The 71,587-nt window shown below is 47.2% G+C and overlaps 1 protein-coding gene and 1 pseudogene across 2 annotated transcripts; one reads left to right on the top strand and one right to left on the bottom strand.

Moving 5' to 3' along the window:
* Positions 1-20,166: 20,166 nt before the first annotated feature.
* Positions 20,167-47,576, top strand: IFNAR1 (interferon alpha and beta receptor subunit 1). Its single transcript, XM_084802504.1, has 11 exons — positions 20,167-20,355; positions 25,979-26,102; positions 30,060-30,238; positions 33,925-34,079; positions 34,169-34,310; positions 35,162-35,276; positions 36,759-36,958; positions 37,163-37,305; positions 39,171-39,318; positions 40,032-40,174; positions 42,119-47,576. The coding sequence occupies exons 1-11, from the start codon at positions 20,283-20,285 to the stop codon at positions 42,344-42,346; spliced, it is 1,650 nt and encodes a 549-aa protein (XP_084658630.1). The 5' UTR covers positions 20,167-20,282; the 3' UTR covers positions 42,347-47,576.
* An 8,703-nt stretch (positions 47,577-56,279) lies between these two features.
* LOC311608417 (cell division control protein 42 homolog) lies at positions 56,280-57,226 on the bottom strand (annotated as a pseudogene). The gene is made up of 2 exons: positions 56,902-57,226; positions 56,280-56,688 (listed from the first exon to the last, which is right to left on the bottom strand). The product of its transcript is annotated as a cell division control protein 42 homolog (transcript).
* Positions 57,227-71,587: the final 14,361 nt, after the last annotated feature.

The raw sequence follows: 71,587 nt of genomic DNA, 5'->3' as shown, positions 1-71,587 counted from the left end.
TGAAACCCTGTCACCAGGGGGGAAAAATTAAATTAAATTATAAATGAATGAACAGAGAACAAGAAAAAAGCAAAACATCATCAAATCCAGTGTTCAAGACATGCAGTGGAAACTAACTGGGAAGGCACTTAAAGCCGGCCAGCCCGAGTTCCCAAGCTGGGCAAAATCTGGCTGGGGCAGTGGAGGCAGCCATGCGGGGTTCTCCACTGAACTTTCTCCCTGTGGCTCCCTGTGGTCTCTCCTTCTCCCTGCAGACCTTTGTACTACAGGGTAAGTGGTAGTAAACCTCTGTTAGGAATGATTTGCCTTCCAGCTGTTCTCAAAGGCACGAGGTTTTCTTGAGTTTGGTTTTGTTTGTTTTTGCTTTTTCTGTTCTGTTTGCTCGCTGTCGAGAAAGGCTGGGAAGGTAGAGGCAGCCCATCCAAGCCAAGGGGCCTTAAAGGACACTCTGAAACAAACACGCTTTGGTCTGAAATAAGGGGTAGCTCACCGCCAAACCCAACTTCACAGTGAGTTTAAATAGCACAAGATATTTTACCAATGTAATGTAAATATATACTGCTAGTGCGCCCTTCCCTGGGGGCCCAAATTTGGGGGGGTGTGGGTGGAGGGGAATGGGTTGCATTCAAGTGACTGTGTGTGTGCGCGCGCGCGTGCGTGTGCGTGCGTGTGTGTGTGTGTGTGTGTGTGTGTGTGTGTATCAAGTATACTGGCTGTTTTATGTCAACATGACACAAGCTAGAGTCATCAGAGAGGAAGGAGCCTCAGTTGAGGAAATGCCTCCATAAGATCCAGCTGTAGTCATCTTCTTCTTCGTAATTAGTGATTGATGGCACACTGTGGGTGGTGCCATCCCTGAGCTGGTGGTCCTAGGTTTTATAAGAAAGGCTGGGCAAGCCACGGAGAGCACATCAGTAAGCAGCACCCTTCACATCAGGTCCTCCATATCAGGTCCTCCACATCAGGTCCTCTACATCAGGTCCTGCCTCCAGATTCCTGTCCTGATGTCCTTTGGTGATAAACAGCTTACTTTTTGCTAAGACATCATGTGTCCTCTTTCACCTTACTGTGTTGAGTCAAGGTCTTTTCCTGAAGCTGTTACAGCAGACCTGGCTGGGCAGGTGAGCTCTTGGGATCTGCCTATATCTGCTCCCAGTGCTGGGGTTATCACACAGGCAGGCACACAGGCATGCAGGCAGCTCGCAGTTCAAATTCAGGTCCTGGGGAGAGCCACTCAGGGTCTAATCCCTTTGGAGGACTGGTCTCTCAGTAGGACACACCTCTTAAAGGTCCCACACACACTGAGACTAAAGTCTCCAGTGCCAGAGCTTTGAGGGCACAAACCACATCCAAGTCATAAGAGCAGAGCTTAAGCATCTTACAAGAGCCGAAGCCTTGCAGTTCTTGATAAAACTGCACTGTATTCGCCATACACTTGGATACATGGAGTGTTTTTTTTTTCCTAAGAAAACTGAGATGGCTGTTTCTGCTTAAAATGAAGAAAGTTATTATTTTATGACTAGGTAAAGAAATTGTTCATTCCTTAGGTCATCTAGTTAGGAAGAGAATTCTAAATATCCTACCAGCACTAAAGGGAGAGAGAGAGAGAGAGAGAGAGAGAGAGAGAGAGAGAGAGAGAGAGAGATGTAAGTGGTTTGCCTGCATGTGTATATGTGTACTGTGCGTGTGCCTGGTACCATGGAGGTCAGAAGAAGGCACTGGATTCCCTGGAACTAGAGTTCCAGATGGTGTTGTGAGTCACCATGTGGGTGCTGGGCACTGAACTCCAGCTCTCACTAAGGAGAAAGTTTGACAGTCTACAAGTTACAATGTAATGACAGGCAAAAACTATGTGTCACATCAGAACATAAGAAAAGCACTGTGACTTTAAGAGTTGTGGGTTAGGGAGTAGAGAGTTCGGTCTTGCTGTTCAAGCAGGAGGGTCTCAGCCTGATCTCCAGAATTCATGTTAAACAAAACAAAACCCAGGCGAGGTAGCATGTGTTTGGAATCTCAGCTCTGGGGAAGTGGAGGAGGCAGGCAGATTTCTCTGCCCTGCTGGATGGCACCTCACAAACTCTAGGCCAGTGAAAGGCCCTGTCTCAAAAATTAAAGTAAACGTTGCCTCTTGAGGAATGGTACCTGAGGTTGTCTTCTGACCTCCAAGCACACATGTACCTGTGCAGGTGTATACACACACGTGATGTGCACCCATGTGAATGAGACAGGCATGCGCGCGTGCACACACACGCACACACACACATTATAATCACTGAAGCTAGTGATAAAAAAAAAAATCAAAATTCTTTGAACTAAGGTTTCTCACAGTGTATTCCTTGGCCCAGAAAACTCAGTACCATCAGAAATGTATTTAAATGCTCTATTTGGCTCCATCTCAGACCTCCTGGCTTAAACGTCCTGGGTCTGTGTTTCAGTCTGTGTCTTAACAGGTAGTAGTGACTCTGGGCACATGGCATTTGCAGAACTGCTGCCCTGATGAACACAGACGTCACCGAGCACAAACGTACATTCTGACTCGGTGAGAGCCTCTGGGCCTCTATTTTTGTAATGTAAAAGTGCCCTGTGGTGGGAAAGATGAGCAGATATGAAACCATTGGCAGAAGCTGTTACTGCAGCTGGAATGTGTGTGTCCCACCTGCTCCTGCTGGTTTGTGGTCTTAGAGACAGACCCACCACCTCCTAAGTCTTTCGGTGCCACCCGGATTCCGATCAGGGTAAGACACCTTAGAGAAAGCGCAGGAGAGGAAACTGTCTCCTCCCCAGGTTCTCTTTGTGAGGAGGTCGGGATAAGGGTGACACTTTTGGACCATATTGCTGGTGTCTTAATTTGGCCCCTCCCTCTTCCACAAGAGCCCCTGGGACGGGGTTCGGTGCAGGGTTTTACCCAGGAGAAGGACAGCAGCAGAGCAGAGGGGAGGTGACACAGGAAGGGAAGTCCTCTAGTGAGCCCGCCCTTGCCAGCTCATAACCATGTGGGAAACATGGAGAAGACCTTGTAGAACGTATGATTCAGTCACTGGCCAAGGGTATTTCTCCCCCTCCATTCATGAGTCACTGCTTAGCAGATGGCCTAGGGTGACACTGCTTCCAAGAACTTCTGTCCAGCACTTAACTGAAGTTATTACAAACTACAGACAGAAAACAGTGTCTAGTCCAGGGCATCAGACTGGTGAATGAAGACTCGGGCCCTGCTTAGCAAGATCCTGAAGCAGCGCAGAAGTTCTGCAACTGTGATGAAAACACTGGGCCCTTGAGAGCAGCTGGGAGGGGAACCGTTTCCAATAGAGGTTCCCGGTGTCTATTCCGTGCTGTAATCGTGTCTACAGAGAGAGAACCTGCAAAGAGAACCGTCGGAGGGAAGCTCGTCCATCCAGAAAGCTCATTTGAGAATTCCAGATGACTGCCCCAACTTGCCCAGCTTCTGCCGGATGTTGTGAGAGCCTGATTTAATGATGTCATCTCTACCTGTTCCTATTTGTCCTTTTACCTGGCCTTACCCTTGGGGACATGCTGCTCTGCTTGGGACTCTAGAACTCCATCTGGCTGCCTTCAGGGGCTTTCACAAATTAATTTCTAGCAGTTGTCTTCAACACCAGAGTAGAGAGATGATGTTTTGCTATGTATGTGTGTGTGTGTGTGTGTATGTGTGTGTGTGTGTGTGTGTGTGTGTGTGTGTGCATCTATCTATCTATCTATCTATCTATCCATCTTCCTCCCTCCCTCTTACTATCTATTCTTTTACTTTGGCTTTCCTAACTAAATTAATCACTCAAAACCGACTATCATATGTCATTCTCAGGACCGTACAAAACATGAGGGAATAATGCTGTTGACTGAACTGCATCCATCCCAAATTTGTGTACTGAGCCCTAACTCTCCACATGACTGCACTTGGAAGTAGAAACATCAGAGTGCATCCCTCCACCATGTGGATAGCAAGAGAGCAGCCATCTGAGAGCTGGGAAGAAAAGCCTCACAGGGAACGGAGTAATCTATTGCTTTATCTTGGATTAGGAATTATTTAAAAAAACAGAAAACACAAACACAAATTCCTGTTGTTGTCGATGGTGTTTTGTCCTAGGAACAACCTGAGGATACAGGAGCCACGCCCACTTGTCCTAGCAACAATCTGATACAGAAGCCACATCCACTTGGCCTAGCAACAACCTGAGGATCCATAAGCCACGCCCACTTGGCCTAGCATATCAGATCCTCTCAAATGCATCTTGCAAGATGCATCCCAGTTAGAAAAACTTTGATATAAGTGTTAAATTGCTCAATTTACATTTCCAGAGTATTTTAATAATTTTGGTAAACGTCTCATTTAGAAAAACTTAAGGCTGTCACTCACGTTGGGTATAGTGGCTCAAAAAAAAGCTCATCACCAATCCATGTATGGAGCTGAACTTCGTCCTGAAGCTGGGCAGAAGGATGCTTCTCTATAGCTGCTTTGGGGTCCAGGGACAGGAGCTCCGCACTGGCTCCTGCAGAGGGACTCTCCATTAGCCTGGGAAATGAGACCAGCTGTGCTACAAGTCAGAGCCCCTGGTAAACTTCCCTTGAGGGAAGAGAACCTCCATGTCGGAAGGCCAGGAGTTCCAAACCAGTGGCAATCAATACGCACTGGGAACAAATACTAGGAATTTTTATTTAATGCCTTTTGAAAAACACTGTAAAATGTCCATTCAACTGTCACTTTTGCGTGAGTTGTGGACATGCAAAAGATAATGTACTAGTATGCATATTTAGGTTATAAAAACAACGCACATACTTATAATCCCAGCCAGCACTCCAGAGGCAGAGGCTGGTGATCTCTGTGAATTTGAGACCAGCCTGAGATACAGAGCAGGTTCAAGGACAGCCAGGGTGGGGGTGGGGGTAAGATATTAAAATGTGAAAGAGAAACAAAAAAGACTAAATCAAAAATTCTAAACATGAAAAATACAATATGTACAATATGTTAAATGAAAATAATTCATTGGATTAGAATCACTTATGAGATACTCCAGAAAACAACAGTGATTTTTGAGTTTGCAGCTGAAGAAACTCTGGGAAAAAAAAAGAAAAACAAAGACGGAAGGTCAAGGCAAGAGTAAGGACTATCCGGAAGCTTCCAGATGAATGCATGAGGCATTGGGACAGAGTAAGGAGAGACCATGGCAGAACTCCAGTCAAGGGAATGACCCATGGCTTCCTACACATGTGGAGACTGTAAACCCACAGATCCAAGCTCAAGAAGCCATGAGAACAAAATCAATACAAGATAATTTGCTATACTACTTCAAATAGAAAAGGACCGCTGGGTGCCAGCCAGGAGTTTTACAATAATCAGGGCAGCCAGCTGAACTAAAGCACAAGCCAAACCTTCCTTCACTTTCTGTGACAGTCAGGCAGGAGACAAAGGGAAGTGGCCTCTTGGGGTTCCTTTCTCTCCCACAGATCAGCTCACCACAGTCAGGGTGCAGGCAGGAAGAACAGCAACTTACCTGAGTTGTCCTGTGCCGGCAGCACATGCTGTGTATGTGCACATTTTTTTAAATGTTAAATATATATATATATATTTGACACAATGCTGTAAAGAATCTAGTAGATTTAAACACTAGAAATTGGCTGGCAATCTCGCCCAGAGCAAACAAATGGTAGGGGCAGACAGAGTTAATGGACTGAGGAGTAAATGGGACATTGGAAAATAAAGATGAGTCTGGAGAGATGGATCAGTGGTGTAGAGCCCTTGTTGGGGTACGCTGTGCAAAAGTTGTCTCTGTGTGTTCAATGGTTGGTTGCTGGATGGGTAGGGAGCTGAGTACTGGCTGAGCTTAGGTATTTTTTTTTTTAAAGATTTATTTATCACATATACACAGTGTTTTGCCTGCTCGTACACCGGAAGAGGGCACCAGATCTCATTATAGATGGTTGTGAGCCACCATGCGGTTGCTGGGAATTGAACTCAGGACCTTTGGAGCAGCCAGCACTCTTAACCTCTGAGCCATCTGTCCAGCCCCAGATATGTTATTCTTATGGATCATCATCGTCCTCATAATTTTGTAAACATTCACCCTCCTTTCTTGCTGATTGGCTTTAGTAAAGAGCTGACAGCCAATGGCTGGGCAAAAGGGCAAGGCAGGGCCTTCCAGGCAAAGAGAAGGACTCTGGGTAATAGGGGGGCAATATTCAGCAAGCATAGGGCTGAAAGGGCACAAATGGGAGGCTTTCACCCCAGCATCTGGCTCCCACGTCTTTATTGGTAAAATCGAACGATTAAGATTTTGTTAGAAACAACACATAGCAGCCACAAACATCTGTAACTCCAGTTTCAGGGGGATCTGACATCCTCTTCTGACTTCCTTGGGTAGCAGGTGCATATGTGGTGCACATACATACACGCAGACAGAACACTTATACACATAAAATAAATCTTTTTTTAAAACCCAAAGATAGTTTTCCCACAACTGTAACTCACTTGCTTATGAATGATGGAAAGGATTTCTTTTGGAAGGGCTGGAGAAGAGGCTTTAAGCTGGGAGGCTGGAGATGCTGACCTGTTGGTGAGAAGGAGGAAAATGGAGGGGACGTGGCAGGAGAAGGGGACACTGAGCACTGGGAAGCTGCCCCTTAGAGGAAGGAGCCTTCCCACTAGAAGGACGGATGGATACCGTGAACGCTGGGTCTTGGGGACAGGGAACTGAAACCTGATCTGTGAATTGTGTGTGTTTTTCAAGAGAGTAGATGTTGAGTAGAAGACCATCTATTGAGAATGAGAGAATTGGTGATGGGCAGGGGTTTGATGTGAGTGCCGGTCACACACTGCAGCCCATGTGAGGTTGGAGACTGAAGATTGCCTCACGGGTATTTGATATCCTTCACCTGGGCCCTTCTAAACAGAAAAACAACAGTCACGATGGCCAGGGTACAAGAGCCAGTGTTTATGGAGGGCTAAACCCTGAACCAAGCTCTTCAAACGCATTGATTTAAGCCTTATCACACCACTCTGATGTATACACACTGAGTTCTTGTAGAGAAATAAGACTAAATAATTTGCCCCGGGGTTATAGGGCTGGCATACCCACCAGCCCAAGTTGACCTCAGAACACATATCCTTAACCAGTAGGTCTGGTGTCTGTTTTTTGGGATCCATGGTTCCCTGTTGCAAAGGGGTACAGTTGTTCACACTTGAAAACAACCAGTTTACTGGTGTACAGCCAGTACTCAGCCAGCTGCAATCTCTCTTCAAGCTACACTGGAAATGGTTTTCTGTTCATGATGCTCAGAACAGTGACCTTGTCTCTTCCCAGTCTGCTCAGCCTCCACTTTAAAACTTCTTCTTCCAGGCTCCCTTCGCCATCCATATCCCCGCTGTAAGGCAGCCGAATGTCTCTGCTTCCCCAACCACCACACTTAGCTGTCATGAACACCCGACTGCCTGCTGGGATAAGGAAGGAGCACCATGGGAAAATGAACTCTGGAGGTTCTAGACTACATCGGCTCAAGTGACTCTCAGCATCCTGGAGCTAGCACTTCTGTGAACTCTCGTCTATCTATCATCTATCTATCCATCTTTCTATCTTTCTATCTATCTATCTATCTAGGAAGGTTCTAGAGCCATGGTTTCTAACCAGGGTTCACACAAGCTAGAATTTCTGTTGAAATAAAGGGTTCACTTGGATGAAATGAAATTTGACTTGCATGGTTAAATAAGATATATAGTAAGATCTGGGGCCAGGCATGGTGGCGCACATCTTTAATCCCAGCACTCAGGAGGCAGAGACAGGTGGATCGCTGTGAGTTCAAGGCCAGCCTGGTCTACAAAGCAAGTCCAGGACAGCCAAGGCTACACAGAGAAACCTTGTCTCGGGACATCACCCCCCCCAAAAAAAGCACCTTATTAATATTTGGCATATGGCCTAGCACCTGCACTTCCACTCAGTCCCAAATGTCAGTGTGTTTCAAGTCATTATGTATCATAGTCAGTGACGTGAGACACACCCACAGGAAGGAAAGTCCCATGGGTAGAGTTGTGTAACTGGCTTTCTGCTCATTCCCCTTTAGAGTCTGTTACAGTGTCCACTCACTTACTTGGTCAGATTGCTTTTTATAAGTTTGTTATTTGTAGAGAATCTAGTGCTTATGCAATAGGCAAGATTTCTGCAAATGAACTGAAAATTAAAGACGACTCTGTTAATTAGCAGAGCTGGCCGTTCTACTGTTTATATGAACACAGGAAATGTAAAAACAGTGAGAATCTGATAAGGAAAAAAAAAAGTCACCACAAAGACTACCTGTGAAATACACTGACCTTTTTTGTTATTGTTATTGTTGGTTTGTTTTTCGAGACAGGGTTTCTCTGTGTAGCCTTGGCTGTCCTGGACTCACGTTGTAGACCAGGCTGGCCTCCAACTCACAGGGATCCACCTGCCTCTGCCTCACGAGTGCTGGGATTAAAGGCGTGCACCACCACCATCCTGCAAAATATACCAAACTTTGTCAGTGACCTGTCACTTCCTCCTAGGAAGCCATTATATTAGGATGACCTCTGTAGTGGATGTAAACATGTTTTTGTTTTGATCCCAAGTGTGGAATGTGACACAGCTTTGTGTAAGGGTGTGTGGTGTTTTTCCTCTGTAAACAGACTTGTGAGAGAACAGGGGATGTGTGTCCACTGGAAAATGAACAGCCTCTTGCAGGGGCATGGTCTTTTCCAACTGATAAACATCCCAGTACGGACTCTTAGAGGAGATAGATAGATAGATAGATAGATAGACAGACAGACAAGCCTAAAACAAGAGGTGGTGCTTTTTGGTCTTGGCTGTCCATCACTCCACTTCAAGATGCACCTAGAGAGAACGGCTCCACGGAACATTACAAGGTTCTGAGTTGTGGCTGCTGCTCCCTGTTCCAGCATCCACAGTTGCAGTCACTTTTGCTGAATTGCTGGTTTGCTGGAATCCTGCCTACTACACCAGTGGAATCGCTCCAAGTAACTGGGTCTAAAAAGGTCTACCTCTCCTGTTCTCATTAACCTCCTCTCTCTGCTGTCTAGGGTAGGTAGATTGGAAGGGAGGTGTACACATTTTTTAAAATCTCAAATAAAGTAGGTTTGAAAAAGTTCAAAGCCTATAGACCTCTTCCTTGAAAAGAAAGGTCTACAATTTTTTTCACAAGTATGTTGAGTCACCATTCATTCACTTGGTTCATTATAAAGTTTCACAACTGTTGACAATATTTAGAAGTTGCTTTGTAAATTGTTAAAAGGATAAAAAAGAAAACATGGCTTTCCTTGATGAAGTATGTTGTTAAATTAAAACATATTCCTTAATCAGTAGTTCTTAGAATAGATTAAGAAATATGGCTGAAGACTAAAAAGGGTCACACTTCACAGTAGTTACTTTCCTATTCTATGTCAGTGTGCTGTGACATGCAGCTGTTTCCAATGTGTCCTTTTCAAAAGTGTGATACAAAAGGAGTCACAAAGTTAAACACATAATAACTCACTAATAAAATAAAAGGTTTTAGGGCCTAGATCTCGGTTTCTAAATCATTCTAACAAAAAGAAAGCAGGTGCCCTGGAGAGGTGACTGATTTCCAGGCTGAGTAAGAACAGTATAAGCGCAGCCTGTGGCAGAGTGAGAAAGCATTCAAGACTGGAGATGTGCACTTACCAAAGCTCTACCTACCTAAAGAAAGTGGCAACAGCCAACATGTCGTGAATCCTTCAAGTTCAATGTTTCAGACCTTTTGGGCTCATTTTTCTCAAAATAAAAATGCAACCTATCCCAACAAATTTGCCTTTTTAAAATTTCTATAAAACTTTTACATATTTTGATTATGCTCCTCCCCCCTAATTCCTGCCAGATTCTCCCTACCTACCCAACTCTATGTCCTTTTCCTCTCTTTAACAAACAAAAACAAAAATTAAAATATACAAGTAAAAAAAAGCAGTACGATTTTAAAAATGCCCAAAAGGAGAGAAAAAGTCTACAAAAATACAATTGAGTTTGTTTGGTGTTGGCCAACTGTTTCTGGGCGTGAGGGCTTCTCTGAAGTGTGGTTAATATATTTTGGGGGGGGGGATTTTTTTTTTTTTTTAACGAACAGGTCTCAATTGCAGAAAGCTTCTTGGTTAGGGGTTATTGTCAGGCCTCAAACCCAGGACAATGGCTGAGATGCCCACTAACATATCAAAGTGGACTGGGCCAACATGTTCTCCCAGGATCCCTCAAACCCTGTTACACGGTCCTCGTGGCTGGCATACCCTGTCGCTACAGGGACTGCACTGGGCTGCCCTTCCTTATATAACCTAGCCACTTTGGCTACACTGGCCCTTTTTTTTTTTTTTTTTTTTTTTTTTTTTTTTTTTTTGCCTTTTGGCCTCTTGCCCTCTCGGCTGCCACTCCTGACTCGCCTCGCCCCTCCTTGCCTTACTCACATGGCTCTCCTCACTCTGGACTCTCCCAGATGTCTCTGCCTCTACCTTTGGCTATGTCTCACCTCATCCCTACTACGTTCCCCCTTGAATTTATGATAAAAATCTCAACCCCTTAGGAGCAGCAGTGTTCTTTTATTCATCGTCCACTTCCTGCTCTCAGTTTTATGATGCCATTGACAGTGTGCAAGCCTTGTACTTGCTGCCACACTGAGTTCATGCATATTCTCAATCCTGTTGTGTCTGGCCTCCACCTGGAGATCTCTGTTAGTTACTCCAACCCAGTGGTTCCTAACGCTCTTTAGCAGTTCCTCATATTATAATGACCTCTACCATAAAATCATTTTCATTGCTACTTTGTATCTGCAATGTTGCTACTGTTATAAATTATAATGTAAATACCTGTGTTTCCCATTGGTCTTAGGATCTCAACCTAGAGGTTGAGAATCACTGTTCCGACTAGTTTGTAGGAACTCTTGGACAGTGGGAAGTAGAAATTTTAATGACAACCTTAAGTTTGTGTCACTGGGAAGGCGCTTCAGTATGACTTAGCAGCCACTACCAAAAAAAATAAAATAAAATAAAATAAAATTCTGCCTTTTAGATCCACAGATCTTTCAGGGTTAGACACTGGCAGTCAAACCCCAGATCGTTGGATCATGAGAGAAAAAAACCCCAAGATCGTTGGTTCATGAAATGAAATCTAAAATGCTTAAGAACAAGTCCTAAAAGCCAGTTACTAAAATCATTGCTCACTTAAAATGCGTGATTTTATGGTAGATAGAATATATCCAAGACCAAAAATGTAAACAGGTACAATCACTTTACAATTAAAAAAAAAAAGTTCTCTGGCAGCCCAGGCTGGCTCGCCACTCTCCATATAATGGGGGCCTTTGCTAGCTTCCTGCTGAAGTACCTACAAGCATGTGTTACCCTGTTTGGTTCAATTGTTTCATTTTTGACGCTAAAATGCTTGTCCAGCAGCTGACAATCCCTCATCCGTCTTCTTTAAATTTCTTTCTTTCTTTTTTTTTTTTTTTTGGTTTTTCGTGACAGGGTTTCTCTGTGTAGCCTTGGCTGATCCGCCTGCCTCTGCCTCCCGAGTGCTAGGATTAAAGGCGTGCACCACCATACCCTGCTTTTAAATTTCTTTTTGCATATTACCACAGCCTAATGTTAAGGTATATAAGTAAATAATCTTCTGGATTCTAGACGCGAGCCCGAGCCTGGAGAAGATCGCCTCTAAGCACACTGGAAATCACCTGGCTCTCTAGTGACTTACTGGTCCCAGCAACCGAGGGTCCCGGACCTGGGGTGTCCCCACACTAAGTTCCAAGCCCGCCAATCAGCGACCCCTAGGGGTACAGCTCGCATGCTCAGAGAGCAAACTAGCCGAACCCCAAAACAAGAAACGAAAGAGCAAGCAGCCGGAACTATGCGCATGCGCACTGGCAGCGCACCGCCTTCATTTTCTCCCCCTCCCGTTGCCCGTACAGTTAAAGGCTGGCTTCCGGAAGTGGGGGTGGGCCTTGACCTGTGACAAATCGGAGCCAGGGCGTTCCCGGAAGGGGAGGAGCTTTCATGGAGGGAGCCACGCAGGTTGGAGGGGCGGGGCGCGCATGGAGGGCGGGGCGGAGGAGCGGGGAAAGGCGGGGTTTCCCGGGTGGGCGTGGCTTTTAGGGTGGGAGCGGCGCTAAGCAGCGGGCGGGGCGTAAACAGGGAGGCGGGGCGTGAGCGGAGGGGCGGGGTATAAGTGGAGGGTGGGGCGAAGGAGAGGGGAGGTGCAGAGGGGAGGTTATCTAGGAGAGCTGCGACCGGCGAAGGTTTTTTTTTTTTTTTTTTTGACGGGTCACTAGAAGAGTATGTGAGAGATAGGGCTGACATCACTAGATGGTGCTCGCTGTCCTGGGCGCGGTGGCCCTGGTGCTAGTGGGAGGGAGAGCTAGCTGGGCACACGCCTTTAATCCCAGAACTCGAGAGGCAGAGGCAGGTGGATCTCTGTTAGTTCGAGGCCAGACTGGTCCATAGAGCGAGTTCCAGGACAGCATGGCTACACAGAAAAAAAAAAACTGTCTCAAAAATAAAAAACAAAACCCACACCAAACCAAACAAACAAGCAAAAAAACAGAAAGGAAGGAACGACGCAGGGGGAGAAAAGAATTTAATTTTCAAGGGCCAGAGAGCTGGCTCACTGGATTAGAGTGCTACTGCTCTTGCAGAGGACTGATTGGAGTCACAGGACCCATGACTGGTAGCAGACTCTAGGGCAGTGGTTCTCAACCTTCCTAATGCTGCTGACCCTTTAATGTACCGTAATTCCTCATGCTGTGGAGACCGCCAATCGTAAAATGATTTCGTTGCTACTTCATAACTGTAAATATCTGTTTTCCCGATGGTGTTAGGTGATGCCTGTGAAAGGGTTGCTCCACCCACCCCCCCAAAAAAAGGCTTGCAACCCACAGTTTGGAGAATCATTGCTCTAGAGCTCCAGCTCCTGGGATATGTGATCATCTGGCCTCTGCACGCGCGTGTGCGTGCGCGCGCACACAAACACACACACACACACACACACACACACACACACACACACAAAAATAAAACAGGATCTTAACATATTTTTTTCAAAGTGTGGCTACACCCACCTGCAGTCCAGCACTCAGGTAGCTGTCAGAAGGCTCAGGAGCCCCAGACCCTGTGCTGGGTAACGCTGGCTTGTCTCAGAACTAACTTTGAGGTACATTAAAGTTGCTGAGGTGGCTTGACTGAAGCATTTCCTAGGCTCTCAATTATGCTAACCATCATTAAGTAATGATGGTTACTAATTTAACTTCCGGCCAGGTAACAATTATGCCAGTCATCAAAAGTGTAAACCAATTTAACTTTTAGCACCAAGTACAACCACTATCCCCGTTTTACAGAAGAAGCCGAGGCACTGACAGACAAAGTATCTTACTAACACTGTACAGCCAGTCTCTGGCTTAGCAGAAAATCGTACCATGAGAGTCAATCCAGAGAGGAGAGCCTTGTTGCTTAGCGATGCTTGGACTGTTGTTTTGGTTTTGTGCCCCAATGTGTATGTGTGTACATGTTTTTGTGTGCAGGTGTGTACATTGTGTATGCTTTGCACACGGATGTTGAGGCCAGAGGCCGTGTCAGCTGTCTTCCTCTGTTGCTCTCTGCCTTCTTTATCTTGAGGCAGTCCCTAACTGAGCCTGGAGCTCACTAATTCAGCTAATCTAGTTGTCCAGGGAACCCCAGGATCCTTGCTTTCCTTCTGCCTCTGCCACCTGAGTGCGAGAATTACCATCACGTGATATTTGCTCCTAGCCAAGTAAAGAAAACATTCACCTAGTAAAGAAAAACATTTAATGTAAATTTTCATGATTATGTAGTAATGTATGTTAAGGGCCCACTCAATTCCGTTCAATTAGTGCTTTTGCTGCTGTCAAAGATACAATAATGATCCAAACTAAATGACATGTCATCTATACTTGAAGTTTTAATGATGGTCTGTAGTTCAAACTGCAAAAGGGTAGTCATTTTTATAGTCCCCCCAAAAACTAAAAATTAAAATAAAAAAGTCCCCAAATTAGGGACTTTCTAGGACCATAGACAGAGGAAATTATCCAACATTGGAGAGGACGTTGTGGTGCATACTATGTACTTGAGTCTGGGGTCTTTCTTCAGCAATTCTTGGGCCCTCAAAATAATACATTTATTTTTAAAATGTTTTAGTATGCTGTGATAGCTGTCCTTGACTCCATCTGGAATCAACTAAAACCCACGTGTCTGAGTACACCTGTGAGGGACTGTTCTTGCCTGAATTATTTGAAGTAGGAAGATCCACTGTAAAGCCCAGTCTTTTGAGGTGGGAAGATCCACACACTTTCAGGTTGCGTCCTATAGAAGGGACACAGAAGGAGGAAGCTTGCTGGGTATCTGCTTGCTCTTGCTAACAAATTCGTTCCTTCACTGGTGTGAGAGTCTACTTCTTCAGGATTCTGATGTGTACTGACGATCAGCTGAGACATTCTTGGACTTGTTGCTGGGAAGCAGCCATTGCTGGACTGGCTGGACAACAGCCTCTAAGCCACTGTAATAAGTCACATATGTGCCCACGCACACAAACGCACACACATATTCTGTCTGTTCTGTTCATCAGAGAACTCTGACTGATAAGATTCCTGTTTCCACATTGTAGCTAAGTCCACATTATGTCTGTGTAAATCTTTCCCAGCTACCGTTCCTCCTCAGGCTGTTGTCCGACCCCCGCTAGGGATTCATTGTGTGTCTAGATGATCCTATGGACAAGTGTCACTGACTAATTTATGACATTATTATTTGGGAAAACAGTTCAAATACTGAAGCCAGAACTAAATAAAACAACCCCCCCCCCTCCGCAGTGTAACTTTCTACCTTAGACTTAACTGTGATTGAGGAAAGGAGAGCTTGGCTGTGAGGAGTTTTTGAGCTCTGAAGACCGTATGAAAAGTACCCAGTTTGGTGTTTTGCATGAAAGTTATGTGGCACTTGCCTCCGGCCCCAGTTTGCTTTTTATGTTTTCTATTTTTTTTTAAACTATGCTTACTTAATTATTATGTGTGCTGCATGTGCCTAGAGATCAGAGATGGGTTAGTTCTGTCTTTCCACCATGTAGGCCCCCAGGGACTTAACTCAGGTCATTTCCCTTGGTTAAGTACTTTCCTCTGAGCAGTCTTGCTCAGCCCCATCTTACTTTTGAAATAGATTCCTGACTTACTTAGCCTTAATCAGACCCGCCTAGCCTAACATCATCTGAAAGAAAGCCTGGCTTGAGGAATTGTATAGATTGGATAGGGCTTTGGGCATGTCTGGGTGTGTGTGTGTGTGTGTTTTCATTTTTATTTTTTATTATTATTTAATTAATTCATTCAGATTACAACTCAATTGTTATCCCATTACTTGTATCTTCCCGTTCCTCCCTCCCTCCCACTTTCACCCTATTCCCCTCCCCTAGGTCTATGACAGAGGGGGGCCTCCTCCCCTACTGTATGGTCTTAGGCTATCAAGTCCCATCTTGGTAGCCTGCTTATTTTTTTTTTTTGAGTGCCATCAGGCCTCCCCACCAAGGGGAGGTGGTTAAATACGGGGTACCAGTGTACAAAACTCAAGTCCAAGTGGATTAAAGACCTCAGCATAAAACCAGAAACACTAAATTGGTTGGGGGGGCGGGGAAATGTCTTTATTGTTACTTGGTGTAGGAGAACGAGGTCCTCTTTAGGTGGTTAGTATGACCTCAGAGCAAGCCAGCGAGCAACGTTTTCCCACAGTTTCTGCTTTAGGTTCCTGTGCTGACTCCCTTAACGATGGACCAGTGGACCAATGAATGGGTGGACCATGGCCTGGAAGTATAAGCCAAATAAATCCTTTCCCCTAAGTCATTTTTCCTCAGAGTACTTTACTATGGCAATAGAATGGAACTGGGATGGTGCCTGAGGCAATTGTCACTGAATCAGAAGACTTGTTAATGTGGTTTCTAAGTAGTCATCTACGCCAGGGACATTTGGGCCACGTGATTCCTGTGGTAAAGCTGTCCTTAGGTCATAGGATATTTGACATTGCTTGGCTCTAGCAGGTGTCTGCAGGTAACAATATTGCGAAGCCATCCGACCAGAGATTACAGAGACACTCTTTCAGCCAAATTAAAAGTCTGTATTACTGGCTGGTAGCTGCATGGGAAACTTGCCCACATCACGCAGCCCCGAGCCTCACTAATCTCTTTTATGTACAAAACCCTCTTCCTGGTTGACACACCTTCACTTGGCCAGAATAGTTAGTGAGAAGCGAAAGTACAGAAGCCAAAACGCTAGGCTAGTACATTTAGGGGCTGCTTTAGTGTTCTCTTGCTGTGAAGACACAACATGGCCACAGCAAATTTTTTTAAAATATTTACTTATTTATTTTGTATACTGTGCTCTGCCTACACGTACACCTGCAGGCCACAAGAGGGCATCAGATCACATTATAGATGGCTGTGAGCCACTATGTGGTTGCTAGGAATTGAACTCAGGACCTTTGGAAGAACAGCCAGTGCTCTTAACCTCTGAGCCATCTCTCCAGCCCCGGCCACAGCAACTTTAGCTGGGGCTTGCTTTAGAGTTTCAGAGGTTTAGCCTATTATGGTGGGGAGCGTGGCAGCATGCAGGAGACATGGTACTGGATAGGTAGCTGAGAGTTCTACACCCTGATCCATGGCAGCAGGAAGAGAAAGAGACACTGGGTCTGGCTTGAGCTTTAGAAACCTCAAAGCCTCCCCCCCCCCAGTGACACACTTCCTCCAACAAGGCCACACCTCCTAATCTTTCAAAGTAGTGCCACTGCCTGGTGATCAAGCAGTCAAACAGATGAGCCTATGGGGTTCTTAACCAAACCACCGCAGGGGCTTCCCCAGACCCTGAAACTACAGACTGGGCCTTCGATGGATCATGTCTTGTGCCTGTTTTTGGCAGGTGGTAGGGCCTGTGTGCTGGGTTCTAAGGCAACTATTGTACTAAGGTCTCAGGGCCTGTTACAGCAACTCCAGAGACACAGAATTAGTTCCTTGGAGACAGAATCCTGGCTATCACAATGGCTTTTTGTAAGGTTGACAAGCCTTCAGCCAGTCTGACAAAAGGAGAAGCAGCAAGTTAAAATCGGAGCTAAGATCGGAGCCGTCACACAGATCCAACAAGTCCCAGAACCTTACTAGAGAACACTCAACAGGCTCACTCTAAAATGCCGGAAGACAGCGAGATAGAAGACTTTCTGAATGTGTGTCATCTACCAAAATTACAGCCAGAAGCTCTAAGTAAACAGACACGTCGTAGTCAATGAGACAGAAGCTGCCAAGAGCCTCCCCACAGCCTCTGGCCTGCTCGTACTCTCTTTGGGAGGCCGAGGCGCCAAGGCAAAGCTCTGTGGGTTTGATTAGAGCTTTGTCCACTCAGCAAGTTCCAGGATAACCAGGACTGCATAGTGAGGTCCTGTCTCCAAATTAAAAATAAAATAAAATAAAATGTCTCCACTCAAAGAAAAGCCCTGGACCAGACTGATCCCTGTGGGATTCTATCAAATGCCCAAGAAAGATCTCGTAGTAATTCTTCTTAGCTTGTTCCATAAAACACAAAGACAAATAATGTTTTCAAATTAATTCCACAAAGTCAGACGTCTGAAGAAAACTACAGACCAAAAATTTTGCATAAATATAGACATAAACATTCTTGGCAAATACTTACAAACCAAATTCAGGAACCTTTTTTTTTTTTTTTTTTTGAGACAGGGTTTCTCTGTTTCTCCAATCACTCTGTAGACCAAGCTGGCCTGGAACTCACAGCGATCCGCCTGCCTCTGCCTCCCAGGTGCTGGGATTACAGGCGTGCGCCACCGCTCCCTGCTCCCAGCTAGGAACATCTGAAGAAAAAGGTACATTACAATCAAGTGGGCTTCATCTCAGAAAGGCAAGCTTTGCTCGACATGTGTAAATCAATAAATATACTACCTCATATTAACAAACTTGAGGGCAAAACCCACATAACCATCTCAATTAATGTCAAAAGAGCATTTAACAAAGTTAAACATGCCTTCATGACAAAAGTCCTAGAACTGTTAGAAATATATGGAGCATACCTCGAAATAACAAAGGATGTACACTCAATATTCAGTGGAGACAAACTGTGAGCATTTCTTTTAAAATTAGGAACAAGACAACGATGCTAGTTCTCCCTCCCTTATTTGCTATATTGCTCAAAGCCTGAGCTATAGAAGTCAGAGGAGCCGGGCGTGAGATGCAGATGGCTAGTCGTTTCTGAAATCATCATGGAGGGTCGTCAAAAAGCAAAGCTAACCATATGACCCAGCTGTTCGGCTCATGCGCTCTCACCCAGAGAACCCCCACACCCTAACACAGAAATCTCTGCACCCTGCCCGCCTTTACTGCTTTTTATTCACTGTGGGAAGGAAATGGATCCAGCCTAGTTGCCTATCGTCAGATGAATGGATACTGGAAATCCAGGACATATAAAAATGGAATATTATTCAGCTCCAACAAGAAATCAAATCACAGAATTTGCCGTAAAAATGAATGAGCTTAGAATGCATAATATTAAGCAAGGTCACCAATCTCAGGAGGAGATGCCCTCCTTCCTATATGGGTCCTACCCTATATTGTCTATGCCTCTGTAATTAACCACGGCTGCTTCAGCTTTTAATATAGCTTAAATGTAGCCATTTTGGGTTTTTTTGGTCTCCCATCTTGATTATAAGGTGAAATTAAGTTCAAGTTTTCAGGCTCTGCCTTCCAATGATTATGTCTCTGTGGTTTCTTTTCTCAAGGTTGTATACTTTGTTACCTGGACACTCTGAAAAGTCCCACGGTTGTTACCTGTTTGCAATTTTGTTAGCTGGCTATTACCTGGTTACAGTTTTGTTACCCCTGTTGTTAATAGGTTAGCTTTTCTTAAGGAAAGCCTGCCTTAGAAACAGACGGATGTCACAGTTTAGCTTCTGACCAAACTGTGGCCCTGACCAGTCAGTTCTTGTTCAGCGCTCAAATAAACTTCCATCAGTCTGAGTCTGGTTATTCTTGAGCCCTAACAAGAATACAGTAAAACATGTTGCAGAAGAACAAAAATGAATAACAGATAAAATGCTTACCACGGAGCTCACATAGAGAGAGAGACTACTTTGTGTAAGTCCTGTGAATGCACTCTCAAGGTATAACGTGTTTCCAGAGTAAAATAAGTCCTTAGTGGGTACTGGCCACATGTGACTCTATGAGAGGCTGTTTATCTTACTATGAGACTCAAATTTTAAAATGTTTTCAATGAATATTCTTACAGAATGTGCTTCTAAATACCGCTAAGCACGGTGTACTTTATTCTTTAAATAAGAACTTCAGCTATTCAGATTATAAATGTTAAGTCTGTAAGGAGTATGTTTAAAGTACCATAACTTTCAAAGCTCTGAGTCTACCTAGGAATATTGATTTGTCCCTGATCTCAAAGAGTACCATGCTAGAAAATTGAAAACAATTTTTTTTTGTATTTGGGGATTTTTTTCCACTAATCATTCTATATTGGATCACTATTGATGGATAAGCATGCTTTTTAAAAAATGAATTAGACACTAAATAAAAGTCTCTTTAGGGAGGGAGTACTAAAAAGAGTTAAGGGCCTAGAGAAATGGATCAGTGGTTAAGAGCAGTTGCAGAGGACCGGAGTTCAGATACCAGGATGCACATGGTAGGTAGCTCCTAAGACCTCTAACTTAGTGCCAGGGTATCTGGCTTACTCTCCTGGCCTCTGTGGGTACCAGGCACGCATATATGTATGGTGCACATACGTACAAGCAGGCAGAACACTCATACACATAAAACCAACTTTAAAACATGTTTAGGGGGGAAAAAGATTCGAATGCTGCATAATTCAAATCCCCTAGATAGAGCGAATCTACAACACCAAACCATCCCATGAAATCAAGGGATCAAGCATAAAAATCTTGTACAGTTGAGATAGTAAATCTATCGCCCGCGCCTTCCTGGCCCCAGGGCAGTCTTTCTGGACCTGGGGGTAAGGGCGTGACAGGAACCTCTAGGGTCAAAGGCACAAATCAAGGACTGGCCGCCTGGTACTTTCCAAGCCGCGGGCTCGCAGAGGGCGGGGCGTTGGCGGAGGAGCCGTGCGTGCGGAGAGGGCGGGGCGTTGGCGGAAGGGGCGGGGCGTTGGCGGAGGAGAGGGATCTTCGCGGAGAGGGTGCTACGCTAGAGTCTTCTCCAGCTCCCCATCGCCGCTGGGGATGTGAGCGACAGGTCTGACCTCCTGAGACGATGCTCGCCGTCCTGGGCGCGGCGACCCTGGTGCTGGCGGCCGGGGCGCCTTGGGTGCTGCCCGCAGCCGCAGGTGAGCCGAGGGGCCTGGCCGGGGAGGGAGAGCTCCGGGCGTCAGGGCCTCGGCCGCTAGCTGGGCGCGCTGGCCGACGTCCCCGATGCACTCACCCCCGATTGCCTCCCGACGGGGGCGGACGCCGGAGACGCTGGCCCCCCAGACCTGAGCCTCGGAGTGGCTGGCGGCAGAAATGCGCTTCCCCCTCCTAGCGCAGTGTGTCTCGGCCTCACGGAGGAGTGAGATGAGAGCCGCCTTACCGGGCCCGAGGTCGGAGCCGACTAACAAAACGGGCAAGCTAGGGAACCGCTGGGCTAGCTGCGCTGAATGCGACTACTCTAAGTGTGGTAGACAAGGGAAATGAGGAACCAGGGAAGACAGGCCAGCGTCGCAGTCAGGACTCCTGGAAGTTCTCATTCCTCTTCAGTACACCTGGGAGGTCCGTGATGCCCCATCTGCCCTGCAGATGACCCTTATCTGGGACATGCATATAGTGTACATGCAGGCAAAGTACCATACATATACAATTGCTGGGTTCGGAGTGGAAGCTGAGAAAATTCACATCAGATACTGAAAACTGAAAGCTCTGTTTTCTGAGCTCAGGGAGGCAGCCAGTTCAGGGTCTGAACCAGGTGCTTGAGGGGTGTATTGCATGTGCAAGGTGAGGGAGCATTGGTCAGTGTCGGGGACAGCTGCGTGAAAATTTTTGATTAATAAGCCATAGGGTACGCTGATCATAAACATAGTTTGTGGTTGGCCTAACCCTGTGTAGGGAGTTTTTCCCAGAACTGAGGGTATAAACATTATTCAGTATGGTGGTCAGCTGGACCTTTTCTAATGAATTTCCCTAGAGTTGATGGTCTTTAGGATGGATTTAGGCTGTTTCTAACAAAATGGAGTTTGGCAGCTTTTTAAATTCTTCTTTGAGACAGAGTTTCTCTGTGTAATATCCCTAGCTGTCCTGGACTCTGTAGACCAGGCTGGCCTCAAACTCAGAACGATCCGCCTGCCTCTGCCTTCCAAGTGCTGGTATTAAAGGCTTGTGCAACCATGCCCCTCGAGTCTGACAGCTTTTAACATAATCTCTTCAAAATAATTCAAAAAAGATTATTAGGAACAGTATACTATATAACTGCTAGAGAAACTATTGGATCCTTTGTTAACCTCATAAGCACAAATGCTGCCCGCTCTGCGCAGAATCTGTAAATTCCAACGATTGGGGTGGGGATCAAGGTAAGATTATGGGGCTGACAGGATAGATTCAGTTTAGGGATGAAATTCGAAGGCTCTGGTGGGGGTGATGGAAATGTAGCTCAGGCGTAGGGTGTGTTCTTGGTTTATACAAAACCATGGGATGAAACACTAAGAGGGTAACAGCTGAGAGTCGGGAGACTTGACGGATACCTCCTGCTGGCTTAAAAGGAAAAAAAAGTTCAGAAAATGTTTTCTCAGATGTCTCCTCATGGTATCTAACTGGGAGAAGTCTATAAGCCTCTGGAGTAGAAGCCTGCCTGGCCATAGGACGTGATAGCCTTGAGGCAGAAGTTTTCAAAACAAGAAAAACAACAACAAACAGTGGAACCAGATGTAAAGTTAAAAGATGCTTTTTTAAAAATTACAGCCTAGGAGCTGGAGATGGCTCAACAGGCAAGAGCACCGGCTGCTCCTGAAGAAGGACCTGGGTTTGATTCCCAGCATACACTTGGTGACTCACAACCTTTCCTGATTCATGTTCCAGGGGATTTAAATGTCTTTTTCCGACTTCCTGGCCACTAGGCACATGTGGTACACATATTATATATACATGCAGGGAAAACACCCATATATATAAAGTAAATCTTGTTTTAAAAATAGCATATCAGGACTGCAAATGATGCAGAATAGTAGAGGCCTTACCGGCAACATGCAGGTCCTGAGTTCAAGCCCCAGCAACCACATGGTGGCTCACAGCCATCTATAATGAGATCTAGTGCCCTCTTCTGGTGAGTAGGTGTACATGCAGGCAGATCTATAATCTTTTTTTAAAAAGGAAACGAAAAATATAGCCTATCAAGTGAATAGCCAGCCGATTGTGATCTTTCAGAGGTCCCTGTGAGCCTACCATTTTGTGGGGGAAAGTACAAAACATGTAAGACTGGGTTGCAGCATATTTGATCACACTGTGGACCCCAAGCTTGTGTTCTGCAAAAACCTGTTTCTAATCGTGGTGTGGCTCAGCCCTAGCACACTCCTTTAATCTAAGAGCTTTCTGTAAACAGGATAAAATAAAGTCAACCATGGGTCAAGAGGCAGAGCAGGCAACAATTGACAGGGAGTGAACATAAGAGAAAAACCATGGAGAGTAAAAGTCTCGAGGACGGATAGAGAGATGCATAGGGAGGAGAAAGGAGGGACATTAATTTGAAGGGCTTTTTAAGACAGTGTGTGTGCGTGGAGGAGAAAGGGCTTGTCGCTGGCTAGGAAGCTCAGCAGGGGGCTTTCTCTGCCTCTCTGAGCTAGTGGGGCATTCACAGCAGCATCTGGCTCCTGGAATTGGTAACATCAAACATTTAGGATTTTTGTTAAAAAACAAGACTGGCTTTTGGGGATGTGGGTTGGTGTGTGTGTGTGTGTGTGTTGTTGTTGTTGTTTGTTTGTTTGTTTGCTTTTCCAGACAGGGTTTCTCTGTCCTGGAACTCAGTCTATAGGCCAGGCTGGCCTCAAACTCACAAAGATCTGTGCATCACAAGGGAGTAGGGCTTATTCCTGTTGGTTTATGTTGTTGCTGCTGTGGTGCTGGTGGTGGTGGTTGTTAGACAGAGTCTTGGCGTATAGCCAAGTTGCCCTCAAATGATATTCCTGCCTCAGCTTCCCAAGTGCACGGACCACCACGGACCAGTAAAGACCAGGTTTCAGGGTTGAAGAGCTGGCTAAGCAGTTAGAGTATTTATTGCTCTAAAGAGAACCTGAGTCCGAGCATCCATGCCAGGTAGCTCACAACCAACTCCAGCTCTAGGAAATCCAACATGGTAGTCTGGCCCAGGAGGGCACCAGCACTCATGCGCACATACACACAGACACAAACACCTTAAAAAGTGTTTTAAAAACATGCCCTTTTTTGAGTATCCTAGAAATATGGCTGGAGTAGGCGCCTCAGGTGTCAGTGTCTCAGGCACCTAGACAGCTCTTGCACTGCCATTTTAACGACTTTGGAACTCTCCAGGGTCCGCCAGAGGCATGCATCTTTACAGGAAGACTTGATGAGCAGGCATATTTGCATCAGCATCAGACAAGGAGGATTTTAAATCATTGACTCAAAGGAGTGACTCTGCTTTGAAGGGAAATTACTTTATTCTGAAACATGAATGGCCAAGAATGCACATGACCAGGGACACATGTTCAGGGAGGTCACGTGAATTTTTGTAACCACAGAACAGAAATGTCCCAGTACCTTTCCTAAAGATGGGAGGGAGGGTGCTGGGGGTACATGGACAAGCTAAAGGAAGGGGTGAGGGGATGTAGCCACCAGAGAGAGATGGCGCCTTAGAAGACTGTCTAAACCAGGCCTGCTCTGCACCTACTTGTTCTGGAAGTGTTGGGTGAGATTCCAAAGATCAGGAGTGGCGCTTGATTCTCAGAGCTCTGGAGCGGGCTCTGTCCCAAGCCTCCCCATGCGGGAGGCAGCAGCTGGGCTGAGCTCCTTTTGGAAGAAGAAGAAGCTGTGTAAATCTGGACCTTGCTGGAAGTGTCTTATCTAGTTTCTTTGGAAGTGTCTAATAACACAATTAGGGCTACAAGAGACAAGGCATTATATAGTAATAAAGGTCCAATACAGCTAAACAGCAATGGCAGAGGTCTACGCACCTCTCCTTTAAATTGTCTACCATTTAGATCATTGTGATACTTTCTCTCTGTCCTTCCTGGGATAGCAATCTTCCTGTTGTCCCAGATATCCAAATAACCAGTGAAGTCCTACAGAGATTGTGTCCAGAGAACCTCTTTATTTACCTACTAATGACCCCTGCCACCCCACCCCCAGTGTAATCAAAGTGTATCGTTTTTATTTTTATTATCTTATTGTGCCTATTTATTAAACCTTATCACAACTGTGTCCACACTTATGTAGGCGTAAGTATGGAGAGAGCTGGAGTCTAACTGCAGTTTGAGGTGTTCACTGGGGGGGGGGGTCTTGGGCCACGACGCCTACACATCAGAGGGGACTGCAGTATACTTTGTTGTGTTTGAATAAATTCTGTCCTCGGGGCTGGAGAGATGACTTAGTGATTGAGTACTTAGTTGCACTTGCAAAGGACCTGGGTTCATTTCCCAGTACCCACTTGGTGGTTCACAGTCCTCTGTAACTGCAGTCCCAGGAGATCTGATGCTCTCTTCTGACTTCGTGGAGTACATATTCACATGTGGGCACAACATTCTCACAGGCAACAGAATACAAAAATCTAATTTAAAATTTTGTTGTTGTTTTGGTTTTTTGAGACAAGGTTTCCCTGTGTAGCCTTGGCCGTCCTGGACTAACTTTGTAGACCAGGCTGGCCTCGAACTCACAGTGATCTGCCTGCCTCTGCCTCCCAAGTGCTGGGATTAAAGGTGTCCACCACCGCCACCTGGCCCTCTGATTTAAATTTTAAAATACGTTTCTTATTTCGTGAGATTAAAATACGGTTCCCTCACTTACCCCTGTCCCTTTCCTCCCTGCCACCCTCCCATGTACCACCGCTACCACCAAACCACTCTGTCAAACTCACACCCTTTTCCTTTGTTTGTGTGTCCGAGTGTGCTCCTAAATAGATAATTAACAACCCTCTCAAGCTCTAGTGGTGCTTGTGTGTGTGTTTTCAGGGCTGACTGTCTGGTGTTGGATAACTAATTGATGTGACTGTTTCTCCTGCTCTCAGCCACATGTCTCCCCACAGGACTGAGGCCTCCTGAGCCTTTTCCAGTCCTCAGTAACACATCTGCTGATGGTGTGCTTGTTGAGGTCATGGTTAGGCAGCCACGTTGGTGAGATGCCGTGAGTGTGACCCCTGACATTTCCAGGAGACACACTCTCACAACAAAACCCCCGTTCCTCTGGCTCTTACAGTTTTTCTGCTCCCTCTTCATGGTAATCCCTGAGCCTTAGGATCAGGAGCCGTGTTGTAGACGTATGAGTTGAGACTGGGCCCCACAACTCTGCATTTTGATTGGTTGTATTTTTCTGTTATGATCTCCATCTATTGCAAAGAGCAGTTTCCTTGATGATGGGTGAGAACCACTCGTACCTGTGGGTATGAGGATAAACATTTAGAATATAGTTAAGGATTGTGCTGGTTTCAGTAAAATGCTGTTTATAGGTCCTCTCCCAAGATTCATGACTTCACTAGCCCTGGGCAGTGGGCAAGGTTTCCAACACCAGGCATGGTTTCTGTCTTCTTAAATCTACCTGGACAACTGTTGGTTACCATCAGGGTATTTGTGCCACTATTGCACCCTTAGGGTTACTGTGCCATGCTGGTGGTGGCTGGGGTTTGTGGGTGGGCCTCATAGCAAAAATGAAAAAATGAAGTGAATGCATTCAGTCTTGTTATTGATGTGAATAATAACAGTTTATAAAATATTTTTACAACATATAAATAATCATTCTGTTGCTTGTTTGGATTTATAGGTGGAGAAAATCTGAAACCTCCTGAGAATATAGATGTCTACATTATAGATGACAACTATACCTTAAAGTGGAGCAGCGACAGTGAGTCGGCGGGCAGCGTGACTTTCTCAGCAGAATATCAAACGTAGGTAGCCAGTTGGCTTGCTGGGACGATAGGGATAATTTTTATAATTTCAACACCATAATATGCTTTTTGTTAGCTTTTATTTATATTTTTAAAATTATTTTTCTTATGTGCCTTGACACACTCTTGCATGTCTGTGTGTGTGAGGGTGTCAGATCCCCTGCCGCTGGAGTTACAGCCAGTTGTGCACTGCCATGTGGGTGCTGGGAATTGAACCCTGGTCCTTTACTATGCTCTTAACCACCGAACCATCTCTCCAGCCCCAGTGGGGAAGCATTTGGTTGTTTCCGTTATAGGAAATTTTATGTCTACTTCACCTAATATTTGTAAACTGTCTCAGTGGAGACTGAGCTGTGGTGAGGGGCTGGTGCATGGCTCGCAAGTAAAAGTGCTTGCCACCAGGCCTAGCGGGCTGAGTAGATTCCAGGACCCACATGTAAAGAAAGAACTAAGTCCTGCCAGTTGTCCTCTGACTTCCACTCACATGCCTTGGTGTGTTTGTGCTCGCTCACGTGTACACACACACACACACACACACACACACACACACACACACACACCCGCACGTGCGCACACACGCACACACACAGAGTAAATAAAACATTTCTTTCTCCCCCCCTCCCCGAGTCAGGTTTTTCCTATGCAGCCTTGGCTGTCCTGGGCTCACTTTGTAGACCAGGCTGGCCTTGAACTCAGAGTCTGCCTCCCCGAGTGCTGAGCTTACAGGCGTGTACCACCATGCCTGGCCATAAAACTTTTCTTAAGGAGGTTTGAAGTTGATTTTAGTAGACAGCCATCCCTATGCCTTCTCTCCATTGATGTCACACAGGTATAACAGCTTCCCAACTGTCTTGACTGTGGGAGGGCACCCAGAAAGGCCATGCTCGGTCTTGGAACAGGCCCCCAAGCCTCTACAGTTAGTTTCCCCTATAATTTCTACTATACCCAGTGGTTTTAATATTTATTTTTTAGTTTTAGGTTTATTTTATGGGCTGTAGAGATGGCTCCACAGTTAAGAGCACTTCCAGAGGTCCTGAGTCCAATTCCCAGTAACCACATGCTGGCTCACAGCCATCTAGAATGGGATCTGATTCCCTCTCCCGGCCTGCAAGTGTGCATGCACACAGAGCACTCATATACACTCATATACAGGTTTAGTTTATTTGTATATGTGTTTTGCCTGTATGTATGTGTGTGTACATGTCCATACGTGGTGCCTGTGGAGGCCAGAAGAGGACAGTGGATTCCCTGGAAGGTTGTAAACCACACAGGTGCTGGGAACCTAACCTGGCCCTCTGCAACAGCAGGAAATGCTGTTAACCACCGAGTCTTCGCTTTAGATGCGGTTCACACACATCAGTGTTCGAGACAAAACACCGCCATAGACTGGATGGTTCATCAGCGCCTCTTTCTCAGTACCCAGACGCGCAGCCCTGCGTCTCCTGCTTGGTGTTGGGGTTCCATGGCACCCCTTTGTCCCAGTGTAGGATGAGTCAGCAGTGAAGGAAGGAGGTGTGAGGACTTTCCAGGTCAGGACCCAGCACTTCATCCCCACTGCACACTGTGGCTGCCCCCGGGTTACTAAGCAGAGAGAGAGTGATCCCGCAGCTTCCTAACTGAGTGTGTCTGCACACAGGCGCATTTATCACTAGTGAGGTTTCTGTATGTGCGAGCTTGAGTTTGGATGCCATTTGTTCTTTGCCTTGGGTTGATTCTTTGATCCAACAGCTAGTTTAGCTAAGTGGGATATGGAGGGCACCCTCCACAGTGTAGTGGGATATGGAGGGCACCCTCAACAGTGTAGTGGGATATGGAGGGCACCCTCAACAGTACAGTGGGATATGGAGGGCACCCTCCACAGTGTAGTGGGATATGAAGGGCACCCTCCACAGTACAGTGGGATATGGAGGGCACCCTCCACAGTGTAGTGGGATATGGAGGGCACCCTCCACACTACCCTGTACTAAGGAGCAGACAGGCAGCATCTCCACCTGTGACTCCATCTCCAGCTGCTCCTCAGTCTTCTGACCCCACAGTGATATACACAGAGCCACAGACAGACAGATGCACAAGTAATTTTAAAGGAAGTCTCTGAAGAGTTAAAGACCCCAGGAAACAGACAGTGGTTGCTTTTAAAGGGCGGAAGAAATTCAGACAGCACAGTGCTGAAGGCTGCCTCCAGATAGGCAGTCTGTTCCTCGGGGTCAGAGGGGTTATCAGAACAATTCCCAGGTTTTCTTTCTTTCTTTGTTTTTGTTTTTGTTTCTTTTTGGTTTTTGTCTGTTTTTGTTTTTTTGAGACAGGGTTTCTCTATGTAGCTTTGGGTGTTTTGGACTTGCTTTGTAGACCAGGCTGGCCTCAAACACTCAGAGATCCACCTGCATCTTCTTCCCAAGGGCTGGGATTAAAGGCGTGTGCCACCACGCCTGCCTCCAATTCCCAGTTTTGTTTTTTGTTGTTGTTGTTGTTGTTTCTTTTCTTTTTTTTCCTTTTTTTGAGGCAAGGTTTCATTCTCTGTGTAGTCTTGGCTGTCCTAGACTTGCTTTGTAGACCAGGCTGGCCTCAAAGTCACAGCAATCCGCCTGCCTCTGCCTCCTGAGTGCTGGGATTAAAGGATTGCACTACCACACCCTGCCAATTCCCAGTTTTTCAATAAGGAAATTAAAGTTCAGAAATACAGGGTTTTTTTTCCCAGAAGTCACACAGCTACCTTGGACCAAGTTAGCCAAATATGCTTTTGTCTTTTGGAGCATTTATTTCTGTTTCTTTGAAATGCTAATAAGATCACTCATAAAACTGAAGCAAACGCTCTATTAAAAATTAAGTAGCTGGGTGGTGATGGCAGACGCCTTTAATCCCCAGCACTCAGAAGGCAGAGGCAGATGGGCCTCTGAGTTGGAGACCAGCCTGGTCAAGAGAGTGAGTTCCAGGACTACACAGAAAAATCCTGTCTCAAAAAAACAAAACAAAACACACACACACACACACACACACACACACACACACACACACACACAACTACATGACCAGGTGGTATTAGTGCATACCTTTAATACCTGTATTTGGGAGATAGGCGGATCTCTGAGTTGGACGTCAGCCTGGTCTCCCGGGTGAGCCCCAGGATAACCAGGGCTAGGCAGAGAAACCCTATCTCAAAAAAAGAAAGAAAGAAAGAAAGAAAGCTAACTAAATATCTGAATTATTCCAAGTAGTATCTTGCCTCGTATGTATCAAAAAAGAATCAGCAGGTATACAGGGAAATGTTACGTTATCTCAGAGGAAATAAATTCTTTTTAGCATAATTTCCATGCTATTTCCCCGGATGTTTTTCTCTCTGTGGGCTTTGGTGGAGGTTGTAGGGCAGCACCAGTGAGTACTCTGTCCTCCCAGGCTCTGTGAAGGATTTCTGACCACCTTGCTGTGACTGGCACAGAGTAATGCAGTTTGATACAGACCTTGGAAAGCACATAACAGCAGCAGGCACTGGCTTTAGAAATGTCCCTGGTGGCCTCTGCAGTATTCCAAATAACACACCATTTTTTTCGCTTTGTTTTGCTGTTTTTGTTTTTTTGGTTTTTTTTTCCGAGACAGGGTTTCTCTGTGTAGCCTTGGCTGTCCTGGACTCGCTTTGTAGACCTGGCTGGCCTCGAACTCACAGAGATCCATCTGCCTCTGTCTCCCGAGGGCTGGGATTAAGGGTGTGTACCACCACAATGGCCTTGTCCTTGGGCACATCCAGGACACAGTTTGTGCAGCAAATTAGGTGCATGTTGCCGCAGGCCTTTTAGGTACACCCATTGTTAATTTGGGGAAGGGGTTGACCCTTCACTTAGGCTCGCATGCTCAGCACACAGTGACACTCACCTTAGAAAATAAATTCTTAAATGAATTATGGTGATAGAAAATCTATTTTAAATGTCTGAATGTACTCATTCAAACTTTTTTCTCAATGAGAAGAGAAGAGACAAAGAACTGGTTAAAATTGCCCGAGTGTCAAAATATTATGGGGACCAAATGTGAGTTCTCTCTACTGGACATAAATGTTTATGAAGAAACAACGTTTCGTGTAAGAGCAGAAAAAGGAAGCAGCGTTTCTTCGTGGAGCGAGAGTGACTTGTTTGTCCCTTTTTACAAAGGTAAGAAAGCATCACAGCATTGTGCTCTGTAAATGTTAGCAGGGCGTTCTCTGGGAAGCCATTCTTTTAAGGGCTGTTGTTGTGCCCTTCTGTGCTGGTGGCTGTCCAAATGTGGTCACCAAGAGCCTCTTAAACAGGATTCTTTTCCCTAGCAGCTCAGAGACTGTATTACTTGCTCGGTGGATTATTTCCTTTAGGGCACAGTGGAAGTTTTGAAAGGTGAGGAGGTGCGTGTGACTGACTGTGGACCTGGGTTAGTCCCCACACTCATGAGAGGCTTTTTAAGCGTAGAGCAGTATCACACCTTTAAGTTTTATCTATGTGTGCATGAGAAGTCTGTGAGAGTGTGTGTCACAAGTGTACAGGTGCTGGTAGAGGCCAGAAGAAGGTGTAAGGTTGGCTGGGAGTGTGGGGTTATACCCAGGTGGTTGTGAGCAGCCTGGCAGAGGTGCTGGGAGTTGAATCTGGCTCTGCTGGAGGGACACCAAGCCCATCTCTCTAGCCTCACAATTTCTATAAAGGGTCCTGGATATAGAAAAGTTGGAGAGCCGGGCGTGGTGGCACGCGCCTTTAATCCCAGCACTCAAGAGGCAGAGGTAGGCGGATTTCTGTGAGTTCCGAGGACAGCCTGGTCTACAAGAGTCTAGGATAGGGGCTGGAGAGATAGCTCAGAGATTAAGAGCACTGGCTGCTCTTCCAGAGGTCCTGAGTTCAATTCCCAGCAACCACATGGTGGCTCACAACCATCTGTAATGTGATCTGATGCTCTCTTCTGGCCCGCAAGTATACACATAGGCAGAGCCCTGTATCCATAATAAAGAATAAATAAATATTTTTTTTAAAAGAGTCTAGGATAACCAAGGCTACATAGAGACACCTTGCCTCAAAACAAAAACAAAACAAAGAAAAGTTGGAGAAACACTGCCCTGCCACAGGCTTCAAAAGAAATGACCTGAGGCTGGGCATGGCCAGCCTGGTCTACAGAGTGAGTTCTAGGACAGCCAGAGCCACACAGAAACCCTGGGGGCAGGGGGGAACGGCCTGTCTCCACGCTCCCTCCCCCCACCGTCCACTCACACTCCCCCCCTTCTCACATACTGAAGAAGTCAGTAGCTTCCTCTCCTAACAGTTCACTCCCAGGCTCCGGGGCCTCTGAGCGCAGTGTAGACGTGGCTCCTTTCTCTTAAGCTTTTCCTTTCCTGGCTGGCTGCTGCTCTGCTCGCTCCTGAGACCCCTGCTCCCAGTTTTTTCTTCTTTTTCTTTTGTTCTCTTCACTTGGAGATTTCAAGGTTGGCCTGGCTAAACAGGGTTTAGTCATTAAACCTGCTTTTGACACTCAGAATTGTATCTCTTGCCCATTGCTCCCTCTGAGCACTGGACTGGTATCACCGCCTCCCTTCAGTTAAACACCATCTCAGAGTAAAAATGGTCAAGTGAGGCTCTCAGTGTCTCCTCACAGCCCTTCCTGCAGCCCTCTCGGTCACAGGAAATGACATCAGCTGGTTATTTGCTCAGGTTCAAAGCTTGGAGCCATCTTTGGCCTCTTTCTACATTTTTTGTTGTTGTTGTTGTTTTGTTTTGTTTTGTTTTTTGAGACAGGGTTTCTCTGTGTAGCCTTGGCAGTCCTGGACTCACTTTGTAGACCAGGCTGGCCTCGAACTCACAGCGATCCGCCTGTGGTGGTTTGAATCAGAACAGGCCCCTGGGCTCATGTATTTGAAATCTTGGTGAAACTACTTGGGAAGACTAGGAGGTGTGGCCTTGTTCGAAGAGCTGTGCCACTGGCAACAGGCTTTGATGTTTCAAGTGCATGCCGTTCCCAGAACTCCCCCACCTCCTGCTTGTGTCAACTGTAAGCTCTCATCTACTGCTCCAGCACCATGTCTGCCTGCCTTGCCTGCTGCCATGCTCCCATCCAGCACCATGCACCATGCACCAAGCACCATGCCTGCCTGCTGCCATGCTCTCCCACAGCACCATGCACCATGCACCATGCCTGCCTGCTGCCATGCTCTCCCACAGCACCATGCACCATGCCTGCCTGCTGCCATGCTCTCCCAGAGCACCATGCACCATACCTGCCTGCTGCCATGTGCCCCTCCAACACCATGCACCATGCCTGCCTGCTGCCATGTGCCCCTCCAGCACCATGCACCATGCCTGCCTGCTGCCATGCTCTCCCACAGCACCATGCACCATGCCTGCCTGCTGCCATGCTCCCCCACAGCACCATGCACCATGCCTGCCTGCTGCCATGTGCCCCTCCAACACCATGCACCATGCCTGCCTGCTGCCATGTGCCCCTCCAGCACCATGCACCATGCCTGCCTGCTGCCATGCTCTCCCACAGCACCATGCACCATGCCTGCCTGCTGCCATGCTCCCCCACAGCACCATGCACCATGCCTGCCTGCTGCCATGTGCCCCTCCAGCACCATGCACCATGCCTGCCTGCTGCCATGCTCTCCCACAGCACCATGCACCATGCCTGCCTGCTGCCATGTTCTCCCACAGCACCATGCACCATGCACCATGCCTGCCTGCTGCCATGCTCCCCCACAGCACCATGCACCATGCCTGCTGCCATGCTCTCCCACTGCACCATGCACCATGCCTGCCTGCTGCCATGCTCTCCCACAGCACCATGCACCATGTACCATGCCTGCCTGCTGCCATGCTCCCCCACAGCACCATGCACCATGCCTGCTGCCATGCTCTCCCACTGCACCATGCACCATGCCTGCCTGCTGCCATGCTCTCCCACAGCACCATGCACCATGCACCATGCCTGCCTGCTGCCATGCTCCCCCACAGCACCATGCACCATGCACCATGCCTGCTGCCATGCTCCCCCACAGCACCATGCACCATGCCTGCCTGCTGCCATGCTCCCCCACAGCACCATGCACCATGCACCATGCCTGCCTGCTGCCATGCTCCCCCACTGCACCATGCACCATACCTGCCTGCTGCCATGCTCTTCTCTACAGTGGTCATGAATTCTACTGATGCCTGGAATCCTGAACCCCAACATTAAATAGTTTGTATACATGTATGTTGCCTTGGTTATCGAGCGCTGATGCAGCAATGGAAGGGTAACTGAGACAGTGCCCTAACACACTTTGTCTGCCCATCATGTCAGGGTACCATAGATGGCTCCTTCTACCTTTTTACCAATACCCTTGTCTTCTGCACTTGACCCCTTGCTGACCTCCCTGTTTCCTCATCCGTTGGCCAGGCTGATCATTCTAGAACCAGAGTGTGAATTTGGCTCTTTGACAGCCTCAGCCTTACAGTGTCTTCTTAAATTGCTACCACTCCCTTCTGTATCTGGCCTCTGGCCTGTGCCCCTGACTGTTTCTGGGCCCTCCCACACCCTGTGCCCTTCTCTGTCCCATCTTAGACACTTCACGCATGACCCACAGGGCCTGGGCTGCTTTTCTGCTGGGTTTGCACAACTCCGTAGCTGATGAGAAATGGCACTCGCTACCATTCCCCACGCTGTCCATGTTTTTGCTTAGCACATATGTGTATGTCTCTGTTGGAGGGCTCTTGCCATGTCCTCCCAAAGCGTAAGGCACACTTGGGACTTTCTGTGCCTTCCCGTGCCAGGGAGACTGTTACTTCTGGCCATTTGGAATGACGTATACAACTCACGTCACATAACTGTCCTCTGACGTCAACAGCTCACATCGGCCCCCCAGGAGTACAGTTAGAAGCTGAAGATACCGCTATCCTCGTGCACGTCTCTCATCCCGGACAGGGAGGGAACATGTGGGGAAGGGATCAGTTCAGCTTCGTGCACAGCATAGAAATCTGGCAGAAGTCTTCAGGTGTAAGAGTAAGTTTTTGTTTTTTACCTGTCTGATGTGAGAGAAAAGGAGATGAATTAATCCTAAAATTTGACTGTATTTTTTATTTTTTTAATAGAAAATTATTAAAACTACTTATTATACAGAAAAGATAGTGAATCTGCTGCCAGAGACTACTTACTGTCTGGAGGTTGAAGCCACACATTTGTTGCTTAGGAACCACAGCAGCTACAGTGCAGTGCAATGTATAAACACCACAGGTAAGGAAGACCTCTGACGTCAGATTCAGTGACTCAGTATTGACAGCATTTTAATTTGGGCATGTTCCACTCTAAGTGCTGAACCATCTTATATGATGAAGTTTTGTGATGGTTTTATTAAATAATTACTAAATTTACTAATTTTTACTATTTTACTAAATAATTACTAAAAAGAAAAAAAAGCACTGGGTAGAAGGTGTTTGGTTGAACACTTGTCTAGCGCACAAAGGCCCCAGTTCAACCCCCAGCGCCACACACATGAAGGAAGGAAGGAAGGAAGGAAGGAAGGAAGGAAGGAAGGAAGGAAGGGGCGTCTGTAACCCCACACTCGGGAGGCAGAGGTAGGTGGAGTACTGTTAGTTTGAGGCCAGCCTGGTCTACAAAGTGAGTCCAGGACAGCCAAGGCTACACAGAGAAACCCTGTCTCAAACAAACAAACAAAAAACAGAAGAAAGAAAGAAAAAAAAGAAAGATAACAGCACTTACAGAAAAAAGAAATTTTCTGTCAAGTTTTATCTCAATACTAATGAAAATAAATTCTACAAAAAAGTTAAATTTTTTATAATATAAATGGTTTTTATTTGTCTGTAATACCTAATGCCGTTGCTAGCAGGATGGTTGGTGTCGAAAGCATACCTCTACAGATGAAATGTCAGAAATGAAAGCAGCCTGAATACTCAAGTCACTGCCAGCCTTGCCAATACTTAGGCCAGGGGTGGAAGCCAGGCTTGTTAATGGTTTTCATTGCAAAGTTAGTATGTTCTGCCTCTTAAAAACCAAGCAAGATAAGAGCAGTTCTGTGTCACTAGGCTAAAATGTACGTGTAACAAACAGAGTCTTTGCTTCCTTAGTGGCAAGTAAAATGCCTTCGCCAGAAAACGTAGGCATGGATGTCCAAGGTGAGAGCTATGTTCTGACGTGGGACTACACATCTCCAAACGTGAGCTTCAGAGCGCAGTGGCTCCCGTAAGTCCCTTCCTGGGGTGCCGTCGCCCACTTTGCTCTGCAGTCACCATCACGCTGCTTCTGGTGCACCGAGTGGCTGGCTGGGAGGTGGGCAAGGTACATTGTGAAGCAGGGAGTTTCTTCACGGATGTGTGGTGGAAAATGATAGCGCTGAACAGCCGATGGCTACGTCTGGCCTCGGTAGACACCCACACATACACAGATGTATACACCACACTGATCCACATGTGCATGTGCACGCGCACGCGCGCACACACACACACACACACACACACACACACACACACACACACTCTCTCTCTCTCTCATGGCTCATGTGACAGACTGTGACCTGGGGTGCTGTGCTTGCACGCTGTGCACTGTTAGGTAGTGTGTCTTAGCATGTGATGGAAGTAACTTCAAGAGTAGTGAGACATCACTAGGATTCATCTTGTTTTGGTCACTGCTGCTGTGATGAGTCACTGTGACTAAAAACCAGCTTGGGGCGAGAAGGGCTTCTCTCACTTACACTTCCATAGTGTAGTTCACCGCTGAGGAAAGTCAGGGCTGGAGGCAGGAGCTGACGTCACAGCCATGGAGGGTACTACTTGCTGGCTTGCTCCTCAGGGCCTGTTCAGCCTGCTTTCTTACGGAGCCCAGGAATCTCCATACCTACAAAGGGCTGAGCCCTCCCCATAGATCAGTAATTAAGAAAATGCCTTACAGGGTCACCTACTTAAACCTGGATATTCTGGAGGCATTTTCTCAATTGAGGGCCGTTCCTCTTAGATGACTATGGCTTACATCAAGTTCACATAAAACTAGCCAGCGCATAGGACAAGGTGAGTTTTAAATATTTTTAGTGAGTTTTTATTTCTGAATTTGTATATGAGCCTTTTAATAATAATTTGCTTAAAAAGCATGTTGTGGTCTGAGGAGAGGACATAGCAGCCAAAGCACTGGAGTTGAGCTCTCTAGGAACCAGGTGAAACCCGGCAGGTGGGCGGCAGGTGAAACCCTGCAGGTGGGTGGGCAGCAGGTGAAACCCTGCAGGTGGGCCGCAGGTGGGCGGCACTGCCGTCCCAGGACTTGGAAGTCCACCAGGGAGTTCTGAGCGAGCTGACTAGCTAGACCAGTCAGGTCAGCAAACTGCAAGTGGGGTAAGGACGTGCCTCAGGAAAGAGGAGAGCAGTCAAGGAAGACACCCAGCTTAAATTTCAGGCCTTCATATTACACATGCGCACCTGCAAATACACACACACACACACACACACACACACACACACACACACACACAGGAGGAGGAACAGCTTGCCACTTTCCTGAGAATTCCATGCAGGCTCTTGGAGCACCGTGGCTCCTCCATTATACAATGAGTGTCCTTGGTGGGGAAACTGTCCTTGGGTCCGCAGTGCTCACTACAGTGTCTGGTGTATTATAAATCCTCAGTACATATTTGCTGAATTAATGATTGAATTTATCTTGTTTGTTTTTCTTTTAAAGTGGCTACTTTAAAAGTACTCCCGGGAACTACTCAGATAAATGGAAGCCGATACTTGCCTGTACAAGTGTCCACACTACGCACTGTGTCTTTCCTCAAGACGCCATCCACACAACAGCTTTCTTTGTCCGTGTACAAGCAGCAGATGGAAAGAACACATCTTTTTGGTCTAAAGAGAAATTTATTAATTCTCAAAAATACAGTAAGCCAAGTTTTCTTTAAGACAGTATCTGACACTGTAACCCGGGCTGGCCTGGAACTCAGTGTGTGGCCCAGGCTGGCCTCAAACTTATGGCAGTCCCCCTGCCTGAGCTCCTGAGAGCCAAGGTGATGGCTCATGCCTGGTTTATACCGAGCGTTTACTTGAGACTGTAATTCCTCATCGTGTGTTTCCGTATCTCCCCAGCTGTCATTCCTCCTCCTGTCGTTGCCATCACTCCCACCAGGGACTCACTGCGAGTCTATGTCACCTGTCAGGGCAGTGCCATCAGCAAATGTCACGGACTAATTTACGAAATCACTGTTTGGGACAATGCTTCCAAGACTGAGGTAAAAGCCCACACAGTAGCTTTGTGACAAACGCCTCATCACTGTGTTAATGGGAAAGAAAGTGAGTGGCGAGGGACACACGAAACTGTGGCTTTAAGTTTGAAGGGGGCCTTTAAGCATTTGTGACTGTGGCCGTGTGCGCAGAGTGAGTGTCAGCCTTTTCCACGTTCTGCATGACAGTTACAAGTCACCTGCATCTGGGCCCTGCTTTGTGGTGTGTGAGTGTGTGCAAGTGCCTGTAAGTGTGAGTGTGTTATTGTGTGTGCATCACAGGGCACATGTGGAGGCCAGAGGACAGGTTGTGGAAGTGAGCTCACTCCTCCTACCACACAATTCCCAGGGACTGAATACAGGTTGCCATGCTCTGCAGCAAGCACCTGTACCCACTGGGCCATCTTGCTTTTGAAGTCCACTGAGTCCACTACTACTGAATTAGAAGCATTTTTCCCATGATTCCCAAGGCCTCTCCTAAACTAAGGTTTCTGTGCACTGGTGACTTTCAGGCCAGGAGGCCCTGTCCTTACTTAGGAGGCTCTTCACATCACTGCGCTCTTTGAGGTATTCGTGGCGTGCCCTCAGAGTTGTGCATCATGTGGCCTCAGACGGTAACTGTGGGAGACAGAATAGACTCTCAGGGCACAAAGAGCCTTGGCAAAGGTGACGACCTGTGTGGACTCCAGAGTTCGGCTTAACCCATGGTAGGAGAGGAGCTAGCGCAGTCTCTCTGTGGCGCAGTAGTGAAAAGGGCTCACGTGCTGCTCTGAGCACAGTAAGGGGAACTTGTGCACCCCATGCCGTGAATCCTGTGGGATTTCAATCCAAGAGTCAAGCACAAAAATGGTGTGCAGATGAGACAGTAAATGTTGTCTCTTCATTTTTGGTTGGAAATTTAATCAGATATCAAAGTGCTGCCTGCAGCCACTTCAGTTGCCTGCCTTGCCAGCTGTAGCGTCAACACTCACCTGTCGTGTGTCCCTTGCTGACAGACTGTGACCGGCCTTTCCTGTAGCTTTTCTCTCCTCTAAAGCAGTGGCCACCCCAGCAGGTCAGGTGTGCAAGATGTTTGCCAGATTTAAAGTGAGGTGCGCCTGAGACTGTGCAGCACTGTGCTTTGCTAGATGCAAGCCTCGGCATGTCTTAGTGGCTGCGCTGCCCCATGCTGCCCGTACAGCTTAGTAATTGCAGCAGACTCCTGTTGCATCCAGACTCATAAGGTTTTTTACATGAGTTGCCCTGTCTTTCTTAAAAACAACCCTGGGAAACAGTATTTGCAGTTACTGCCCAGCAGATACGAGGTGCGTGTCGCTCACTTCCTCACTGACACTGGAGCCTAAGTATATGCCTGCATGTGCCTGGTGACATGGTTTGACCTTTGTGCTTCACCTGTGTGCCGGGAGGGATGTGTATGTCACATCTGGGACAAAGAGGATGAGGCTGGCAGACCAGGCCTTAGAGGGAACTGTCCCAGCCAGTCTGTGCCCTTGTGAGAAAAATGTCTTAGCTGCTGAGTGTTGGGGTGGCTTTATTTCCAATGGCTGACCAATACAGATCGGGAAAGAAGGTACCACTGAAACGGCTCACACAGGGGAGCCAGCTTGCAGTGTGAGGCCAGAACCCTCAACTCCTAACTGTTCTCACTGTCTTGATAAATGGCAGACACTGGAAGAGTGAGAATTCCCCGGGGGATACATTGTATGTTCTTTTGGCAGCAAATTCCTAACTCTCTGATTTGGTTATAATGTGTTTCTTAAAACAAATTTATATTACTTAGACACAGGCCAGCTCGGTGTTTGGAAGACAGTAATTATGAGTAGAAAAAGTGCAGAAAATACATATCCTCTATCTGATTTTTATTATGTCTATAGAGGAGAATGGTGAAGAAAAGCCCGGAGTTTACCATTGTGAAGGTGCAGCCACTGACTGTGTACTGTGTCCAAGCCAGGGTGCTCTCGGTGGCCATGCAGAATAAGAGCAGTGACTTCAGTGAAAAGCTGTGTGAGAGAACAAGGCCAGGTGAGAATCTGCTACATGTTTTCAATGCAGCTGCAGTTGATAAAAAAAAGACTGCTTTGGGATTTGTGAAGAATTCCTTCTTTGCCTTAGAGGGTAGAAACTGTCTGGCCTTTCTGAACTACAGGAATCACAAGTGAACCCAGCCAGGTCCTTCAGGGTCAGGGAGCACTCCGGGGTCAAGGAGGACTCTGGGGTCAGGGAGGACTCTGGGGTCAGGGAGCACTCCGGGGTCAGGGAGGACTCTGGGGTCAGGGAGCACTCCGGGGTCAGGGAGTACTCGGGGTCAGGGAGCACACTCCTACTTAGCTTTCATCCAGAGCTCACATAATTACCTTCAGTGATCACTCCTTGGTGAGCAGTCAGATCGCTCATTTGTAATGTTTCCCATTTCTACTCTTGAATGAGCTTATGGAAACGGTGTCATATGTAGTGAAGGGTTTGAGAGGCCTGTGCTTCAGTCTCATTTGTAGTTTAGTTCCAGAAGCGGCTTAGCCATTTCTTCGCTGTGCAGATGCCAGGAAAACCAGCTGTCGGGACCTCTCTGTCCATGCGTTCTTCTCTCAGTCTCCGGGGTCGGTATGACTGTCACTGCCCAGAGCAGTGTACTCGGTGCTAACCAGGATGGGTTGTCAGGACGTCTGTGTTTCCTGCCCTGTGGCTGCTCTTATAAGGAATGTGCTGACGTTCACATTATCGTTATTTATGTGTTCTAGGAAATTCTTCTGTAACCTGGATTATAACTGGATTTGCTGCTGTGTTTTTTTCTGTCATGGCCCTTTATGCTGTAAAGAGCCTCCTGAAATACCTCAGTGATGTGTTCTTCCCGTCACTCAAGCCCCCTGCCAGCATAGATGAGGTACGCGTCTCTTCCTGTCTCCAGCTAGGACGTGGGGAGCAGATGTTTGCACTCAGCCTATGGCGTAATGCTTTCTTGTTATCCAGAAAATCATCTAGACCTATGTGCTTATTTCTTCAGGATTCTGGTGACAAACCTGGTGTAGTAATGCATACTTATAAAGCTCAGGAGTTAAGACAGGAGGATTGCTGTGAGTTCAAGGCCAGCATAGGCTGAATAGTCACATCCCACCTCCAAAACCAAAAGGAGCTTCAGACCAAAATAAAAACAAAAAAAAAACAAAAACACAAAAAACCCAAGTGTGGTGGCGCACACCTTTAACCTTAGCACTTGGGAGACAGAGGCAAGTGGATCTCTGTGAATTCAGGGTCAGAAGGCTACACAGTGAGACCCTGTCTCAAAAAAGACAAATGAGGGCTGGAGAGATGGCTCAGAGGTTAAGGGCACTGACTGCTCTTCCAGAGGTCCTGAGTTCAGTTCCCAGCTACCACATGGTGGCTCACAGCCATCTATAATGAGATCTGATGCCCTCTTCTGGCGTGCAGGTGTACATGCACTGTATACATGATAAATAAATATATAAATAAGTAAGTCTTTTTAAAAAAGACAAATGAAACTTTTAGAAACAGTAGCGTAATGTACTATATCTGTTCTGTTCAGAGATGGGCTATAACAGCCCATTTTCACTTTATAGTAAATCTAAGTATGGAGCAACAAAAGTGAAAGTGCCAATCAAATTGGCATTTATATGACATCCCCAAGAAATGCCCAGGGAAGCCTCGGCAAACAGCCCCCCTGGTCAGGTGCATGGTCTGGGACAGACATTTCCTTTCTGAGTGGGGTTCCCGTACAGGCATGGGAGCCAGGGCATAGACACGTGCGGCCTCAGTGCGGGTCTGCTCTTCTCTGTCCTTGTCACATGGTGAGGGGCCAGCCTGCTCTGGGACAGTCAATCCGGGCAGACACTTGAGAGGAACATGCTTGAGTCTGAAACAAAGGGCAGCCACCATATTGCATCGTCCGCTCTCAGGGGCACATGCCATTTGTTGGTGAAGTGTGTGTTACAATCAGAATAGTGTCCTGCCCCTGCCTTCTGTGGAATGTGTCTTACCACTTACCATCACGGCAGAAATGCTGTGCTGCCATATCATCCATCCGTTTCCACCTAGTTCCCTGGGTGAAGTCACAGAAGGTGCAACAGCAAAACCCAGGAGTGTCCTCTCCTGGTGCTCAGGGCTCCTGTGAGGTCAGCACCTAACACAGTGGTTAGCCCTGAGTGAATAAGGTCTAATTCTAGAACCTGGGATTCAGGGGACCATCTCTTCCCCCAGGGCGGGGAGAAGCAGTGGGGTTGAGTCAGGCTTAGATAGAGAGCTGCAGGTGAGCGGTCGGTGACCTTGCTGCTGTGTGAAACTGAACACGCTGTGTAAGAGATGTGGCGTCCGTGATACCCGAGTTTTAAGCAACAAAGGACCTAAGCTGAAAAGGGTGTGATGCCTTCGGAGCTCAGCATGTCCTTACTGCATGCTAGAGTTTTAAACTCCCCTCTGTGCTCTGATAGTGACAGCTATGGTGAAAATAGAACCGGCCCCTGACTGCCTGGGCAGCAGGAAGGCGTTCCAGCCCACTCATGCTTTTGAGTGTCAGTGAACTGGATGCTGTTACTTCAAAATGTCCGTGACCCAGTGCCCCCATCACAGCCTTGACGGCACGGTGTCTGTCTAAGCATTCTTCACAGACTTACCCCACAAAGGCCTCCAGCCTGGTGGCCTCCCTGTTCCTTCTGAGCCTTACAGTGCACTGGTGAGTTTAGCTCATCCGTTGTAATGCACACACCAAAAAGTAAGTCTGCTAAATGGTGGATGTAAGAAAGCAAAGCAGTTAGAGCTAGAACATCAGTTTTTATATAAAACAACCTGTGTGCCTTTCTTTTTTTACCACTAGTTTTTCTCTGAGCCACCTTCAAAAAACCTTCTCCTCTTGAGTCCGGAGGAGCACATTGAAAGATGTTTCATCATCGAAAACACAGAGAAGGTCGCTGTAGAAGAAGAAAGCCACGCCCCTGAGGTAGATCACAGGAAATACAGTTCCCAGACCAGCCAGGACTCCGGGAACTATTCCAACGAGGAGGAAAGTACGGGGAGTGAAAGCCACAAAGGGCTGGGGCTGTAGGACTGCGCCTGCCCAAAGTGGGCTCCTGTACAGAGCCCTGTGGGAATCTGTGGAATATGCCTTTCCTTCCTGGCGCCTTCAAAGAGGAAGAAGCATCTTCAGACCCTAGTCCCAAGGATTGCAGACACGGTCCTGAGGACACAGGCTTGCCGCCATCTTGAATGAGGTGCATTTGTCTCATCGAGCTCATCCTGGATGGGGCAGGCTTACCTAAGATGGCTGCCAGTTTCTGCTGATGGATTCAACCCTAGGTGCTGTTCTGTGCCATAGGTGTAGCTGGCCGCTGCACAAGCCAGCTGCTGACCATCTCTCGGTGTTCATATTTTAGGAGACCTTTAGAGCACTCGGCTTTTTGATACTGCCATAGTGTCCCAGAGGCACAGTTGTTTACACTAGCACTCACCACAGCAGGGGCTCTTGAGCAGAAGTCACTGGAGCCATGGAGAACGGGACTCTCAGTTAGAGGAGCAGTGGCCTGGGTACGCACGCTGTGCTCTAGTCCTGTGTCACTAGGAAATGCCAATGACAAAAGTGGAATCATTCAGCAAGAGAGAAGCCAGGGAATCCCATGCAAAAGGAGACCGCATCCAATGGACCGGTCTTCCTACGAACCCGCATGTTGGTTCCCAGCTTTTCTGTGTGACTTTATAAAACATGGCCAGACCTCGTTCCTCTGTCCAGCAGTATTCAGGTACCCGTTATCAGCATCCTTGTACTTAAAAAATGAGACCGTCAAATACTGAAGTGAAGGAGAGAGTTAGATTGCATAGTGCTGTCTGCAGGTGCCTTTAACTAAACTTAGCAATGCTCCGTGAGTATGCTTTGTAGGCAGGACTGTAGTCGTCCAGCAGCTCCAGGGTGGACTGCAGTGCCATACCCCCCCCCCCCAAAAGAAAAACCAGAGAGAGAGAAGTGAATGATGGGTCATGGCCTTGGCCCCCATTGCCCTCCACATGGTGCCATTTTAAGGACCCTACCCAGCACCCCCCATCCTGTGTTCATCACAGGAAAAGCTCCTTCCCGAAGGACAGCCTTCAAAGAAACTGGGCTCTTAGGGTGTGGGGAAGTGAAAGGCTCAGGCATTAAGTGACACCAGTGTCGTCATTTCCTCCTGTACAAGTGTGACCACAGGTCGTCAGGGTGAGACCCAAAACAAGCTCTGGGTCAGGCAGCCACGGGTGAGGGGACTTCACCCTTTAGGCGAGCAAAGGCAGTTCCGCCCGCATGCGTCATAAAGTCTGCATGGTGCTTACTACAAGCTGCTGCCCACTTGTAGGGTGGCCAGATATGTGGACCTATAGAGCCCGTGGCTATGAGCACATGCTGCTCGTGCACAGGACCCGAGCTCAGTCCCCAGCACCCGCATGGTGACTCACATGAATGCAACTTTAGTTCCAGGGGACACAGCACCAGCTTCCTGTTGCCTCGGGTACCAGGCATGCACAAAGTGCACACACGTGGGCACAACAGTCAATACACATAAAAGTTAAACTTTTTAAAAAGCTTAAATGCTGAGCCACCACACCAGTGTTTAAAAAAAAAATTTTTTTTTTTTTTACAGCTATACAGCTATACAGCTATACAGCTACTAGTTACAGCTATAACTAGTAAGAGGCCTGTGAACACACCTGCACAGGTGAGCTGGCTGCATCCACTCGCGTTGCCACGAGATGCCTGTAACAGTCAGCAGAGTCTAAACCGCTGTCCTAGACTAGAGTCATTTAAAGTCTGCGCAGAAACCTACACCATAAAAAACTTAAAACTAGGTCAGCCTTCCCAACTGCCTAGGAATGTGGGGCCAACCTGAGCAACATAGCAAGAGTCCATTGTGTGTATAGGTACAGGTATAGATACATGTATGTATGTGTGTATATACATATGTAGATATGTATATCAAATATGGAGCTGGAGAGGCTATGATCCTTCAGAGGCCTTCCCCGCCCTGCTGTAGTGTGCATGCCTGGTGTGTGTCACTCCTTTGGTGTTTGTTTCCCTTCCACTGCAGAAGCCCTGACAGCAGGGACTAAGCCCCGCGCCGTGCCCCACCCCACCCCCACCCCACCCCCGTGGCAGTGCAGTGCTCACACAGAATGAGTGAGATACCAGGTTGAAGCAGGGCGCGTTCTGCTGTGGAAGCAGTCGTGTTCCTGTGCACCAGGTTTTTATCTGGACCCCTCTATGGTTTTGTCTGGAGCTCCACTCTTGTAAACAGTGTTGCGTAACAAACGTTGGAACAACAACTGGATGTGGGTGGTGCTACTTTACTTTAAACTTGGATTCCTTGTGCCGGGGGTGCTGCAGGCGGTCCCTCTCGGAGGAGCTCATGACAGGACACCAAAGCTGCCCTGTGCCCAGCGTCCTGAAGATGGTGTCATTAAGTGAGCTATGCAGGACTGTCGCACTCTGGATTGCTGGATTCGAACTGCTATTCCTTGCAAGTGCTCCTGTCACTCGTCTCACGTGCACTGAGATCCCTGCTGCTCTCGCTCGGGAGACTCAGAAGGTGAGCACAACTGTATTTCTCAATTTCCTTCCTCACAGTGGAAGGATATAATAAATTCATCTTTATTCCCAAGAACTACCCTAAGGCTTAATGACAGTGACAAATCCCCGTGGCCTTCCAGGGCTTGACTGTTCCTGTTTTTGTTTCTCAAATGCTCCTGCCTCAGGCTCTTAAGTGCTCAAATCACTGGCTGGGCCCTGACTCTTCCAAGATGAAGAGTCACTATCCAAGGTCAGGCACCAGCAAAACGCCAGAGCTGCCACCTAAGGCAGCAGCTTTCAACCTGTGGGTCGCTACCCCCTTCCAGAGTCAAGTGACCCTTCATAGGGGTCAAATATAACAGCAGCAAGGTCACAGTTATGAAGTAGCAACTACAATAATTTTATGGCTGGGTCGACACAGCGTGAGGAGCTGTCAGAACTCTGACTGCAGTGTTACGAAGGTTGGGAACGGCTCCTCTGAGTCTCGCTTCCTGAGCCAGGGGGTTTATTCAGGTTTCTCACAGGAGCTCAGATGAGGGGCTCTGTCCACCTTGCAGGACACAGTTCAGCTGGGGAGTCTCCTCTTCCTGAGCAATCGCTCACTGCCTTTGCAACCTCGGTGAGGGTTCTGAGGGCCCTCTCCCCTGAGCCTTTACACTTTAGAGCTTCCATTCTCTCTCCAGGAGGGAATGTGTCAATTTTGACACTCACTTACGCCAGGTGGTAGCAGCACATACCTTTAATCTTAGCCCTTGAGTCACAGAAGCAGGCGGGTCTCTTTCATTTGAGGCCAGCTTGGTCTACAGAGTGAGTTCCAGAACAGCCAGAGCTACACAAAGAAACCCTGTCTTTAAAAAAAACAAAAAAAACTGTCTATGTCTCTCCTTCTCGACCATGTATCTCGTTGCATGTGAGTGTGCACATGCCTGTGCATGAATTTGTGTACACAGGTGTCAACAAATGTCCATTCCTGTGCCCACACGTGAAGGTCTAAGTGGAATGTCAAGCCTCTGCCTCTGTTCTCCACCCTGGCAGGGCCTCTCGCTGACGAGGAGGCTTGTTCTGGCTGGGGTGGCTGAGCAGTAAGCTCTGGGCATCTGCCTGGCTGCCCCCAATGCTAGGATGGCACGAAGAGTGAAGCCTGGCTTTTTCGTTAGTATTGGAGATTCACACTCGGTTCTTCCTGATTGCAGACTGAGCACTTGTCCAGCGGGCAGTCTCCCCAGACCACATTCAACTTCTTACAGCTTTTCTCTGGCATAAGGTGATCACAGAAATTTCCAGTCTCAGAAGGCAGCAGAAATACGGGTGCATTTCAGCAATGGAATGTTTATATTATTGAGACTGTAACAGTATCTCTCCATATGAGAGGAACAAAGGCAAGAAAGGAATTTGGTCTTCCTTGTTATCAGTAAGTCCCCACCCTGTGTGTGACCCCCCACCCCCACCCCGCAGCCTGTCAGCATAAACTGTTCTGCAAAGGAGCTAATGATGAAAATGAAGAAAAGAAATTAGCAGAGTAGGTATTCTGGAAACTGAAAACACAATCCATGGCTGCTCAAAGTTAAAATTACGTATGGTAAACAAGCACGCCATCATAGAAGCAGCCAAGGGAAAGAGCTAAGAGATCAATGCCCTCTGTTCCTGACAAAAAGCCTTCCTCCCCCCCCCCCTTTTTTTTCTTGTTTTCCCCCAAGATGAGTGAGTCCCTAGTTATTTAAGAAGACATTTTGTTGCTACTATACCACCTCCCATAGCACTTTTTACTACTCTGAGATCCGACTTACACAGCTGTGTATACCGGTACATCATCTACCATGCAGTCTTCCGGAAACAGCACCACATTCATGCTGGTGTCAGCTGACATGCAGGTTTATGTCCATAGCATCTAAGAGTCCATCCAAGGTGGACCCTAAATTAAAGGTCCTCTTCTTGGCCACTGTGTTTCACTGCTGCTGTTGGGGGGGAACTTAGGGCTGACTGGGTGAGTGCTGGTTATTGCATAGTCATGGAAGCATTCGCCACTAGAGGGTACAAGCCACAAGCCACTGGCTGCTTTATAGGGAGGGAGGGGTAGTTTCTTTGGTGAGGTGAAGTCTCACTGTGCAGCCCTGACTGGCTAAGAATTGTCTATGTAGACCATGCTGGCCTGGAATTCACAGAGATCTGAGTGCTGTGATTAAAGGCATAGCTACACCTTGCTTAGGGAAACGATTCTTCAACGACTGTCACGGTTGAAGGCACTGTGTACCATGCAAAGTTGCCAGGTGTATAAATAGAAATAGAGCACGCATACTCAACTGAATCACATTTGAATTTTATGTAAGTTTGACAGACCAAAGTAACTCCATTTTGCTTAAAACTCCCATTTCTGTATTTGCATGACCTACTCCTGGTAGAAAAATTCATAGAAGATACACTTGACACATAAATATAGAATAACCCATTAGCTGGAAAACAGGTAAGTACTAAAAGTCCAGACACTTCTTCAGATCTCCCAAAAGTTAATCCTTAGAAGATGATCATCTGTGGTTTGGGACCAGACTCAAACTGGACTAGTACCAGTCAGCTTAAAGGACAATATTCCCCCACAATGCCATCCAGTCATATACTGTAAAACCCATTTCTTTGTAAAATCTATAAAAACAACACATTTTCTAAGTTCTAGGCTCCCGTTCCCAATCCACTGCATTGGTGAGGGAGGGAGTCCCTGCCCAGCCTTGAATAAACAACCCTCATGCGCTTGCATTGGAAGTGGCTCCTGAGTGGTCTTTGGGGACCTTGAGGTCTGGGTATAACAAGTTCAGCCTGGATGTTGATGAGCAAGCCTCACTCTGAGTTCTGAATACACCGGCATTTCAGCTACAGAAACAGTCGTGACTTTCCGTATAAAAGTTCCATTCCCTCTTTGAAACTGAAATTCTGCCACAGAAACACAGGCATAAATTGCTGTATTACATCTGCAGCCTTCAAATAAATGACCATTTAATGTAAACGTCTCCCACATAACACTAAGGCATCTCTCAACCCTGGTGAAAAATATCTAAATACAATTTTTGTCTGATAGTTGGTTCTGATGTTAGTGTGGATGTTTGCATTATATACTCTCCCATCTGAGGCTGGATGTATTTTAGCATTTATCAAATGTAAAATAATGGGTCTCATGATGACACTTTTTCTTTGTTGCTGTTGTTTGTGACCTTAGACGAGGTCTCCTGTGGCCGAGGATGACCTTGAACTTTTGGCCCTCCCGCCTGTATCCTCAGGTGTTGGGATTGCAAGCATGGGCCATCATGCCCAGTTTGAGCAATGCTGGGAATTCCAGCATTTGGTACATGGTAGGCAAGCACTCTACTAGCCAAGCTGCATCCTCAGGCCCCTGTGGTATTTTCATACATGAATTTAACATATATTTATAATACTTAGGGTGGGTACTTTTTAAATTTTTACTATTTTTATGTGTATCTGAATATGCCTGCATGGGTTTAGGTGTACCACATACAAACAGGAACCTTTGGGGACATTAGGCACCTTAAACTAGAAACTCGACTAGTTGCAAGGCAGCATGTGGGTGCTGGGAATCGAACCCCAGCCCTCTGGAAAAGCAGCAATACTCTTAACCTCTGAGCCATCTTTTCAGCTAGGGTGGGTGTTTTTACAAAGCTTCTCAGCTGATTCTGAAGTGAAGTCAGGGTTAAGAAACACAGAGCAAGCACTCAAGCTAGGGAACAAAAAAGGCCATCCCTGTCATCACAAGCGTTTAATACAGTGTTCCTTAGATTTGAAAAACGTTTGGGTACCCTTGAAATACCTACTTTTATGTGCAGTGGTGGTTTGCCTGCATGTATGCCAACGTGAGGATGTCCAATGCACTGGAACTGGAGTTACAGACAGTTGTGAGCTACCATTTGGGTGCTGGAAATTGAACTCTCCAGCCCAGAATGTGTGTCCCTAAAAAGAAAATCTTCAGTTTTCAACCCTTACACAACTATAAAGCCAAACTTAATTTCTAATCAAATCAAACAATGCTGTTGTAATGTTTATAATACGTTTTGTAGAAATTAAATGGCTACAGGACCAAATGAATCTGCTGGGAGTGAGCGTTCTTGAGCTCAGCGTGTTTGCCTCATGTGTCCTACAATGAACTGGTTAAGTCGGTTTGTTTGTTTGTTTGTTTTGTGTGGATGACTGATTGCCTGCATGTGTGACAGTACGGTGTACATGCCTGGTACTCCGGAGAGGGCCTTGGAGCTGCAGGTATTTGAGTCACAAAGGTTAGGAGCTGTGGTGCAGCTGCTGGGAGCCAAACCGAGGCTCACCGCACACATACACACACACACACACACACACACACACACACACACACACACACACACACAGCTGGAGAAACAGCTCAGAGGTTAAGAACACTGGCTACTCTTGCAGAGGTCCCAGGTTCAATTCCCAGCACCCAAAAGTAGTTAACAATGATCTGTAACTGCCCTTCCAAAGGGTCCAACACCCTCTTATGGCCTTTGAATACACCAGACATACACATGACGTACAGACATACTTACACCCAAAACACTCGTGCACATAAAGTTCTGTTTGTTTGGTTTGGTTTTCAGAGCTGGGTTTTCTCTGTGTAGCCTCGGCTGTCCTAGAACTCCCTTTGTAGACCAGGCTGGCCTCGAACTCACAGAGATCGTCCTGCCTCTGCCTCCTGAGTGCTTGGATTAAAGGCATACAGTAACACACCTGTCTTAAAGTTTTTAATGGTTAAAAAAAAAAAATCAAACAAGCTGGGCTGGTAGTGGCACACACACCCTTAATCCCAGCACTTAGGAGCAGAGGCAGGTGGATCTCTGGGAGTTTAAGGCCAGCCTGGTCTCAAAGCACCCCCACAAAAAATAAAATCAAACCATGACAAATCTCTGACCATACAGTAGTCAACGTGATTCAGCTGCACAGAACTAGAGACAAGTCCGTTAAACCCATCTCTGTGTCCCATTAACTGGCAAGAGTCCAAAACAGTGCTGCTTGGCCCCAAGGACACCCAGAATAGCACGCCAGGTTACCATCTTTAAACAAGGCTGTCGAAGTGAGAACAAGATTATAGTCTCCAGAAGAGTATTAGTTACTGCCCCTTCCGCAAATAAAGTAAAGCTGAGGCCCACTGGCTCTCAACTGCTACTTGATGTGCGCTTTGGTCCCTTACAAGGGACTCTGTGCAGCCTGAGAAGGGACGCCCTCAGGTCTGTGTGCAGTGGGAGGGTAACAGCCACTCTGAGAAGAGCCGGGACAATGCAGGAGGGCAGGAGAGGCCTCAGGGAGCAAGTTCTTGGATAGCAGCCTAGTAACTGTGGTTGGAGAATTATCAGTGATGACTTCAAAATAGCAGGCAGATAGCATTTAGAATGTCCCCAGCACAAGTCGATACTAAACGTTTCTAGCCAGGGCTGGGCCACTCGTCCTGCTTGGATCCTTAGGCTTTGTGTACATGTATTGAAGCGTCACATTATGACCATAAATATTGTTTGTTATTATCGTGTCATTTTTTTCCTTTTTATGGTACTGGAGGTTGAGCCCAGAGCCGCAGACATGCCGCCTGCCCTCTCGCGCTGAGCTGTATGGCCAGGTGTGTATATACACAGAGCTGGAAGGCCAAACCCAGGGCTTCCTGCTTGCCAGGCTAGCAGGCTGTCGACCCAAGTTGTGCGGACAGCTAACCTGACTCCTGAACTCTTCTCCCCAGGTTCTATCATGAATTGTCATTGTTTCTCTTATTTTTGTTAAAGTTAAATGTTAGCAGGTCATCTGAATCATACACAAAATGAGTGTCCCCCCCCCAAAAAAAAAATCACAGGAGAAAAACCTAAGTACACCAAGGTTTAAAGCCTAGTAAATAAAAAGAGAAAGAGAGAGACAGACAGTGTGTGTGTGTGGTGTGTGTGTGTGTGTGTGTGTACATGTGAAGTGTGTGCATGTGGAAGTCAAAGAACACCTCAGGTGTGTCATTCCTTCGGACCACCTAACTTCCAGTTGGCTTTTTCTTACGTAGTTGAACATTTCGCCTGCACATGTATGTGTACCATATGCCTACCTGGTACCTCAGGAAGAGGGGATCAGACCAGGTGGGTGCTAGGAATAAAACCCAGATCCTCTATGAAAGCAAGAAGCATTATTAGCAGGCATGGTGGCACACCCCTTTAAAACCAGCACTCGGGAGGCAGAGGCAGGTGGATCTCTGTGAGTTCGAGGCCAGCCTGGTCTACAAAGTGAGCCCAGGACAGCCAAGGCTACACAGAAAAACCTTGTCTCGAAAAACAAAAAACAAGACACAAAAAAAGAAAAAAGAAGAAGAAGCATTGTTAACCACTGAGCCGTTTTCCCAGTCCCTCTGATTGTTCTTGAGATAGGATTACTCATCAGCCTGAAACTCACCAAGCAGGCCAGGCTGGTTGACCAGTAAGATCAAGAGGCCCACCTGTCTCCATGTTCCCAGCACTGAGATTACAAGCATGCATCACATAGTACTTTTTTATGTAGTTGAGCGAATTGAACTCAGACCCTTGTGTATAACATATATGACAGCACTTTACCCACCAAGCCATCTCCAGACCCTGAAATGTCGTATTTTTAACAGAAGAATACTTAGAGCAGCCTTCCATTAGTCACTTTGTCTTTGGTTCTCATACGTTATTTTTTTTTTCTTGTCTCTACACCACCTATTCTTTTATCTGCCGAGAGTACATGTAAGACATTTTTTTGTTATGAGTCATGCATCCTTTTTTGAGAGTGAGCATACAGTAGTCCCTTAGACCTTCGTCAGTGTTAACATGAAGCAAATACTTCCCTGTTGTACTTAGTCTGTGAAGGAGAGGACTGCAGTGCTTGCACTGAGGAGCAGGATGGGGAGATCGGGTATAGGATGACTTTAAACATTTTATGTGTTGATGTTGCCAATGGTGGCAAAAGCTTCTAATCCCAGCACTTGGGAGGCAGAGGTGGGAGGATCAGGAATTCATGTCAGCTATATCAGTAGCCTGTCTCAAAAACCAAATCAAGATGGGTGGGGGCAGCGGTGGTGCACGCCTTTAATCCTAGCACTCAGGAGGCAGAGGCAGGTGAATCTCTGTGAGTTTGAGGCCAGCCTGGTCTACAAAGCAAGTCCAGGACAGCCAAGGCTACACAGAGAAACCCTTTCTCAGAGGAAAAAAAAAAACAAAGCAAAATGATAATAATTACTTGATTAAGTGATTTTTTAAGAAGAAGATAGATAGAGCTCAGTTAATAGAGAGCTTGCCTAGCATGCCTGAAGCCCTGGGTTCTACCGGCAGCACCATGGAAAGCAGGCGGGAGGGTGTATGCCTGTGATTCCAGAACTCAGGAGGCAGAGGCCGGGGGAGCAGGTCAAGGTCATCCTGGCTACATGTGTTAGCATTAAAAATGAGATGGTACACAACAGATATAATATGGAGAGATTTCTAGAAGCGTGGGGGAGAGAAGGGGAGAAGACTTAGGGCCTGAGTGGGCTAGGAGGGTAGGGAGAGACAAAGAAACAGCGAGAAAGGAGATGGGGGCGGGGGGGGGGGCAGCCTTGGAGAGAGTTCAAGAGTAAGAGAGACAGAGAGACAAGATGGTAGGCCTGCCGCTTTGTTGTCTGGCACACCTGGTGGCGGCAGGTGACGACCACCACCTTCTGCTAAGCAACCTAGAGGCAGCCACTTATATACCAACAACATGAATCTGAGTTTGGCCTGGGCCACACAAGACCTGCATCAAGCAGGTGTATGGGGTAAGGCCCACCCAGAGGAAGAATGACTTCACCCAAGATGAAGAAGAACAAAGTTGAGTCCTCCAGGGAAGCCAGGAAGAAAGGCTTGCCTGGGATCCAGAGTGTGTATTCTAGAAGGTTCACCTCCTTCCTCCTGATCTCGGGTTATGTCGGCATCTGCCATCTGCCATCAAAGTGAGGCTGTGACTAAGACTGTAATGCCAGGGGGCCCCTGGGAGCAAGGAGCAGACAGAACTGCAATACCCCCTTCTGTCCTGCAGGGTCTGAGAGTGGTCCCATTAGCGAGAGAGAGAGAGAGAGAGAGAGAGAGAGAGAGAGAGAGAGAGAGAGAGAGAGAGAGAGAGACAGACAGACAGACAGACAGACAGACAGACAGACAGACAGACAGACAGAGACAGAGAGAAATAGAGAGATACAGAGACAGAGAGACAGAGGGAAAGAGTGAGGAAGGGAGAGAGGAAAATGAGCTCATGATCTGGAGTGGCCTTTGTCCTGGACCCTGCAGGACAGTCATTACATCTGCAACCCCATCTTTAGTGTGCCTTTGGGAAACCTTGGGGGGGCTCCATGTCCACACGAAATGACCCAGTAGGCCAAGGTGGTGAACAGAGCCTACAGCAGGTTGGTGGGAGGGTGGTGCCAAGGTCAGGTGAGGAGTGCATTAGGTCTGGGAGCAAACACTATGGCTTAGAAATTGGGAGAACTCATCATAATGAATTCGGTATATATTTACCCCAGTCAAAAAGAGCGGGTTTGTTTTTGTTACAATCACAATAGGATAAACAAACAAAAAAAAATAGTGGGGCTGTTTTTGGTTTTGTTTTTTCTAAAACCAGAAGTGATAAAAATGAAACCTTTGTCTTGTACAGTTGCTTTTCTCTAGAACCCAACTGTGTTGTACCCCACATCTTCCCCTGCATCTGTCTGTTGCAGGCCGTGGGTGGTGCCTGCTTCCTGCATCCTGTACTCCTTTTTTGTTTGTTTTGTTTTTCAGTGCTGAGTTCTGAGCCCAGAGGGCCATGCATGCTAGGCAATCTCTCTACCACCGAGCTGCAGCCTGGCCATTCACCAGGAGTAAATAAACCAACAAAATCACTCGCCATCTGAGGAACACAAGACAAAAAAAAAAAAAGCCAGGCGTCTAAGCCTGCATCCATCTCACACTGTATACCCTATGCCCAATACCCTCACACATCTTTTCACTAACCCAGTTGAGGAAAATGGGCCTGGACCAATTACAATACTGGTACGTTGCTAGTGTCATTCCTTTTCTCTAAAGTAATTTTGTTATGAACGTATGTACAGATGACTGATTCTTTGTTGGTCTGCTTCCTTTGTGGACCCACTTCCTCAAATGCATGGAGTTTTTTTATGTTGAAAATTTCCCTCTTGACTAAGCATGCAGTGTCTAGTTACACTTCCTCATCAATGCAGGGAAGTCTTTGTTTTTTTTTTCCATGTATAGAATTTAAAGAACAAACATTAGAAATGACCCAAAGAATACATATACTGCCTTTAGCCACCTGGAGTGTATAAATAGGTATCTCAGAGTTATTGCAATTCTTTGTGAGGTGGCAGACAGGATATATAGTTCTGCACTCGGATCCAGGTGTCTTGAAAGAATAAAGGTCCTGAGCGCAAGTTCAAGCCCTGACTCCCGTGGCTTGGGTAAGCTTGGCCAAACGCCCAAGTGCTCAGAAACTAGAGGACAAAAATGGTGCCATAGTGATGGATGTGAAAAAGATATTCTCATACGGCAAGAAGATTGGCGGTCATAAAATACGCAGTTCAAAGTTACAGTATTTTCAAGATTCTGCATGCACAGCCTTCAGACATACTTCTTTCCTAAACACAAAACAGAAAACTTCCAAAAAAAAAAGTCTTTCATTACAACATAAAGCACACTAGCCAGCCACCATGGCACACAGATGCCATAGCCTCAGCACCCTGGCTCCAAGGCAGGATGACGTCATGCTTAGGGCCTGTCTGAAATAAACAAATGAGGATGGGGATGCTAGCTCCAGGTCAAACTGTCTCATTGCTCAATCGTTTCCCAGAAGAACAGGTTAGTTAGTTCCTTTCTTCTGCTTAAAAGTGTGTACACGCCGTGACGTCCCCTTTCCTGCCCTGCATTCTGTCAGGAAATCCTGCCAGGGCCATCTCAGAAATGTCTCAGATCTAACCACCGTCACCACATCCATGGCCATTACACTGATCCAAGCCACCAACCACCTAGAAAAGTGGGACTTGCCGTAAAAACCCTGGCATAGAAATGTCTAGAACAGCATTTAATCTAGTATCTGGGTGTCCTCAGCCTCCTCGGTGTTTAACAAAAGATGAACAGTTAATGGGCTCACTAAAGTGCTTCAAATGGTTTCATTTAAGCTATTGTCATTAAAAGAGAAAAATGCAATGATTTAAAAATATTTTCAGGGCTGGTGAGATGACTCAGTGGATAAGAGCGCCACCTGCTCTTCCAGAGGTCCTGAGTTCAATTCCCAGCAACCACATGGTGGCTCGCAACCACCTATGATGTGATCTGTTGCGCTCTTCTGCAGATGAAGCACTCATATACACTAAATAAATAAATAAATCTTTTAAAAATATTTTCAGGGTCTGGAGAGATGGCCCAGAGGTTAAGAGCCTGTTCTTCCAGAGGTCCTAAATTCAATTCCCAGCAACCACATGGTGGCTCACAACCATCTATAATGAGATCTGGTGCCCTCTTCTGGCATGCAGGCATATATGCAGACAGAACACTGTATACATAATAAATAAATCTTTTAAAAAATATTTTTTTTCATGGGAGCTGGAGAGATGGCTCAGCAGTTGAAAACTCTTAGTGCTTTTACAGAGAACCTAAATTTGATTCCCAGCAGCAACATCAGGCAGCTCAAAACTTCCTATAACTCCAGCTCCAGCGAATCTGATGACTTCTTTTGGCCTCTTACAAACACACACACACACACACACACACACACACACACACACACACGCACACACACCCCTTAGAAAAAGTCATATGAAAACCCACTACCATAGGTGCTTCATAAAATATACACATACACATATATAAAAAGAGTTCAAATAGAGTTGTCCTATAACAGAACAGCAATTCTATAGACACCACAGGCTAACAAATGAAAAGCCCTATGCCAGGAATAGGTTACCTTTTGGAGTTGTTGGCCAGTGAGGTCCCATAGACATCCAAATACTATAGAACATTGTCAATGGTACTGGATACTCTCCAGAACTTGAAAGGAAGACACTGTTGCTGAACGCCACATGCTTGCCTTGTAGAGCATGAAGAAATCCAGCTGTGCGGCCTGAACTCCTCAAACCTACAGTGTTAGTCATGCTTTCCTCTGCTGCGATGAAATACCAGGACCAAAAAGCAAGTCTGGGAGGAAAAGGTTATTCAGCTTCCATTTCCACATCACTATTCATCACCAAAGGAAGTCAGGACAGGAACTCAAACAGGGCAGGAACCTGGAGGCAGGAACTCAAGCAAGGCAGGAACCTGGAGGCAGGAGCTGATGCAGAGGCCAGGTAGGGGTGCTACCTACTGGCTTACTCCACATGGCTTGCTCAGCCTGATTTCTTCCTTCCTTTCTTCCTTCCTTCCTTCCTTCCCTCCTTCCCTCCTTCAGAAAAAAAATTAGTTTTTAATCTTTAATTTGATTTGAACATTGCTTTTAGTATGATGACAACACCAGCTATGCAGAAAGGGCTCTGGGGAGGCGTTCATAGCAGCACACACCTGTGGCTCTTCTTGGGTTCTGGAGGCTCCAGGGCAGCCAATATTGCCTCATCAAACACATTCTTTAGGGCTTTTGGAACACTCCACATACTTGCCTGCCTTCAGATCCCGTGCCAGCTTTTCAGCAGTCTTTGGAGTGACAGGCTTCTGTTTGTTCTTGGTAAGCTTCTCAATAGTAGAGGGGTCATCTCTGAGATCAGTCAGGGTCCCAACAAACAAGAAAGGAGTCTTTGGACAGTGGAGAGTTATCCCAGGCACCCACTTTTCTTTCACATTTTCAAACGAGGATGGAGAGACCACTGAAAAACACACAAGAAAAACATGTTTGGCTGGGCGTGGCAGCACACACCTTTAATCCCAGCACTTGGGAGGCAGAGGCAAGTGGATCGCTGTGAGTTCGAGGCCAGCCTGGTCTACAAAGCGAGTCCAGGACACCCAAGGCTACACAGAGAAACCCTGTCTCAGAAAACAAAAAACAGAAGAGAGAGAGAGAGAGAGAGAGAGAGAGAGAGAGAGAGAGAGAGAGAGAGAAACATCTGTTTGTGGGTAGCTCAGCAGTCATAGTCTGTCATAATCCTTTTTCCCTGCAGTATCAAAAAGCCCAAGAGTACATGGCTCTCCACCAATCATAACAGTGACTGAAGAGTTGTCGAAAATAGTTGGTACATATTCCGAAGGAAAGTTGTTCATTGTGTAGGATATTGGGAGACATGTTTTACCAACAGCACCATCACCACCAACAACACACTTAATTGTCTGCATTGCAGAAATAGTTTTGTATCCACCTTTAATATTTTAAATTAGATGTTGACCTCAGCTTCTCCTCTGGGACATTGGCAGCACTGCGTGGAGCCTCCTCAGCTGCCAGATCCAGCCTGCTCTCTTACAGAACATACCCAGGACCACCAGCACAGGGATGGCACCACCCACAATAGGCTGGGTCCTCCCCGATTGATCACTAGTTGAGAAAATGCCTTATGGCTGGATCTCATGGAGGCATTTCCTCAACCGAGGCTCCTTCCTCTCTGATGACTCTAGCTTGTGTTAAGTTGACACAAAAACAGCCATGACACCTATTATCTGGCTTTCATAGTTCTGGAAGCAACAATTCATACTATAGAAGGAGAAAAATCATCAGTCTTCCCCAGCTCTGAACCCTGCAAGCAACAATAACAACCTACCTTGCAAAATCTGGCCACTAGTGCAATAGTCACACAAACATCGTGGGAGTAACCAACTACTTTCTGATTGGACCTTAAGGCCCATTCCACAAGATGAAACACATACCTTGAATGATTTCATTGCCAAGACCTTGTAGCTATACAGATCATAGGCCCTAAAAGAGAACCTACTATTACTATTCTACTAAATGTACATAGTATTAAACCAACTCCTAATGATAGCATTATACCTATACATTAATGTGAAGACCCTCATCATAGATCTTCATTATAGAGCCTTCAACACAGAGCCTCATCATAGAGCCTCATCATAGAGCCTCATCATATTCTCATCATAGAGCCTCATCATAGAGCATCAACATAGAGCCTCATCAGAGAGCCTCATCAGAGAGCCTCATCATATTCTCATCATAGAGCCTCATCATAGAGCATCAACATAGAGCCTCATCATAGAGCCTCATCACAGAGCCTCATCATAGAGCCTCATCATAGAGCCTCATCATAGAGCCTCATCACAGAGCCTCATCACAGAGCCTCATCATAGAGCCTCATCACAGAGCCTCATCATAGAGCCTCATCATAGAGCCTCATCATAGAGCCTCATCACAGAGCCTCATCATAGAGCCTCATCATAGAGCCTCATCATAGAGCATCATCATAGAGCATCATCACAGAGCCTCATCATAGAGCCTCATCATAGAGCCTCATCATAGAGCATCATCATAGAGCATCATCATAGAGCATCATCATAGAGCCTCATCAATCAGAGAACCCCATCATAGAGCATCATCATAAAGCCTTATCATAGAGCCATAGAGCCCTCATCATAGAGCTTCATCATAGAGCCTCATCATCCTCATCATATTCTCATCATAGAGTCTCATTATCCTCATCACAAAGCCTCATCATAGAAACTCATCATAGAGCTTCATCATCCTCATCATAGAGCTTCATCATCCTCATCATAGAGCTTCATCATCCTCATCATAGAGCTTCATCATCCTCATCATAGAGCTTCATCAATGCTGCTCAATATTTCATTTTACATTTATTTACTTAGTATATGTATGTGAATTTTTGCACATCTGGTAAATTCTTGAAGGTCGGAGGACAATTTATAGGAGTTGATTTTCTTTTTTCACAGTGTGGGTCCCAGGGATCAAGTTCAGGCCATCAGTCTAGGCAGTAGACACCTTTGCCAATTGAACCATCTTGTGTCGATGCCGCCCCCAACCAGCAGGAAAGACACCAACACCCGGAACTCTTCTTGAAGCAGTTTATTCAGGAACTTTGACTACTGGAGTGACCTCGGGAAAAGCTCCCACAGAACCTTTATAGTGTGTCTGGTCCTATCAGAGACTGCCACATTGTCGCTCTTGGTTGGTGCGTTCGGATCACGCCACCTCACGCTATGCCTTATTTGGATCACGCCACCTCACGCTATGCCTTCAGGCATGCGCATAAGGGCTCACTCAAGGGCACATTGCGCATGCACATAAGGGGCGCATTGCGCCGGGGAAGCAGCAGGGGGCGCTGCTATCTGTGGCTCTCCACAATCTTGCTAACCCAAGATGACTTTTTCAAAAATTGCCAAATAATTTCCACAATATGCCACATTTTGTTTATCGAATCATAAGCAGAGAGACATTTGGGCTGTTCATTTTGTGACTAACACATATAGTGTTTAGCTGCTCACTTTTGAATAATGGACAACCACTGCCCCAAATGCACCTATCAAACGCTGACAGCCACGGCCCTCGCAGTCTATCCCAGGCTGACTCTTCCCACAGTGAGCTATACTCCAGGACCACAGCTGAGGCTCCCTTCACCCTCACCCCCTTGTAATGACTAACCTCATTGTCAACTTCATTACATTTAGAATTCCCTGGGAGACACACCCACCTCTGGATATGCTTGTGAGTGTATTCTCAGAGAGCTTTAACTGGGGAGGGAGATCTACTTAGTGTAGACACCCACATAGGCTGGAATGAGGGAAAGGGGAAAGCAAGCTGAGCCTCTGCACTGTCTCTGCCTCCCAACTACAGAAACATCACCAGCCTCTTCACACACACACACACAAACACATACATACACACAAACACACACATACACAAACAAATACACACATACATACACACACAAATACACACATACATACACACAAACACACACACACATACACACACACACACACCATGCCTTCCCTGCCACTGTAACCAACCTAAATCTCCCTTCTGGATTGTGTCACAGACCCCAGGATGACCCAGCACCTTTGCTGCTCTGTTTTTGTATTGGCCTCAAACTGTCCCCACCCCCAAATCATCAGATGAGCTGCAGTGACTTGAACTCCAAAACAGAAAAGCAGGGTTCCTGCCACTCTTCCTCAGAAGGCCCTCTGCACCTTCACAAGTTAGCCTGACTATTGGCACACCCGGATGTCCCCACATTACACACAGCGGCTGCACCCACCACCATCCACCTACCACCATACGTATGGCCCTTGGGTGGCTGCCTGCCTTCATGTAGCTGGAAGAGACTCGGTTGTGCTAGCCTTGACCTCAGGCCTGTTGCTATCCCCAAAGGACAAACCGGCAGCCACTGCTTTAGAATCTTCTCCCTGTCTCTGACCTCAAATCCAGCTTCCTTCTCTAATTCATGGAAATCCAGCACACCCCTGACTGTGACGACAGGGAAGGACAGTCACCTCAGGGTGAGAGAGCCTGGGACTGGCCATGGCTTTGTCCTCTGCACAACCCCACATCCTGGACTTTCCTGGTTTCAGCACTGAAATTCCCTCTTTTGGGAAAACTCCCTGGTCTCTGGCAAAGCAGGGCCGCTAGTCACCATGCAGAGCACGCACACCCAACTTCAGCATTGGTTGAAGATGGAGACAGAAGGCCAAGTGTGGTACAGCACACGTATAATCCTGGCACCCCTGGAGGCTGAGGCAAGAGGATCATGAGTTCAAGGCCAACCTGGACTATATAAAACATTCCAGTGGGGGGGTGGGGGGGTAGGGGGCATATAGTGATGCTATACAGAGTGCCTCATGCCCCTAGGTGTGAGAAAGTCTATGCAAAAGCAATCCTGATATGTCACTGTGCTATGACTAACCCACCAAACAAGTACTCAGTCAGACTGGTGGTAACTTGCCCTCCCAGAGTCAAAGCCCATAAGTAACAGATCCTTGGCAGGAGGGATCCAGAATCCAGGAAAGGGCAGTGCCTGACATCATTTTTTCACTGTTTAAAAGAGGAACAGGGGTTAACCCAGGGTCTCACATAGCCTAGGCTAGCCTCACTATGTAAGGAAAGATGACCTTGAACTTCTGATTCTCCTGTCTGCACTTCCCAAGCACAGGACCGTGCCTGGCTGGTTGAGGTGCTGGGGAGGGAACCAAGGCCATCCTCACGCTAAGCAAGCACTCTGCCATCTGAGCTACAGCCCCACCCCCACCCTGCCTTGTTTTAATTAGTGCTCTGTGATGCTTCATCTCACCAGTATGGATTGAGAAACACCTGAGAGTTGCAAAGCGCAGCTCCAGGTGTGTCTGTGACAGATTTTCCAGAAAAGCTTAGATCACTGATCAGAATCACAGATTCACAAAAGTGTCCTGAAGAAGGGACAGGAAGTAGGGGGCGGGGCCCAGCTGAGGTCCCTGGGGCTCTGTCTCTCTCTTTGCTTCTTGTCTGTTATGGGGTGAGTGGCCTCTGCCACACACTTTTCCTCCATGGTGTCTGTCTCATGCACCCAGACCTAACAGTGCTGAAGAGTCTGGGCTGAAATCTCCGATACTGTGAGTCAGGATAAATAATCAACCGTACACACTTGTTGCAGGTGTTTGTTTGTGGGAGTTGTTTGGTTGATTTGTGGGGGGGGGGGGTGCGCGCACGTGCACAGTGAAGAAGAGTTTTATCATTGGCTCATATAGATGTAGAAGGCAGATCTACTCCTAACTCTTGGGGGTCTGGAGGTCCTAGACACAGTAAGGAAATGAGAAGCAGGAAGGATACTCACCTTTTCTGGGAATGGGCAGAGATTTTATAAGAAGGTGGCGACCACCACTTTTCCCCCTTTATGGTTAGTCTCAGCCACGGCAACTGCCAGCATGCCATTGGTGTGTCACGGAGGGCAACTGTCAATCTGCCATGAAAGACATGCAACTTAGTGTACAAATTAGAACAAAACTCCAAACTATCTGGTTGCTCTGGCAGCCGACTGAGATCCAGCCTTGTGGGGACCCCACCCTTGTCCTCAGCAAAGCAGGAGTCCTCTAGTGTTTCCCCCCTCCCCCCACCCCGTCTTGGAATGAAGTGTAGGAAGCACCACAGGCCTCAGTGCTTTGCATAGACCTCCTCGCCCCCCCCCCCCCCGTGACTGGCTCACCCCATCTTTTCTGCTTGCTGCTGACGCTCTACTCCTTCTTCTTTGATGGGCTTATTTCATATTTTTATGCTATGAGCCTGGGTGTTTTGCCCACAGGTGTCTGTGCACCACGTGCACGCCTGATGCCCTTGGAATCCAGAAGAGGGCATCAGATCCTCTGGAACCAGAGTAACAGATGGCTGCGAGCTGCCACATGGGTGCTGAGGATCGAACCCGGGTCCTCTGGAAGAGTAGCCAGTGCTCTTAACCACTGAGTCATCTCTCCAGCCTGCTCCTTGCAGACCTTCAAAGAGCTAGCCATCTAAGCCTGGGACTTATTCCCTTCTTCCAGAAAAGGCCCAGGGAGGATCCAGATGCTGTGAACTGACATGTTTGGTACCAAAAGGCTTAGAGAAAGTGATCCCTCAGGCTGTCAGCATCCAGGGTGCTCAGAAGGCACAGTCCCAGATGGTAAGGACACAACACAGATAGTCCAACAACACCCATCTCTCTTTTTTGTTTTGTTTTGTTTTTCAAGACAGGGTCTCTCTGTGTTAGCCTTGGCTGTCCTAGACTCGCTTTGTAGACCAGGCTGGCCTTGAACTCACAGCGATCCACCTGCCTCTGCTTCCCGAGTGCTGGGATTAAAGGCATGTGCCACCACGCCCGGCCTAACAGCCATCTCTTGATGGAACGGCTGGGAATCCTAATCTGAAAACACAGTCATCATCTCAAATAGAATCCGCATCTCCACATGAAGCTGGTCCTCCCCTATGTGTCCTCCTCCTCCCTGCCCCCAGCCTCTGGGAAGCACCAACTTGAGTTCTGTCTGTGAACTGACCTATCCTGGGCATTTCACAGCCTAGAATCACCTGGGAAATCAGTGTCAATGAGGGACCATGCAGACCAGGCTAGCCTGCAGGCACCTCTTGGAGGGATTTCCCATCAGCTAATGGGAGAAAGAGCTAGAAAGCCAACTCAGCTAACAGCAGCATGGCTTCTCTCACAGAGGATCCAGGTTCAGTCCCCAGCACCTATGTGATGGCTCACAACCATCTACCTCACACCCTCTCCTGATCATCAAGGGCACCGGGCAGGCACAAGACGCACATCTATGCATGCAGATAAAACACTCATATACATTGAATAAAATAAATAAATATAAGAATTTGTTTTGAGTAAGTGACATGAGAAGGCCCAGCCACTGGCTTTGGGTCCTGGGCTGTCTAAAGGAGGGGAGTGAAGTCTGGCTACAGCCATGCCTACCGCATTTGTCTCCCTCCTCCTGACCGTGGATTCGAACCGCTGCTTCAGGTTCCTGTCTTGACTCCGCCATAATGATGGATTGTAACCTAGAATTGTGAGCCTAATGCACTTCCTCCCCTACAGTTGCTTTTATCACTTTTGTATTTTGTCACGGCAATAGAAAGGCCTCTAAGACAGTGGGACCACACTTCTGTGGCTGACATCTTTAGCTACGTGTAGGCTTTCAGTTCACTCATAATTGGTATCAATACTTTATCCCTTTGATGGCTGATATGATTCTGTTGCATGGGTAGTCCACATTTGCTTATCTGCAGCTGCTTTTCTAAGACACTGAGACTCGAACCCGGGTCCACAGTAAGCTTGCCCTCCCTTCTCTGGGGTAACTTTTTTTTGGCGGGGGAGGAGGTAGGAGCTGAGTTCCAGCTTGCTCCGAGAAGCTGCAGACACAAGGTTTTTCTTGCGGTTGTTTTTAACCTCGCAAATAAATTATTAATATAAACTCTTGACTTCATTTCTGTTGCTGTGATAAAATAGCCTTCCAAGAGCAACTCTTATGCCAAGAGTACACACAAGAGCCAGTGGCCACAGCTCAAGCCCAACGCAGGGAAACAGAGTAGGGGAAGAAAAGAAGGAAGGGAGGGGGAAGGAGAGGCGGGGTCCTTCCACTTTCTCCACAGAGCCCCAGACTGAAGTAGCCTTTAAAAAGTGCTCAAACCACCTTAGAAAAGGAAGAGGAGGAGGAGGAAGGAAGGAAGAAAGGAAGGATAGCAAGGAACACAGCTCCTACTGAGAGGACACCCCCCCAATGACCTAAAGACCTCCCCAAACCTGCCTCCCAAAGGACACTACCTCCCAACAGTGCCAACCTCAGCACCAAGGCCGAAATGTCTGGGCCTTCTTGGAGACTTGTAAGTTAACATCTCAACCACACCACAAGACATGGAGAGAGGCTCAAAATCTGTATTTCCTCCCCCAACGACAACTTCTTTCTGCTACAAGGACACTCAGGTCTCGCCAACCTTATATATAGTTTTTTTTTCCTCTCTTTTTTTCTCCACCATTTCCTTGCCTCACCCCAACACTTCATTACCACACCTTTCTCTGCTTCCACACACCCACTCAGTGGTTAATCACCCTTACTCTGCCTCTCCTGGCTGCTGCTTTAGTAAGACTTTCTCAAAAGTCACTGCTGTCTGCAGGAGCCACCTACACATCGGTCCAACCTGCCCCTCCTCCTTTGTCCGAGCTTGACATGTCCACTGGCCCCGCCCTCCTGAGCCTCTCTGCCTAGCTCCTCCTCTGCCTCAGCCTGGCATCTTACTGGGTTGGGAGATGCGGGAGGCAGAGTCTTTTGCAAGGACACCTGCCTTCTGGGCTGTCAGTCAGCACTGGCTGCAGAGGATTCCAATGAGCCGCGTGGGCGCATTTGTTCCAAAACAAGACAGCAATGGTGGCACACACTCAGAGTCTCCTCTCAGTAAGGGGGTCACGAAGAGCCACGCCTTATTCTTCTACTTGACCCTGGAACATTCCCAGGTTCATTCATGGGCTCTTGTTTCCTGGCACTTGGGGAGCCTTTGGGCCCAGGAGAAAGGACGGCTCTGGCCTCAGAGGAACTGGTGTGATTTGGACGTTGTTCTGGATGTCAGCAGAAAGCTTCTAGGAAGGGCTCCCAAGCTTCCTTGATGTTCGTAGAAGTCACTGCTGCTTTCGCACTCAGCTAAGTAATCTTTGATACTGTGTGGTTATAGCGTGCTAACCACATGCCGCTGTGTCTGCAGGACTTTCACCACCGATACAAGTGTTGTCTCACATCAACCACACAGCCTGTGATCCAGGTGGGTGCTCCTCCCCACAGGCACTGGGTACACATCAGCCAGTGACTGCGAGGTTGCCCTGGGCTGAGTGGGGTGTGGCCTATCCCTGAGAAGCGACTCCTAGAAGTCCAACTCCTTTCCCTACGGATATCCGTTCATTCCAGCCAAGTAAACGTCACGGGGAACTTCATGGAACACAGCAGGTGGCCTGCACTGTGCTCTGACTGTCCCTCGCTATGACCCCCATCTTCCTTTGCATGGGCTTTTTCTCTAGCTTAATGGATCTGCTTCCGGATGGCAGGCTCTCCCCAGACGGGTACCTGGGGTAGTGTCTGGTCATCTTCATTGATTGTCCAGGAAGGAGGCTACTTCAAGAGGTTCTTCTAGAATCTATCCCTCTAAGCCAGCAGGGTGGTGCATGCCTGTAATCCCAGTACTTAGGGAGGCAGAGGCAGGCGCATCTCTATGAGCTTGAGGCCAGCCTGGTCTACAAAACAAGCCCAGGCCAGCCAAGGCTACACAGAGAAACCATGTCTCCTCTGCAAAGATGGTGCAGCCCAACTGGACACGGAGACTTCTGTTTGTTTACACCAGCTTTTGGCCCTAGCTTAGGTGTGCCCCCAAGTAGTTCTTAACCTACATTAACCCATTATATTAATCTATGTTCTGCCGCGTGGCTCCTTCGCTCCTCTTTAGTTTTGTTCATTCACTGCCCTTCCGCTTCTTTCCCAGAGTCCTTATCTCTGCCAGAAGTCCCGCCTCCCTCTCCTGCCTCAGCTTTTGGCTGGTCAGCTCTTTATTCAACCAATCAGAAGGTGATGTAGAACAAGGGTTACAAAACCTTGAGGCAGGTGATGCTTAACAATACCAGATTCTGGCCTGTGCTCAACTCTCTGGGTACAGAAGTCAGCATTTGAATATACAAGGGCAACCTCTACAGAGCAACACAAAAGCATCACTCCAACAATATGGGATTCATCAGGCACAGTGAGGGGTTAAAAATAGTAACTATGCATAGTCAAGCAGTACAATTATAACAATGTAATAGACTGTTCTTTTAGAGTCTTTTGCTCTCAAAACATCCTGTCAAATTGTAGCCACTCTCCTGGTGATGTAACATGGCACAAGGCCTGAAAGGGAAGGTGAGGTGTGGTGAATGACGCAACAAGATGATATATGTTACCTTACTACCTGAGGGGTCCTTGACAGGGAGCTGCATTACCTACCCTGCAACAACCAATTTGATAACCCAGGTAGCTGCTAAGTGACCGGCAGCTGAGTGGCGTGTGCAGCACGGACACATTGGGTAGAGGGACGACACAGAGAGGGTTTCACAGCGTCCTCCCAGCACTCAGAGTATGATGCAAGTGGAGACATGACCTGTTTTATTTCCAACTGAAAACACAGACATCAGAACGAGAGTAAAGCGTGGCTCCTGTACATGCACACGGCACATGTGGCCGTTATCGTGCTCACTGTTCTAAACTGCTTTCCAGTGAATTTTTTATTATTGGGAATCAGACTTCAGCTGATTTCCAGAGGTCATGACCCAGCTAATCCAGGAAGGTGTTAGGGTTACTCCCTTCCATTTTTCCTGGAAGCTTCAATTCTGGTATGAGGAACGTGTCCCCAGGGCTTACCTGTGCAGAGGTTCAGAGGGTCCCACAGAGAAAGCTGCTATTCCAGTAACCCCCCCCACCAAGACCCAATGAGCGGCCAGCTCTGCCCAGGTGTCGGGCTCACTGCTGCCTTCCTGAAGCCAGGAGGCTGCAGCCACCATCACAGACGAATGTATAAAGCTTCATCAAGAACTGTAGCAAGGCTGGGCGTGTTGGCAGCACATGCCTTTAATCCCAGCTCTTGGGAGGCAGAGGCAGGTGAATCTCTGTTAGTTCAAGGCCAGCCTGGTCTACAGAGTGGTTCGAGAACAGCCAGGGCTACACACACAAAAACCCTGTCTCAAAATACTGAAAAAAGCCGGGCATGGTAGTGCGTGCCTTTAATCCGAGCACTCGGGAGGCAGAGGCAGGTAGAAGATGGCTGTGAGTTCCAGGCCAGCCTGGTCTACAAAGTGAGTTCAAGAAAGCCAAGGCTACACAGTGAAACTTAGTTTCAAAAAACCAAAAATGACACTCAGGAGGCAGAGGCAGGCGGATCGCTGTGAGTTCGAGGCCAGCCTGGTCTACAAAGTGAGTCTAGGACAGCCAAGGCTACACAGAGAAACCCTGTCTCAAAAAACCAAAAATGAGAAGAAGAAGAAGAAGAAGAAGAAGAAGAAGAAGAAGAAGAAGAAGAAGAAGAAGAAGAAGAAGAAGAACTGTAGTAAATCCTTCCAGCTCTCCATTGCTCTAGTTCACCAGGCCAGAAATGTGAGTTCTAATCCCACATTGGTTTAGATTTTCTATTGTTTTTTATCCCTCTCTCTCTCTCTCTCTCTCTCTCTCTCCCTCTCCCTCTCCCTCTCCCTCTCCTCCTCCCCTTCTCTCTCCCCCTCTCTTCATCTCCCTCCGTCCCCCTCTCCCTCCCTCCCTTTCTTTCGGTTCTGGAGATGGAACCTAGGGCATAGTAGGCAAATGCTCTACTGTTGAACTACACCCCAGGGACTTCCCTCTTTAGTTAAACCAGGCTTTTAGTGAGTTAACAAGGACAAGACAGATCAACGCCGGTCCTAGGATGGCTCTCCTTGCCAGGTCACGGCCTTTAGAGTTGAGACAGCAACCATCCAGAGCTGGTATTTGGGTACAGAAGGAACAGCCTCACATGGAAGTGAAGTAAGGGATCCCACAAGAAGGAAGAGCTGAGAACAGCCCCGCCCTGCCGCCAGGCAGTCTGTGTACCCCCGCAGAGGGATGGCTAGTGGTTCCGCAGATGTCTGTGTTCTTACTTCCAACAAATAAATAGATCCGCTAGCTTCCTGTGCTGTGGCAAAACACCTGCAGTTAACCAACTCGAAGCAGGGCAACCCAAGGTCACTCAGGCCTGCTTCTTTAGACCAGCGCTGACACAAAACTTCACAGCAGAGGTTCCTGGCTGAGGGGACAGAGAGAGAGGAATACTGGAGCTCATTGGAGCCATCAACAGTATTCCCCAATGATCTGACTTCCTCCCACTGGGCCTGACACCTTAAATGAAGGTTTCACCACCTGCTTTCAGTGCCACAGCTTGCGAGCAACCTTTGACTAATGGGCCGCGGTGAGGGCACAAGTTTTCCTATATGTGAATGAGGGAGGAGGAATCAGAGAGTAAGAGAGTAAGAGAGAGAGAGAACAAGCTGAATCACCAACGGATCTGTGCTGCTCACTTGAGGATGAAAGAAGGGGCTGAGAATTGGAATAGGGCACCTCTAGAAGCTGGAAGAGGCAAAGAAAAGGCATCTCTCACCTGGGCATGGTGGTGCACGCCTTTAATCCCAGCACTCGTCAGCAGAGGCAGGCGGATCTCCGTGAGTTCGAGGCCAGCCTGGTCCGCAAAGTGAGTCCAGGACAGCCAAGGCTACACAGAGAAACCCTGTCTCGAAACCACCACTCCACGCCCCCCCCCCAAAAAAAAAAAAGAAAAGAAAAGGCATCTCTCCTCCCCTGGAGCATCCCCAGAAGCCACAGCTGTGTCAACCCTTTTGGGATTCCTGCCATATTTGTCTTAAAACACAAGTTTGTGGTAATGTGTTACGGCAGCAATATGGAACCAATGCAGACTTCAGGACAAAAGCCCAGGCAGGCCTCACAGAATGCACTGTTGAGGGAGATAGCTTGTCAGTCTCTGAACTGGGGGCTCTCAGGATAGCTCTGTGCCATTCTGGGGATGTCCCAGATGGGAGGAATACAACCCCTGAGATCTCAATAGTTTAAAAAAAAAAAACAAACCTATGGAAAGCCCTCGCTTTCCTAGGAAGGCCCCAGGGGCATATTAAACAACAAGTCTGTAGTAGATAATTTATTAATTGGGGACTTTTCTATTCACCTGTTCTAGCTCGCAAATAAAATACTTATTATATTTATTATTTTTTAAGATTTATTTATTATTGTATATGAGTGCTTTATCTGCAACAGAGGGCATCAGATCACATTATGGATGGTTGTGAGCCGCCATGTGGTTGCTAGGAATTGAACTCAGGATCTCTGGAAGAGCAGGCGGCACTCTCAACCACTGAGCCATCTCTCCAGCCCTATTATATTTATTAATAAGCAGTAGGCTCAATAGCTAGGAATATATGTTTGACACTAATCCTTTAAGCTAGTCTGACTGCTTCCCAGACACACGCCCCAAGTTACTTGCCATATTGGTTCTGTCTGGGCTGTTTCTCCCTATTAATTCCTCCTCATAGCAATGTTGTCCTTTCTCTCTCTTCTTCCTCCTTCTCCCTCCCACCTCATTATCCCTACCTGAGACCCCAAGACTGGGAACAGAAGCTCTGTCTACCTCTCTTCTTCCCAGCTATAGGCTGTCCAACTTTTTAAATTAACCAATCAGGGATAATTGGGAAGCAAAGCTTACACAACAATGTTGTTTAGAGTACTGTGACAATGCAGTTGTCCTCACTGCAGCCAGATCTCAGGGCCCAGAATTCAGCATTTGTATACATAGAGCACCAGGCCAGGCCCTCAACACAAGCCTTTTTGGTTGTGGCCTGTGTTTCATTCTCCTTGTGTGGCAGCCTACTCTGCCTCCAGAAACACTGACTAGCAACTCACAGGGGCTTGTAGCAGAAAGTAAGTCTCGACTCACGCACCACGTTTTCGATGCAGCAACACAAGTGGCTTCTGCCAGTGGCCACACAAGCTATGTGCAGTGAGGCGGGAGAAGCGCCCTCTCCCAGCAGTCCTGGTCTCTGGGTTTGGGCACACTCAAAGCTCAAGACTTGTCCAAAACATACACATGTACACAAACAACAGGTACACACAGGTGTATGCACAGTACACACCTACACATACATGCACATACAAATGGACACCCACATGGACACACGTGGACACAGGAGAGAGACTCTCCTCCCACAGGAGAAAGGAAGCACAGTTAAGAAGACGCAGAGAGTCCAGCAGCATCTTCCCCAAACACAGAGAGGAGCAGTGATCAAATCAAATAGATAGCTGAGAGAAGAAAGAGCCAAATGCTCCCCCCCAACTCCCGCAAGACAGGGTTTCTCTGTGTAGTCGTGGCTGACCGGGAACTCACTCTGTAGACCAGGCTGGCCTCAGAGATCCACTGATTAAAGGCGTGTGTCGCCACTGCCCAGCTCTTCTTAAATTCCTTAATACTTCTTGCAGGAGAGTGCAAATGCAATCCTGACTACTATGAGGTGTGAGCCTCTTTTCCCTCAGTTGGGGAAATCACAGGCATCAGTGCATCTTGAGCACAGTGAGTGAGGCTTGCCCCGGACAACCACTTTCATGGCCACAGTATATCCCCTGCCACGCTAGGATAAAAACATATTGTTGTTGGTTTTGGTTGGTTTTGTTTTGTTTTGTTTTGTTTTGTTTAGTTTTTCGAGACAGAGTTTCTCTATGTAGCTGTGGCTGTCCTGAACTCGCTTTGTAGACCAGGCTGGCCTCGAACTCACAAAGTTCTACCTGCCTCTGCCTCCCAAGCGTTGGGATTAAAGGCGTGTGCCACCATGCCCGGCTAAAATACATATTCTTAAAACAAAGGGGATCAGCCGGGAGGTGGCACATGCCTGTAATCCCAGCACTTGGGAGGCAGAAGCAGGTGGATCTCTGTGTGTTGGATGCCAGCCTTGTCTACAAAGCAAGTCCAGGACAGCCAAGGCTACACAGAGAAACTCTGTCTTTAAAAAAACCAACCAAACAAAACCCAAAGGGAATCAATGATTGAGGCAAAGGAAATATTGGAAAGGATGCTTGACTGGATGTTTGCAAAGAGAGCTAGGATGAGTAGCTTTAACCAATAGAGTAGATGACATAAGAGTCTTTCGGTTTTATGGGGTTGATAAGGCACTTTTAGAGAGGGCTGGAGAGATGGCTCAGTGTTTAAGGGCACTGGCTGCTCTTACAAAGTACCCTGGCTCAGTTTCCAGCACCCATCTAAGCAGCTCACAGCCATGAACCTGATGCCCTCTCTGATCTCAGTGGGCACCAGGCATGTACATAGTGTATAGACATACACACAGGCAAAACACTCATACACATAAAATTAAAAATAATCTTTAAAAAATTGTTGAAGAATCTGACAACTACGAGGTATGCCAGGTAGTCACTGGAAGAGAGAGAGAGAGAGAGAGAGAGAGAGAGAGAGAGAGAGAGAGAGAGAGAGAGAGAGAGAGTGTGTGTGTGTGTGTGTGTGTGTGTGTACTTTAGGGCCAGTGAAGACATGCTGTGTATGTAAAATCATTCCTGTGGAAGATGAAAGCTGATGCAAACTGAATAAAATGGCTGCCTGCTGTATGCAAATGAAGCCTGGGAATCTGAATATTCGTGAAGGACAAGGTATTCATTAAGACTGAAAACAGGCCCGCAGACAGCAAGATTCTGGAGAATCCAAAAAGTAAGACTTGCAGTCGCGCAGTCGCGCCTTCTGTCACTGGTCTGTGTGAGGCTCCCTGGAGCAAGCGCACACCATAAAGTGAATGGGGCCACT

The sequence above is a fragment of the Acomys minous genome, assembly GCF_964271855.1.
Source record: "Acomys minous genome assembly, chromosome: 11".
In the NCBI taxonomy this organism is placed as follows: Eukaryota; Metazoa; Chordata; class Mammalia; order Rodentia; family Muridae; genus Acomys; species Acomys minous.
Note: the sequence above shows the minus strand (reverse complement) of the source record. Positions and strands in the feature narration are given on the sequence as shown.

What these genes read in the sequence shown, in the direction of transcription:
- IFNAR1 (XM_084802504.1), top strand. Translation starts at nt 20,283, where the DNA reads ATGCTCGCCGTCCTGGGCGCGGCGACCCTGGTGCTGGCGGCCGGGGCG. An exon ending in GTTTGTCCCTTTTTACAAAG is followed by an intron (nt 30,239 to 33,924) that starts GTAAGAAAGCAT and finishes TGACGTCAACAG; the next exon opens with CTCACATCGGCCCCCCAGGA. An exon ending in CCCCTGCCAGCATAGATGAG is followed by an intron (nt 40,175 to 42,118) that starts GTACGCGTCTCT and finishes TTTTACCACTAG; the next exon opens with TTTTTCTCTGAGCCACCTTC.